The 72,089-nt window shown below is 37.0% G+C and overlaps 1 non-coding gene across 1 annotated transcript; it reads left to right on the forward strand.

Moving 5' to 3' along the window:
• The first annotated feature begins 29,450 nt into the window (after nucleotides 1-29,450).
• LOC118491737 lies at nucleotides 29,451-29,557 on the forward strand. The gene has a single exon (XR_004892182.1). It is a non-coding gene; the product is annotated as a small nucleolar RNA R71 (small nucleolar RNA).
• The last annotated feature ends 42,532 nt before the right edge of the window (nucleotides 29,558-72,089 follow it).

Genomic DNA, 72,089 nt, shown 5'->3' on the forward strand with positions numbered 1-72,089 from the left:
CATAAATTAGCCGATACGGGTCAAACCATATCATTTTGACCCCAAAATCCAGAGTGTGAATATTAAACCCATATAAAACAAGTCTCCGAACTTGTTGGGTCAGAATCACATTCCATTCTCGGTTTTCGCCTTTCACGCGATTAAACCGTATCTATCCCTCGAAACTGACCGGTCTAGGCTACGGCTAATATAAAGACCCGTTAGGATTCTATTAGGTTATTTTAACCTTCGTTCCAGAATAGGAGCCCCAGTAAAAGATATTTGTGATTTATTCGAATAAGGACAATACTTGCAAAGGTAAATACTTTTAACTTATTTTCCCTTATACGGGCTTGGGTTACGGTATATAAAATACCGCTTGATTGAGCATCAAATAATTCCATCGCTGAGGTGGTTAATTGAATAGTTTGATCGGCTCATTTAAACAGTCTTGTTACTTAAAAGCCTTTGGGGGGTTAATGACCATGTCCCGGATATCCTTGGCATCATTTTACGAAATGGCCACGACCTCGACACCCGGGTGTAGGCGTACACCCGGTTGATGTCTATGCTATTAAAAGACGTAGCCGATGGTTTACCCGCCTCGGTTTTACGCAAATGTGGTGTGTCTATTGATCTTTAACCCGGCACGATCCGGGCTACTGAACGCAAAGAAGGAACATGTAATTCGTTCACAAGATTATAATATTAAATAATTTTCCCAAGTTAAACAAATATGTTTATGCCTCGTGCATCCAAACAAATTTTCAATCATTTACAAAATGAGTCAGTTGATTGTATTTACCAGTGTAAACTGACGTATTTTCCCAAAAAGATTAAGTGCAGGTACTACACGTAATTGGCTGGTAGTAGCTCCCTAGCATCTAAGGAAGTTTAGCAAGCTTGATATCTATCTGTTGAACAATATTTTATTTATTTGATCCATCATGTGGATATTATACAACTACTTGTGATACATTTGGATATTACAGTAAATGGTTGAATTATATTTATTTTATGCTTCCGCTGTGCATTCATATATTGTGGTTTGACTATATTGTTGCCAACTACGTCACGGTAATCCCCCACCGGGCCCACCGGTGATACGCGTGGAAATCAGGGTGTGACAGGTTGGTATCAGAGCCAACATTGAGTGAATTAAACACTATCCTAACGTGTTTAATCTCAGTGACACAATTGCACATACTTGAGTCTAGACAAGAACATAGGACAAATTCGAATTGTTATTCCAAGTTGTCTTTTTCTTTTATTATTGGTATTTAAAGTTTTATAAAGCAGGAAATATGCCGCCAGTGATATTCCGAGGAAGAGGAAGGGGAAGAAGAGGCAGAGGAGAGATCGTTACTCATCACGATCACGAAGCCGGACCTTCTAATACGCGAGCTCCTTCAACCACAAGGAGTGAAGAACCGCAAAGGCGAAGAGACCTTTATAAACCTGCGAGGCATTCCACCTCGCATAGCTCAACGCCATCATACCGGCACTCATTCGGGCCAAATTCCGAGAATGATCCCAACAACCCACAACCCTCCTTCATACCTCTACAGCGTTCGGTATCACAACGAAATTTTGACGACCCTACTCCATACTTCAGAGGTCAGTTTAATCCAGCTGACTACATCCAGGAGCCTTCAGGCTTTGTTCCGTTAGGGCCACAAGATCACTTCTCCGAAGATCATATGGACGAAGATACTGATCCGACAGAACCTGCTCGTGGTACGCCCACGCATCCAATAGAAATCTCTGATGGGTCATCCTTTCATGGTGCACCCTATCAGGGACCAGATAGCTTCATGGCGTTGTTTAATCAACACGAGTGGTACCACACGCCACATACATCACAACAACCGCAACATCCGCGAGATCCCTCCGAGGATCCACATTTCGTGGCAGTTACGCCACCACCTCCGCCACCAGTACAGCCAGTAATGCCTGATCCGCCAAGGCGTAGGAGGACAAATGCTCGTATGTCCACCCGAGGAGGGGAATTTCACTTCAGCACCCCTCGACACTCTAGTAGTAGCCACTACCCGCCACTACAAGAAGAAGGACCTTCAAGTCCTGTACAGGAGGCGAACTCCGCACCAGCTGCACCAACTTCGCCACCATTTGGGTATGACCACCCAATACCTGCGTACACGGGTCCAACGGCTTACAACCCGTTCGAACCGTCATCACAAGCACATTACAACTACAACTATGAGCGCGACCCATATGTGGTAGGGGCTAGGTATAATGCCCGCTATCCAGACGGAGCATATGGACAGATGGGAATACCGGACTACTCAGCTCATGGGTGTCCAGCACCTCCTAGACCTCCAGTTCCGCAACAGGCACCACAACCACATTTCTCTCCTCCTGAACAAGAAGAAATACTCCACCGTTTGAGCCGTGTGGAGAGAGAATTCGAGGAAGAACGCAAGAGCCACCGAGGATTCCTCAAGGGCTTAGCGAACCTACTGAAGGGCAAGAAGAAGAAACATGACCATTAGTCCTTATGTATGTTCTAATGTAATGTTTATTTTAAAACAAGTCCCTGCGTGGACATTTATCGTATTTTAGTCCCTGCGTGGACTTGTCACTTATTTTAAACCTCTGTGTAGGTGTGTACTATCCTAAAAGTCCCGTTTAGGGCGGTGTGTAATCGTATTAAAGTCTTGGAATGTTATATTATAAATTTCATTTTGTTATTACTATATATGAAATAAATCAAAATCATTCCTTTTAATTTGATCTGCCAAAATAAAGAATCTTCAGAGTGAAACCTAGCCAGGTGTCTTTTAAGATCCGACCAAGATGGTAAGACCTAATTTAAAAGATTCTGATTCCCTGTTAACCTCTGTAAGCATGTTAACAAATCATGACAGATGTGATTCGTTAAAGTCGCACACGTCATTCTTATACAAGAATCCTTTAAAGGATTCCAAAGCCCAAATTAATGATATAATAAATCATGGGTTGAATCATCAATAAAGATGATCACTTGTTAAACATCCATAAGTGATGTAGTGCCTAAGGGCCAAATTATCAAACATCTGTTAGTGATGTAGTGCCTATGGGCCATAATTGCTGTCATAATAAGACAAAAGACAGTGGTGGTTTATGACTCCCTGTCAGAAGGAGTAAAAGGACTACGGTTCAAACCTTCATACCTTGATTCTCTGTAATCTCGGCTAATATTAAAATAACGTCCTCGTGACTAGGCTTTTATGCCGCTAGCAATATTAATTGTGATTAGGATAAATATGTTCAAATCCTAAATATAAAGTGAGTAACAAATTAACCGGATATGGTCTTCGTTACCATGGTTAATGAATTACCATTAAAGACAATTCAATAATAAACTCCTAAATAGAATTTTCATTATCTTCTACAGCAGATACAAGCTACTATGGCGAACCCTAATGGAGGAAGCAGTCATACCAATGAAGATAATTATGATAATGCCCAAATAAATCTAACGGGCGCTCAACTCAAGGCTCTAGTCGACAATGTTGTGCAAGCAGCTCTGGATCGACAGTATACAGAGTCCCGAAGCAGAACAGTTTCCAAACCACCATCAAAGCCAAAGACACACTCGAAAACCCACAGCAAACCACTATCCAAACCTAAGAAGGACGAAGATAACCACTCGTCCAAGCCCAAGAAAGACGACGACAATCACTCGTCAAATGAAAATAGTGTTCATCGCGAACGGGAGTATACTGATGCTTCCCGTGCCAGGGGCTGCACATACAAATACTTCATATCTTGTAAACCCCGAGACTTTACTGGGGAGAAGGGTGCTGTCGAATGCATGACCTGGTTGGATGAGATGGACACAGTGGTGGACATCAGTGGCTGCGCTGAAAGGGATGTAGTGAAGTTTGTGTCACAATCATTTAAGGGCGAGGCCCTAGCTTGGTGGAGGGCGCTGGTTCAGGCCTCAGGAAAAGCTGTGCTTTACAGCATGACGTGGGAGGAATTCGTTTCTCTCATCAGGGAAAATTACTGCCCTCAGCATGAGGTGGAGAAGATAGAGTCCGATTTCGTGTCATTGGTGATGACCAATCTGGACTGCCAGGCCTACTTGACGAGCTTCAATACGATGTCTCGCTTGGTTCCTTATCTAGTCACCCCGGAACCAAGGAGAATTGCTCGTTTTATCGGGGGGTTAGAGCCCGCGATAAAGGCTAGTGTGAAGGCCTCTCGACCAACGACCTTCAGGTCAGTAACTGACCTCTCTTTGTCCCTCACGATGGACGCGGTCCGACTGAGATCGCAGAGGAACAAGGAGGCTGAAAAGAGGAAACGTGAGGATGATACCTCACGAAGGTCGGGAAAGAAGCACCGTGGGAACGGTGATGGCAAGAGAGGAACGGAGGCGAGAAAAGAAGGGCAACAATCGGGAGAGAAGCCCAAATGCAAGAACTGCCAAAAATTCCACTTTGGGAAGTGCAGGTTTGGGCCGAACTCACAATCGCAGTCAAAGACGTATGCTTGTGGACTATGCAAGTCCAAAGACCACAAGACTGTGGACTGTAAAAAGATTAAAGACGCGACCTGCTACAACTGTAGTGAGAAGGGGCAGATCAGGAGCAACTGCCCCAAGATCGGCAAGAAGACTGAAGAACCCAAAAAGAATAACGCCAGAGTCTTCAAAATGGATGTGAAGGAAGCCCTGCAGGACGACAACGTAATAACAGGTACTTTTCTCGTGAATAATATATTTGCAAGAGTACTTTTCGATTCAGGCGCTGATAAATCCTTTGTAGACCAAAAATTTTGCAAGTTGCTAAACATGCCTATCAAAACCCTAAATGTGAAATACGAAGTAGAGCTAGCAGACGGCACTGTAGAAACCGTCTCCAATATATTAGAGGGATGTATGATATCCATTAAGAACCATTCTTTTCCTCTATCTCTACTTCCCTTTAATCTAGCTGGTTTTGATATCGTTCTGGGCATGGACTGGTTAGCGCACAACCAGGCCCAGATAGTCTGCAATAGAAAACAAGTTGTGCTAAAGACCCCGACTGGCGAATCGCTCACCATTCGAGGGGATACGCAGTATGGGTTGCCCGAGAACGTAACTATGCTCAAAGCTTCAAGATGCTTAAAAAGAGGCTGTGTCATCTACATGGCACAAGTGATTATAGACAAGCCCAGATCAAGGATAGAGGATATTCCTGTCATTTCGGAGTATCCAGGAGTTTTCCCCGAGGACCTACCTGGGTTGCCACCAGATAGGCAGGTGGAATTCAGAATAGATATCATCCCTGGAGCAGCTCCCATTGCTAGAGCACCCTATAGGCTAGCACCGACTGAAATGAAGGAATTGAGAACCCAACTGGATGAACTGTTAACAAAAGGATTCATCAAGCCTAGTTCGTCTCCCTGGGGAGCACCTGTCCTGTTTGTGAAGAAAAAGGACGGATCGATGCGTCTGTGCATCGATTATCGTGAACTCAATAAAGTCACGATAAAGAATAGGTACCCATTGCCAAGGATCGACGACTTGTTTGATCAATTGCAAGGGGCTAGCTATTTCTCAAAGATCGACTTGAGGTCGGGCTACCATCAGTTGAAGGTCAGAGATGAAGACGTACACAAAACAGCATTTAGGACTCGTTACGGTCACTACGAGTTCCTAGTGATGCCTTTTGGGCTCACAAATGCACCGGCTGCGTTCATGGATCTCATGAATCGCGTCTGTAAGCCGTACTTGGACAAATTTGTCATCGTATTCATCGACGACATTCTTATTTATTCAAGAAATAAAGCCGACCATGAGAAACACCTACGATGTATTCTCGAATTGCTACACCGCGAGAAACTCTATGCCAAATTCTCCAAGTGTGAATTCTGGCTAAGAGAAGTCCAATTTTTTGGACACGTCGTAAGTGAGAGTGGTATCCAGGTGGATCCCGCTAAGGTAGAGGCGGTCATGAACTGGCAAGAGCCAAAGACGCCCACAGAGATCCGTAGTTTCCTGGGATTGGCAGGATACTACCGAAGATTCATTGAGAATTTCTCAAGGATTGCTACGCCCTTAACTTCTCTAACCAAGAAGAAGGAAAAGTTTATTTGGGGCCCTAAGCATCCTTTGATATTTTGAAACAAAGGCTGAGCAACGCTCCTGTGTTGACGCTACCGGAAGGTACTGAAGAGTTCGTAGTTTACTGCGACGCGTCGCACACTGGCATGGGGTGTGTGCTCATGCAGAAAGGCAAGGTGATTGCCTATGCTTCAAGGCAGTTGAAGGTGCACGAAAAGAATTACACCACCCATGACTTGGAGCTGGGTGCCGTTGTATTCGCACTAAAACTGTGGAGGCATTATCTATATGGGATCAAGTTTGTGATCTATTCAGATAACAAAAGCCTTCAACATTTGTTCAACCAGAAGGAGCTAAACATGAGGCAACGCCGTTGGATGGAGACCTTGAATGATTATGATTGCGAGATCAGGTACCATCCCGGTAAAGCGAATGTAGTCGCTGATGCCTTGAGCCGGAAAGAAAGGATGAAACCCATCCGAATCAATGCTAGGAGAATGGAAGTAAAGAATAACTTGATCGAAAGGATATTAGCTGCACAGCGAGAGGCTGTGTTGGAAGCTAATTATCCTAAGGAGAAGCTGGGAGTAACTGTGGAGCAGTTAACTCTTCACAAGGATGGACTTTTGAGATTGAATGGGCAGATATGGGTTCCTATCTATGGGGGACTACGGGATGTCATCCTCCAGGAAGCCCATAGTTCCAAATATTCTGTCCATCCTGGATCAGACAAAATGTATCAGGATTTAAAGGCAAACTATTGGTGGATAGGCTTGAAAAAGTTTGTAGCCGCTTATGTAGCCAAATGCTTAACTTGCGCGCAAGTCAAAGCTGAGCATCAAAAGCCATCTGGCTTGCTACAACAGCCTGAACTTCCTGAATGGAAATGGGAGTGCGTAACTATGGATTTTATCACCAAGTTACCAAAAACGAGCAAAGGAAACGACACAATATGGGTTATAGTTGATCGACTGACTAAGTCAGCTCATTTCTTACCCATCAAGGAGACTTATAGCTCCGACACTTTAGCCCAGCTGTATGTTGATAAGATTGTGGCCTTACATGGCATACCTGTATCCATTATCTCAGATCGAGATACTAGATACACGTCTCATTTCTGGAAGAGTTTCCAACAATCTTTGGGCACACGTTTGAACTTTAGTACGGCTTACCATCCTCAGACAGACGGTCAGAGTGAGCGTACTATTCAAACGTTAGAAGACATGCTGCAAGCATGTGCTATAGATTTAGGTGGTAGTTGGGATAAGAACCTACCCCTAATCGAATTCTCCTACAACAATAGCTACCATACCAGCATAAAGGTTGCGCCTTTCGAGGCATTATACGGTAGGAAGTGTAGATCGCCTGTTTGTTGGGCCGAAGTAGGAGAGGTCCAATTATCAGGACCAGAGATAGTTTTCGAGATAACGGACAAGATTGTCCAGATCCAGGAACGTCTCAAAGCTGCCCGTGATAGGCAGAAAAGTTACGCTGATCCGAAGCGTAAAGATTTTCACTTTGAGGTAGGTGAAAAAGTGTTACTAAAGGTATCACCCTGGAAGGGGGTGATGCGTTTTGGTAAGAAGGGTAAACTGAGCCCGCGATACATAGGACCTTTTGAGGTTATCGAACGGGTCGGGTCAGTTGCCTACAAATTGAACTTACCAGAAGAGCTCAATGGAATTCATAATGTGTTCCACATCTGTAATCTAAAGAAGTGTTTCGCTGATGAATCATTGGTAATCCCACACACAGATGTGCATATAGATGAGAGCTTGAAGTTTGTGGAGAAGCCTTTGTCGATTGAAGACCGACATGTGAAAAAGCTCCGAAGAAAACATGTGCCAATAGTTAAAGTTAAATGGGATGCCCGTAGAGGTCCTGAATTCACGTGGGAAGTTGAATCCACGATGAAGGAAAAATATCCCTATTTGTTTGAGTAAATCTCGGGTCGAGATTTATTTTAAGGGGGTGAGGATGTAACACCTCGAAATTTTGTGTCCAATAATGTATTGACACGTGTCTTAAGTTTACACGTGGCGTTTCATATTAAATAAAGGAGTGACAAACCTTGAAAGTATGTAAATTCGAGGGTTATAAATGTCAAACAAGGGTAAGTATACTGTATAGTAACCCTAAATGGTGCTCGTACCTTCAAACGAATAAATCATGGATCGTACGGAAGCGAAACGCGGAAGAAAGTGAGAGATTACAAGCTACAGGGGTTAACTGTGTCAACATGTTTAATTATACCTCTGAGTGACCCTTTGACGTACCCGAGGCTTTGTAACAGTAAAATACGCTCACTAGAATATACTATATAAATTCCGCGATGTTCCGTTTTAAAACGAGAAAGTTATGATCAAATTCGTACGAGAAGGGTTAAAAGCGTCAACAATAAAAATTAAGGCTTTCTGAATAATTAACAAAGATAACCGGGGACTTAACAATGCGGGTAAATAACACGAGGCCCTTAGTTGTAAATAATCAAGGGCCAAATCGCAAGGTTACCCCTTCAAACCCGAAAGGTCAGGTTAATAAATACCAAAGATTTCGTTATTAATTACCAAGATTTTGTCATGATTACAAAATATTTAAAAATCCTGAAAATCTGATCTCTCGCGGGCCGCGTTACAGTTTGGGTTAAGTTGAGGCGGGCCGCGAGCCTTATGTTTGTACGCGTCTGAATTAAACCTTCAGGCGGCCCGCGTACAAATTGCATGGTTCTTCCATGCGGGCCGCGTGAGACGCCCAGATGCAGAAACCTTGGACTTGCATGCCTTTTGAGCTTGTGAAGGATCAACTAGGCAATAAGTGAGGCATGGGCACCCCCTACTCGACCCATAACACCTTAGGACACCTGCCCATCATCCATGATCACTTGTAGACCAATGTGTGATGATCTAAGAGCTTGTCTTGCACTATAAATAAGCATTCATAGTTCACAACTCAATCACACCTCAAAAACACTTCTCTGATCATTTCTGAAGCTCCCAAGTCTTCTTCTAGCATTCCAAGTCGTGCTCAAGCTTCTGTAAGTTGTTTAGAACATTTATGGTCTTGTTTTGCTTAGTTAAATAGCTAAAAATCAAACCGTCGTAACTACGGTTTGACTTCAAGATAAATCCTTAATGGCTCAGTCTTATGTCGAATCAAAAGTGGTTATGTGTTGGTACTTATGTGGGTAATAAACCTCTAAGAGGGTTCCCCCTGATCACCACTCTAACTATGTCAAATGTCGAGTCAAACGTTCACCCAAAAAGTCAACAGAAAGTCATTTTGCAATTTTGTGCATAATCTGTAATGTATATGCTATGAAACCTGTTTTGATGATCATAAAACATGATATTAAGTATATAAACTTGTCTAAACTCGTTTGATTCAGCCATTTGCTATATTGACCGGTTCGGAGCCGAATGTCGCAAAAGTTTGACTTTTGCTTTGACTTCAGTTCTGACCCGTTTTAGCACAATGTAGATATGCTTTAGGACTCTCTTAGGACCAGGTCACGTGATGGTATCACCCTCTGTGACCGGTTCGTTGTTTGTCCGAGTCTTTTACGCATTTCCGTTAATTACTTAAAAGTTGACCGTAACGCCCTTTTTAAAATAAAACGAGTATTTCGGACACGTGAAGGGACCATAACCTTGCTTACTAAATTCTAAGCATGTCCCTAAAATTTCACGCCAATCCGAGGTCTAGAATGGGAGTTATGCTAAATAGCGCATTTATAAGAAACTTTTGTAATAAACGGCGCAATTAGCATAACGCCTACCTAAACCAAGATTTCATCACCAAAACTTTTACCCACTGTATTAAAATAATATTTTGGGATTTCTAAAGATTTTTAATTAATTTTAACCTGCTCATAACCTGCGGTTATGGCTACGGTTCGGTAAATACCGAATATGCCCTTTTCGGCCAAAACTTGAGTTCTACAAGGTCTTTTGACCCGATTCCAGTTGCTACTGATTTTAAATAATAAATAAGATATTTTAGACTTATTAAACTGATCGGGAAACTCAGGTTTCCTGTAGAACTCAGAAATCCCTTTAAAAGTCTTTTAAATGACCGGAAAACCCCTACGGGGCGTATAATGAACTAAAACTCGTTACGGGCATTATGGAAGGTATCCTACTGATACCACAACCTCTTTAAAGTATATTGACTTAGGAAAACAGTGTAGGACTCTTACGGTTACCCGTTGCGCCTATTGCGCGCACGGTTCGGCTTATGTAACTAGTTTACATAAATTAGCCGATACGGTCAAACCATATCATTTTGACCCCAAAATCCAGAATGTGAATATTAAACCCATATAAAACAAGTCTCCAAACTTTTTGGGTCAGAATCACATTCCATTCTCGGTTTTCGCCTTTCACGCGATTAAACCGTATCTATCCCTCGAAACTGACCGGTCTAGGCTACGGCTAATATAAAGACCCGTTGGGATTCTAATAGGTTATTTTAACCTTCGTTCCAGAATAGGAGCCCCGGTAAAAGATATTTGTGATTTAATCGAATAAGGACAATACTTGCAATGGTAAATACTTTTAACTTATTTTCCCTTATACGGGCTTGGGTTACGGTATATAAAATACCGCTTGATTGAGCATCAAATAATTCCATCGCTGAGGTGGTTAATTGAATAGTTTGATCGGCTCATTTAAACAGTCTTGTTACTTAAAAGCCTTTGGGGGGTTAATGACCATGTCCCGGATATCCTTGGCATCATTTTACGAAATGGCCACGACCTCGACACCCGGGTGTAGGCGTACACCCGGTTGATGTCTATGCTATTAAAAGACGTAGCCGATGGTTTACCCGCCTCGGTTTTACGCAAATGTGGTGTGTCTATTGATCTTTAACCCGGCACGATCCGGGCTACTGAACGCAAAGAAGGAACATGTAATTCGTTCACAAGATTATAATATTAAATAATTTTCCCAAGTTAAACAAATATGTTTATGCCTCGTGCATCCAAACAAATTTTCAATCATTTTACAAAATGAGTAAGTTGATTGTATTTACCAGTGTAAACTGACGTATTTTCCCAAAAAGATTAAGTGCAGGTACTACACGTAATTGGCTGGTAGTAGCTCCCTAGCATCTAAGGAAGTCTCGCAAGCTTGATGTCTATCTGTTGAACAATATTTTATTTATTTGATCCATCCTGTGGATACTATACAACTACTTGTGATACATTTGGATATTACAGTAAATGGTTGAATTATATTTATCTTTATGCTTCCGCTGTGCATTCATATATTGTGGTTTGACTATATTGTTGCCAACTACGTCACGGTAATCCCCCACCGGGCCCACCGGTGATACGCGTGGAAATCGGGGTGTGACAATTTATTATCATGAATTGAACAAGGTAACGATCAAGAATCGTTATCCTTTGCCCAGGATCGATGATCTATTCGATCAACTCCAAGGGGCGAGCTATTTCTCGAAGATTGATTTGAGATCTGGGTATCATCAACTCAAGGTCCGAACTGAAGATGTACCGAAGACGGCATTCAGAACAAGGTATGAACATTTTGAGTTCTTAGTGATGCCTTTTGGACTCACTAATGCGCCTGCAGCTTTCATGGACCTCATGAATAGAATCTGCAAACCATACCTAGATAAGTTTGTCATTGTCTTTATAGACGACATACTTATTTACTCTCGTAGCCAAGTTGAGCATGAAAAGCACCTTCGGTGTATCCTAGGATTGCTTCGACAGGAGAAACTGTACGCTAAATTCTCCAAGTGCGAGTTTTGGCTTCGCTAAGTCCAGTTCCTTAGACATGTTGTTAGTGAGCAGGGCATCCAAGTAGATCCTGCCAAGGTAGAAGCTGTTATAAATTGGGAAGCACCTAGGACGCCTACGGAAATTCGCAGCTTTCTGGGTTTAGCTGGATATTATAGAAGATTCATTGAGAACTTCTCAAGATTAGCTGCACCATTAACTTCTTTGACCCGTAAGAATGTGAAAATTTGACCGGGGTCCAAAGCAACATGAATCCTTTGAGATTCTAAAGCAAAGATTGAGCAATGCTCCGGTATTATCTTTACCGGAAGGAGTAGAAGAGTTTGTTGTATACTGTGATACTTCACACACCGGCATGGGGTGTGTACTTATGCAGCGAGGCAAGGTGATCGCCTATGCATCACGACAACTAAAAGTGCATGAAAAGAATTACACCACCCATGATTTAGAATTGGGTGCCGTTGTATTCGCACTAAAGTTGTGGAGACATTATTTGTATGGAACAAAATGTGTGATCTACTTGGATCACAAAAGTCTTCAACATCTGTTCAATCAGAAAGAGCTCAATATGAGACAACGCCGCTGGATGGAAACTCTGAATGACTATGATTGTGAAATTCGCTACCATCCAGGTAAAGCAAACGTGGTCGCGGATGCTCTAAGCCGAAATGAAAGAGTTAAACCGATTAGGATCAATGCCAAGAGCATTGAGTTGAAGAATAGTCTGAATGAAAGACTATTAGCTGCACAGAAAGATGTTGTTTTGGAGGTTAACGTTCCAAATGAAAACTTAGGTGTAACTGCTGAACAGTTAACAACTGGGAAGGATGGAATCCTCAGGATGAATGGAAGAATTTGGGTTCCTATTCAGGGAGGACTTCGAGATGTGATCCTCCAGGAAGCTCACAACTCTAAGTACTCAGTTCACCCTGGAGGTGACAAAATGTATCAAGATTTGAAGGCAAATTATTGGTGGATAGGTTTAAAGAAACCTATTGCCACACATGTAGCTAAGTGCCTAACATGTGCTCAGATTAAAGCTGAACATCAAAAGCCATCAGGTCTTCTACAACAGCCAGAACTCCCTACGTGGAAGTGGGAGATGGTAACCATGGATTTTATAACCAAGTTACCTAAAACAAGGCACGGAAATGACACCATATGGTTTATAGTTGATAGACTGACAAAGTTAGCACATTTCTTGCCCATCAAGGAGACTCATAGCTCCGACAAGTTAGCCCAGTTGTACGTAGATAAGATTGTGGCTCTTCATGGCGTACCGGTGTCTATTATCTCGGATAGAGATACTAGATACACCTCTCATTTTTGGAAAAGTTTCCAACAATCTTTGGGCACACATTTGAATTTTAGTACTGCTTACCACCCTCAAACGGATGGACAAAGTGAGCGTACAATTCAAACTTTGGAAGACATGCTTCGTGCATGTGTTATTGATTTAGGTGGTAGTTGGGATGACCACCAGCCATTGATCGAGTTCTCTTATAACAATAGCTACCATACAAGCATTCAGGCTGCACCTTTTGAGGCATTATATGGTAGGAAATGCAGAACGCCTGTTTGTTGGGCAGAAGTAGGAGAAGCTCAGTTATCAGGACCTAATATAGTCCTTGAGACGACGTACAAGATTGTCCAGATTCGTGATCGCCTGAAAGCTGCCAGGGATAGGCAGAAAAGTTATGCTGATAAGAGGCGAAAACCTCTAAAGTTTGAGGTAGGCGATAAGGTTCTATTGAAGGTGTCACCCTCGAAAGGTGTGATGCGTTTTGGTAAAAGGGCAAGTTAAGCCCTAGATATATTGGACCATTCGAGATTGTTGAATGTGTCGGCAGTGTAGCTTATAAGCTAAACCTGCCAGAGGAGCTGAGTGGAATTCATAATGTATTCCACATTTGTAATCTCAAGAAATGCCTAGCCGACGAATCGCTGGCTATGTCTCATAAAGACGTGCAAATTGATGAAAGCTTGAAATTCATTGAAAGACCTATATCGATCGAAGATTGACAGGTTAAAAAGCTCCGAAGAAAGCATGTGCCTATAGTTAAGGTCAAACGGGATGCTCGCAGAGGTCCCGAATATACGTGGGAAGTCGAGTCCACTATGAGACAGAAGTACCCTCACTTATTCCAGTAAATCTCGGGGTTGAGATTTCTTTTAAGGGGGTGAGGATGTAACACCACGTAAAAACATGTCCAATTATGTATAGACACGTGTCCTAAACTCTAAACATGTGAAAGATTGAGTTTGAGGGACTAAAGTTGACAACCAGTAAAAATATGTAACCAAAGGGACTAAAAGTGTCAACATGCCAAACTTGTGCCTCTGAATGACCATACGTGAAGAAAATATTCTTAAATGGGTGATTAATTGGATACAAGAAGCCGTTTGTGAGAATAATCGAAAGATTATGAAACTACAAGGGTTAAACGTGTCAACATGTTAATTCTGACCTCTGAGTGACCTTTTAACGAAACTGAGGCTTCGAAATATTCAAATATACTCCCAAGAATAAGTGATAAAAATTTCACGTGGTTCCGAGATCTTTAAGCATGTTTTCAAAACTTTGGGCTATAAGTGTCAACTTGATGAAACTTGCATTCATAAGGATATTTAACGAACCCAAGCCTAACGAAGTTTGCTCTTACATCCTTGAGCCTTAACAAAGTGACTACAAGGGCCTTACATGTCAAAAATGAGGTTATATAAGGTTTAAATGGACCAGGGACTAAAGCTGCAAAAGTTGTTTTGTCAGATCAGAAGGCCCACGCGGCCCGCGTAAGCCTCCTCTATGGCTTACGCGGCCCGCCTGACAGTCACCAGTGTAGAAAAATGGACAGATGTGTGTTTTCAGCCTGTTCCACCGCCTTAACCTCAAAGATATCGATTTCTAGGAGCTATATGTCGGTTTATAAATCATCTAGGACACCTGGAGTGATCCTAGGATGTCCCATTACACCTGGAAGTGATCTATGATCTTGCAATTGATTATATAAAGGACCTTAGTTCATGTGCTCATATGCACATTTCACTTGCAACTTCAAAGGGACTTGTTTCTGGAGCTTGCATCAGTAGGAGAAGACTATCAAGGGTAGAAAAGACAGCTAGGACCATTAGTAAACCTCTAATTACTTGCTTAGTCGTTTTATTTAGCCTAATTACCTAGAAGTCAAACATGTCGTAAATTAAGTTTGACTTTCGTTTTAATTACTGTTGGTGCACTACATCTGTCGACTTCGTCTTGGATCGAGTCATACATTGTATTGTATAGATTAGGGCACGTGTTACGAGAAAATAGGAGTTTGTATATGTTTTACATAGAGGTTTCGCTCATATGGTCATAAGCGTGTAGTTTCGCTTATGTGACATATGAGGTTTCGCTTATATGGACATGTCCATATAAGCGAAACCATTGGGCCTATATATAGCAGTCATTTGAGCGAAACCAGAGAGAACGATTCTCTTGTATTCCACGCCAAAGTGCTGCCGGTGTGAAGAACTGCATGTAATCGTGTGTTAATCAATACAATCAGCAGTTTTAGTGAAGATTCAGCTGTTTCTACCTACATTTCTTGTAATTCCACACCTGAAACGTAGTTGAACGCCTCTGAACGACTCAATCGGGTCAGATCACGATCCTACAAGTGGTATCAGAGCTTGGGAGGAGGAGTTCTGCAGAGATTAGCTGGATTTCATCATCATTTCTTACTTCTACACCTTCTTTATTCAATTCAGAAAATTTTCACGGTCGTAATCTGCTCAAAATTTCACAGACTGTGCGCAATTGAACATAGACAAACCCTGGAAAGTTTCAGATCAAAATACGGACTAAAAATGGATAAAATCACCTTCGGACTTGATTCCGCTTTTTCGGACATAGTGTAGTTTCGCTTATTTGGACACATAGTTTCGCTCATGTGTCTCAAAGTTGAGAGGTTTCGCTCGAAAAAATCAAGTAGTTTCGCTTCTGTGTCACAAAGATAAGAGGTTTCGCTCCAAAATCAAGTAGTTTCGCTCTTGTGGACATACTAGTTTCGCTCCTGTGTCATACAGTTGAAGTGGTTTCGCTCTTTTGAACTTGATAGTTTCGCTCCAAAGAACATCAAGGTTTCACTCCAAAGGACATCAATAGTTCCGCTCTTCTGAACCTCATAGTTTCGCTTTTGTGGACATCTGTGGTTTCGCTCTTGTGTAAAAACATCAAGTTTCGCTTATTTGTCACAGATTTTGAAAAACGTGTTAAATCGTCATGGATACTGAGTTCTACAACGCGTGCGCAACACCGTCTGGTCCAGCCGCCGTTGTTCAAGCTATAAATATAGAAAACGAGACGGGTACCACCCAAAAGCCCCCGAAATTGATGAGTATCGAAGAATATTATGGGTGGAAAGACAGATTTGAGAACTGGGTTCAGGCAAACCATCTTAGGTCTTGGGAATGCATATTAAAGAAATACGTGTTGCCTCGAACAGATTTACAGGTTTTAAAAGAGTTATCAGAATTCACAGATCAGGAACGGGTTATGTACAAAGCAGAGAAAATGATGATCAGTCTGCTTCAGCAAGCTATAAAAGAAGACATATTCATTCTGCTACAGCATGACAAAACTGCAAAGTCAATTTGGGATGCACTTAAAGTCAAATTTGAGGGTAGTGAGAATATGATCAAAAGTAAGAAAGCGTTACTAAAGAAAGAGTTTGATCTGTTCAGCAGTCTACCGGGAGAAGACACGAAGAAGCTGATTGAACGATACTGTCACCTTGTACGATCAATGTCGATGTTGAGTATTACAAAAGATCGTGAAGAGTGGGTGGACAAGCTAGCCGATGCACTACCACAGAAAGAATGGGGAACGTATTTGATGATTCTGAAAAACACGGGTGTTTATGAAGACTTAACTATCTCTCAGTTTATCGAAAAGATTGAAAGTCAGGATTTGGAATAGCAGAAGATTGCTAGGATGAACAGTCCGAGTGGTCAACAGGATGTAAAGATGTATTACAAAGGCAGTGTTCCGGTTCCAGAATCTGAGAGAAGTCCGAAAATCCAAACTGCATTCAGTGCTGGAGATTCATCAGAAAAGGCTGATCAGGGTTCTAGCAAAAGCAGCAGTGGATTCTCATCATTTCCGAGTGTTAATCCTAAAGAGTCAAATTCAAGTTTTCAATCTCAAAGCACAAAGACAGGAAATGGTTATGTGATTCAGTGCAACATAGCTCTAAATCTTCCAGAAGGTCAAAGTTTTTCTGAGGATACTGCTAAAGATCACATGGCTCTACTTGGTTCTGTATTGCTTTCATATGAGGGTCTTGTTGCTGGTCGGATCGGAAATCCTATGCTTACAAATGAGGATTACGATCAGATAGACGCCGAAGAGATGGAATTAATGGATATCAAATGGTGTCTTGCAAGTGTACTCAGACGTGCTGAAAAGTTTAAAACGATTACCGGGAGAAATGACTTTCTTGATGCTCATGTATCTACTTTAGGTTTTGATAAATCTAAAGTTACTTGTTTTCGATGCAGGGAGAAGGTCATTTCAAACGAGAGTGCAAGGGTAGAGAAGCTAGTGGTGCTCAGAATCCGTTCAGAAAAGATGATTACTACCGAAAAGCCATTTATCAGCAGATTGGTCAATCACAAGACTCACAGACGGCTCATGGTAGGAAGATTGAAGATTCTAAGAGAGCATGTTTAGTGGACTTCAACTGGAGCAACTACATATCTCCTGATAGCAAAGCCTGTTTAGTTGATCAAGATGATGAAAGACTACCTGAAGGCTTCAGCTGGGATATGTTTGTTGATGAAAAGGGAGAGTTCAAAGCTTTCATTGCCAAGATTGTCAGAGAACCAGACATGTTTACCACCTGGATGAGATCTATTGGTGTGACTATAGAAAGTGTGGAGGAACAGTCTGTTACGTCTGATGAAAGCTTAGAAAGTGTTGATGAAAGTTTTCAGAGTACTGATGAGAGTGTACAGAATGATGTTAGTTCAGAAAAGGAAGTTGTATTTGATCAAACACCATCTGATTCTGGTGTATCAGATGCTGATTCTGAAAAATCTGTACAGTTTGATCAATCACCAGTTGATAGTAGCAGTGATGATGAGGAAGAAAAACATATCAATATTGCTAAAACTCATCTTTCTCCTGAAAGTTTTCATTTCTATTTTGCAGATCGCATGGAGAAACTGAAGGAGAAACGGACTGCTAAAGAACAACAACAAATGAAATCTGAAGATTCTGTTCAGAACAAGAGTATTGAGAGTGTTGCTGAGAAGAATGTTGAGAGTGAACAAGTGAAAGAAGAAGAAAAGATGTCTGAAGCTGAGAAGGTGATAGAGAAAGAAAAGGTGGTTGAAATAGTGAAAACAATCGAAGTTGAGAAGATTGTTGAAGTTGTCAAGCCTTGCATGAAGTGTTTGGAAGCATGCAAAGGATGTGCAGCAAAAGATGAAATAATTGCTGAGTATGAAAAGAAGAAGGAGCAGTTATTGTTCAACCTCAACTATGTAAAAGAATCTTATGATGTCTTGAATAAAACAGAAACTGGTCTACAAAAGACAACCTCAGAAAAAGAACAAGCACTAACAATGATGAATGCTGTGATGATGACAAAGCAAAAAGCCATCAATTTTTACATTGAAGAGAGTGCTAAATGGAAGCAAGAGTTGGAGACAGAGAAAATCGAGAATGAGAGAATTAGACGATTATTACAAAGTTATTCAAGTTCTGATTATCTCATTGACCGTATTTACCCAACTGTTGCAGGTATGGAAGTGTTTAAAGATGAGAAGCCAAAGAAGAAGAAAGATTGTGGTAAGAAACCGACTGTTAGCTATAACAAGTGTCCGCCTCCGATTTGGGAAGGGTATTCTCCTAGAAAACCAAACGAGGAGCAACTTGAAAAAGCAGTCAATATAAAGCTAAAAACCAACACAACTGATGAATTACCAGAAAACATTGATGTCACGTTCACCTCGTCTGACACTGATCATGAGTCTGAGTTAATCAAAAAGGTGGTCGATCAGGTGTTGGATACTAATGAGGATGAGTCAAAGTCTGAGTCTGGAGGGTCAAATTCGTCAGTCAACAGTCAAAAATCGTCGGTCAAACGGTTTTACAGTAAAGAATTTTTGTTATCGAAAGCAAATTTGGATGATGAAACATTTGAAGTAGCATACACTTTAAATGATTCGGACAAATTATATTCTAACAAAGAGTTTCCAATAAGAAGTGTTTGTTTTGACATGATCAAAAAGGTTTTCAAAATGACAGAAATTAATATTTCTGAAATAAAAGATTTGAATCTTAATGAAAAACCTAAAAAGTACACTTCAAGAATTCAACAACGTCTAAACAAGAAAAATGGTTACAATTCTGGTCCTGGTTTTCAAAAGAAACCTAACCAAAATTGTAGCTACAAAAAGAAAGGTCTTGGCTTTATTCCACCAGAAAATCATAAAAATATGAAAAATCCTAATACAAAAACAGAATTTGTGTCAGGTGGAAGTTCAGAAGATGAACAGAAGAAACCGTTCTGGAGACAGTCAAACCAGGAGTTTCTTGCTGTAAAGAAGAAGAATGGAACTGAAGCGTCATATCCAAAAGAAACTCGTACCTGTTACAGATGCAATGAAGTTGGTCATATTGCATGGAACTGTCAGAAAAATGTCAAAACAAAACAAGGAGTTTCTCAGAAGTTGAAAGAAAAGGTTGTTGATGTTGAACCACCAACCGAAAAACTTAAAGTTTTTGAAAACTCAACTTATGAGGTCGGTGAGTGTTCTAAAAAGAATGTTATCAAACAAAGAGCCGAGAATAACCAAGTGTGGATTGTTAAAAAGGTTAGTGAGAATGTCAGCGATGAATCTGGTTCCACAAAGCCAGAGGAGCCACAAGGTGAGAAGAACATTTCAGTGAATGATGAAGAATTTCCATCACTGAAGTTTGAAGAGGTTAAAAAGAAAGTTGGTAAAATTGAAATCTCGAATCAGTTTTATAAAAAGAAAAATGAATTTGATGTCGAGAAAACATTTAATGGAAGTGTAAAGAAAATATTTGGAAAAATGTTGAATGGGAAAGCAAAGGGGGTTAAGGATTTTTACGCTACTAAAAAGGCAACATACAACCCCACTGCGCAAGAATTGAAAGCCATCAAGTCTGAGAAGACTTGGATGGAAGTCTGTTTCCCATAATAGTCTTAGGACTATGCCGGAGATCCCAAGTTTTTATTGTGGATCAGGAATCGGCATCATTCTAGTGATTGTAAAGTTTGCATGAAAGATTTTGAAAGTGTTTAAATTTTACAGGTTAAAGGACTACGCCGGAGCTTCCAGGTTGGTAATTGAGAAGCAGGAATCGACATCTTTGTGTCTAATTTTACAAGTGGTAAAGAGGTTAATGTAGATGACTCATTCCTACAAGTGGTTTTTGATTGGTCATACCTACTAGTGGTATTGATTATGATCTTACAAGTGATTATTTTTTTTTTTTGCAAGTGGCACAGTAATTACTTGAGTGCAAAACGGTAAATCAGGGACATTAAGTTGTACTTGATTTACTAACATAAAAACTGACAAGATGATGAACCATAACCCCGATTTTAACCCATGTGTAATCTACAAGTGGTAAAAACAAACTCATTTTCCGGAAAAATCATTTTGATTAAAACAAACTTAAGTGTTTTGAGATCTAAATGAGAAAATGGTTTGTGAAAGGGGGAGTTCTGATTGTTTATGCCTTAGTGGATGGCGAATTGATGCAATTCGATGTCAGTTGTCAAGTTTTGTACAGTTTGTTTTGTGTTCTAGTGGGTCAAGAGTTTAAATAGTTTTCAAATTTCTTTAATGTGTTTGCATTTTAGGGGGAGTAGTATATTTTCAGAAAATCCAAAAACATTAGAAAATTTTGAAAAATACAAAAATATGATAAAATCAAAAATGAGTTTTGTTGTGAAAAAGAGGAAATGATAGTACATCAGTAGGCTGTCACAACATGCTAAAGAAATGTAATGAGAAAATGTGGTAAACAATCTCACTGAAGATATACCAGTAGGTTTTTACACACTTAGTAAATTGTGACGAGATATAAACATAAAAATTTCAAACTTGCTTGTTCTGTGGGTTAACAACGACTTGAATATATAGGTAACCCCTGAAATCTTGTTTGAAAGGTCCCTTATTCTGAGATACTAGGTCTTTATGCTCAGTGATATCTGGGGTATTATCCCAGGACTTCTGCTGTATGGAAGTACTGACCTAGTCCCCGGATAATGCTTTCTGCAAATGCTTGAAACATAGCATCGCCCTCAGCAAGCTGATGAAACAATAAAATTGATAGTCGTTGCTGTTGTAATCAAAAGATCCTCTAAAGGGGACACACCGAAAAGTCGTAGCCGTCATCTCTTTGCGTATATGGAAGTATCGACCTGAGCTCTCACGGCCCTCACATCTAACCCCTGACAGATATCAGTTGTGGTATACTCACCTGTAAGACTGAATATTGGGATCTGGATACGGGAGTATATTCAAGAAGTAGGACACACGAATAAGTTTAAGTGCTTAAAACATTAATTCGTATCTCGGATCAGTTGAACTTTGTGTGAAAACTTAAGTGGACCAATATACTGACAGTCTAGGTGAATTGTTTAAAACTTAAAATGCAATGCAGCTTAATGGTGTTAGTGACATGTCTTATGAACTGATATGATCCTCTTACACGAACTCACAAAAATATTGTCTGTAAATATTTTAGTTTCTGCTTTATTCTGATTTTACAAGTGATGTCATTTACTTTCTTTCAGAAAATCCAAAAAGATTTTGTGTGTGTTTTAGCATAAACTTTTGAAAAAGTCAAAAAGATTTTCGACAACTGATGTTGGAAAGCTGATTTTCAAAATTCCGAATGCTAAACATGATGACATTGTTGTGAGGGGGAGTATATCTTAATTGTCAAAATATGTTTTAAATCAACAAAGTGGTTCATCATGTATGTGTGAATTGAGAGAGAGTGATAGTTGGTGCATATGCTATGAGAGGGAGTCATCTGACTATCAGGAGTTGGTGCACTACAAATTGTTAAATTTAGAAGATTTACTTCTGGGTTAAGTATGTGCAGGTTTATCCAAGTTTCGATCCTGAAAATTGAAGTCTCTATAGTTTGAGCCAGGTCTCGATCTTGGAACATGAAGAGTCAGACAACGATCCTGTATCAGATGTTGCTGAAGAACAAAAGAATGCCAGCAAATCGAGAAGAGGAGTCTGAAGATAGAGAGAAAAGCCCAGAGACTGATCAAGACTGAAGATCTGAAGACACAGCATTGTTGTGACTCGATGGACGACTTCGTCAACATCTGAGGGGGAGTCTGTTGTTGCACTACATCTGTCGACTTCGTCTTGGATCGAGTCATACATTGTATTGTATAGATTAGGGCACGTGTTACGAGAAAATAGGAGTTTGTATATGTTTTACATAGAGGTTTCGCTCATATGGTCATAAGCGTGTAGTTTCGCTTATGTGACATATGAGGTTTCGCTTATATGGACATGTCCATATAAGCGAAACCATTGGGCCTATATATAGCAGTCATTTGAGCGAAACCAGAGTGAACGATTCTCTTGTATTCCACGCCGAAGTGCTGCCGGTATGAAGAACTGCATGTAATCGTGTGTTAATCAATACAATCAGCAGTTTTAGTGCAGATTCAGCTGTTTCTACCTACATTTCTTGTAATTCCGCACCTGAAACGTAGTTAAACGCCTCTGAACGACTCAATCGGGTCAGATCACGATCCTACAATTACATATGGACCAGCCACTGATCAAATTGAAAGTGGTTATGGGACCATATTAAGGTAGGTGATTAACCCCTAAAAGGGCACCTCCTAGTTATCTCGTTTGACTAGTCAATTGTCGGGTCAAAGTAGTTTGACAAAAAATCAAACTGGACAGAATGTTTGAAAATGATTAAAATTAATAAACCAGAGGATCTAAATTATATTTTAGCATTCTAATGACTTGGTAATTAATATTAAAACATGTTTTATCAGTCCTAACCCGACAATTAGTAGTCTAAGGTCAGTTTTTAACCGAAAGTCGCAAAAGCTTGACTTTTGCTTTGACTTTCAGTTCTGACCCGTTCAAGCTTAATTCTCCCATGTTTTAAGCTTCCATTAGGACCACATTACTCAGTAGTATAACCCTCTGAAGTTATATTGCATGATGCCTAATGGTTTGAATTATATGCACTTGATCGTAATTATGCTTAAAAACGCCATAAACGCCCTTTTGACACACAACTGAGATTTTTAGCAATGTGAATGGACTAACACCTTTGCTACTGATATTTAGACTTTTCCCAAAAAATTGACATCAGTTTGAGGTCTAGATTAGGAGTTATGCACAATAGCGTAATTAAGGAGCTTTTTAGTATTTAAATGGCGTAATTAGCATAAAGCCTATCTAAACCCGATTTTTTATACCAAACTTTTTACCTACTGATGTAAAATAATATTTTGGGATTTTTGAAGATTTTTATTTATTTTTAGGCTGAGCATAACATAGGATTATAGCTTGAATTCGGTAATTGTCGGTTTTACCCTTTTTGTGCATAAAATGAGTTTTACATAACATTTCAATGCCAAACTTTTTGCTACTGATTTTACATGATAAATAAAATATTTTGAACCTTATAAACTGATCAAAAACTCAGATTTCCTATTTTAACCCAAATATCCCTTAAAACCAACTTCTAAGCGTTTTTAGCACATAGTTTGAGTTAAAACTATATTTGGCATATAAAACTTATTACCTACTGATATTTTAAGCTAATTTATATAACTAAACAGTAAGCTAAAGTTTTTAAACTCAGAAGTCTATTTTTGACCTTTAAATCCTATGTGAAATTACCAAAATGCCCCTACGGTGCATAGTTTGGTTATATAAGATAAATTTCATATATATAAAATACCCTACTGCTATAACTTATAAAAATACATACTTTTACTGATTAAATCAGACCTGCAACTCTGTTTCACATTTAAACTCTTTTATGGACATTAAAATTACCAAAATGTCCTTATGGGACTTATTTTGGTTTAAATTACTTTTTGGGCATATATGTTAACATCTTACTGATGTAATAACATATTTTGAGCATAATAACGATTAAGACCTGCATATAATTTATTTGGTTACCCGTTGTGCGATTATGCGTTCGGATCGGTTTACGTGACTAGTTTACGTAAAATAGCCGAAACGGGCTTAACTTTATCATTATATTCTCATTTTCCAGAATGTGTTTAGTTTACCCATATTATACAAGTATCCAAGCTTGTCGGGTCTAAACCACATTCTATTCCGGTCTCCGCTTAATCTAGCGTTTAGAACCGTAAGGTTTCCTTCTAGCTAGCCGGTCTAAGTCCTTGACTTAATTAAAGACCCGTTAGCATCCTAATAGGTTAATAAACCATCTATACAGATTAAATAGCTTCCGGTAGAAGGTGCCTTCAAAAAGCTTTAGGATTTTACTAGCATCAGGTAAATACTTTTAACTTATTTTCCCTTATATGGGCTTGGGATACGGTATTATAATAATACCGCTTGGTCGGGTATGAGATTATTTAATCGGATTGTGATATAATAAATCTGCATAACCCGTTTTAGTCTGTATTGTTTGATAACATAAACATTGGGGGTTAACGACCGTGTCCTGGATATCCTCGGCTGTCACACCCCGACCACGTAAAACATCAAATCGTGGCGGAAACGTCGGGGAGTGTTGTAACAGAATTATTGTTTCACAACCATGGCATACAAAGTTATATTTTATTTATCAAACAAAGGAGATACATTGTCTTAAAACAACTGAAACAAAGAGTACATAACATGTTTTAACTAGTCTAGCTCCATTTTATGTCACTAAGGCCCAAGTCCACCCTAGCGTGTCACGAACATCCTATGCATTAGCTCCTGAAACACATGTGAAAATAGGTATGTCAGCATAAAAATGCCTGTGAGATACATAGGTTTTGTGAAAATAGGATTCATGACTTAAGTTTAAGAAAATGTTTAATAAAAGTTAGTCATGAACCTTGTAAATTGTTTTGTTTTGTAAATAGTTTAAAAAGTGATAAAATCAGATGATATGTATAAGTAAAAGAACAATGTATGGTTAAATAAATAACCAAGTAAAATAAGTTGTAATAAATAAACTGTTTTGTAAAACAATGTCTTGTGAAAAATATGTTATTTGTAAAAATGTATAAATCCAATTGAATGATTTAAATAACGTTACGCCATGTAATATAATACAAGCACTTATATATAGGAAGTACCAGCGGCGTATCCACCATGCTTGTATCACATTACACACGTCTCGTCACTTAAATCACTTACCCAAACAAACCACCAATGTAAATTGCCCATGTGTAAACCATTTGTCAAATGTCTTTGTGAAAACCACGTCAAAATGTTTATGTCAAAATGTAGACCATGAAATGTGTATATCAATATCAAAATGTCTATGTCAAACGTCAATCAAGTAATGTGTAAACAAAATGTCATGTATGGCAAGTGAAATATGTATCAACTAAACCATAGGTAAAAATGCACAAAACAATGTTTTGAAGTAAAACATGGTTTAAATCAATGTTATGTTTTGTGGAAAATGCATGCTATACTGAATACAAACATCTATGCGGTATTGTGAAAATGCATACATTCAAGCCTTGCGACTATGGTGATAAACCTTTAAACAAATTAAAGGTCTATCTGTGTTATGTTTAATCGAGTTCGGTCATTCCTTCCATCCAAACATACCCAGGATGTTAGGAACGGGAGTTGTCAATTCCTATGGTACCATTACCTACTAACGAGCGGCGTGATCAAAGTTAATGAATGTATATGGTCCCACCTAAACAAAATGTTTATGTCAAAATGTAGACCATGAAATGTGTATATCAATATCAAAATGTCTATGTCAAATGTCAATCAAGTAATGTGTAAACAAAATGTCATGTATGGCAAGTGAAATATGTATCAACTAAACCATAGGTAAAAATGCACAAAACAATGTATTGAAGTAAAACATGGTTTAAATCAATGTTATGTTTTGTGGAAAATGCATGCTATACTGAATACAAACATTTATGCGGTATTGTGAAAATGCATACATTCAAGCCTTGCGACTGTGGTGATAAACCTTTAAACAAATTAAAGGTCTATCTGTGTTATGTTTAATCGAATTCAGTCATTCCTTCCATCCAAACATACCCAGGATGTTAGGAACGGGAGTTGTCAAATTCTATGGTACCATTACCTACTAACGAGCGGCGTGATCAAAGTTAATGAATGTATATGGTCCCACTTAAACAAACCAAATGTCATACCTAAATTGTAAGCATGTGATGAAAATGTACTAAGCATGATGAACATACATAGCATGTGATGTAAAACAAATGCACTAAGTATGATGAACATACATAGCGTGAAATGTCATGTAAAACGATGTACTAAGTATGCACACAATGAACATACATAGCAAAAACACAATGAAATCATGTACTCATAATGTACTAATGAACATAGCAAGTATATGATGTGAAAACACGAAAAACATGAAAGTAACAAGTAGGCACATGTGTTTCACCCCAAAATGTTTGAAAAACAATAAAAGAGGGGACTATGTACTCACTTGAGATTGCTTAGAAGTCTTAGGATAACCACCAAGCAAAGCTAGAAGATCACGGAATCAAACGGCACCTATATAGGTATCTACATTAATAAACGGACCTATTCGGCGGATCGGGTAGTACGAGGGTTCGTAGACCAAATAAGTATGGGAACTTATGTAGTATGGTTTAACAAAGCCTACATACTAAAACGAAACTTATCCTAAGTGCTTTTGACCCGTTACGACCCGTTTAGGTAGCTTATGCTACTTTAACGCGTCATTCGCGTAAAACGCGTTTGGAACGCCTAATTAGCCCTATGACAAGTAACATATGCCTCAATATGTTTAATATTGTTGTTACATCAATTTAGATACCAAAAATTATGTTACATAGGCTTAAAATGAATTTTAGCGTAAAAAGGGTATTTTGGTAATTTTCCTAAGGCATAAGAACTACTTATCATACAACTACTTAAACGACGTGACCATAAGGTATAACCTCGGAAGGTTATTCCCTATACATTATGGTCACCTAAAGTATTTGGTCGGATCCTAAAGACCAACCAAATGGGTCGGGTTCGAAAGCATAAGCGATTGTTTAGATCGCTTACCTTTACGACCCTAGACAAGCACAATTCTAAAAGCGACGAGCTAAACATGCTAGATCATGTTTAGTAAAGTTAGAAAACAGGTTTGGTATTAAAACAAACGGTTTTAATACCCTAGAGTAGTTTGGTTACAAAACACGCAGGAAAACGCATTTTGGCCGAAACTACGACTCGTCACTGAGCCTAGATGACGTGGTAATCAGTAGGTATAGTCACTAGGGACTATAACCATCGTGATTACGCTCACGTTATGAAGTTCAAACGAACTTCGCATTGACCATAAATCAATCAATGCAGAAAGTCAAACGCAGTTTGACTTTAACGCTAAAACGAATGAAAAACGCGAAAGAATACTTACAGAAGGTCCCCGCAAGATTGAATTCCAAGTATTTCTCAGGTATGAAGTGATAACCACTCCAACTTAGAGAAAATCTCAGAATTCAAGTGAGGAATGAAGGAAAAGGGTGGGGGGTATTTATAGGATTTCTAGAACCGTTAGGATCGTTTATCGGGAAACGAGCTTCGATCTAGACCCTCCACTTGTGCGCATTGTTTTGTAATACAAGGGGTGCTAGAAAACCATCAAAATTTGCCCATAGATTGATCAAAAGCATGTCCAAATTCAATGAATACCAGCTGCTGTTTCAGAAACTGGTTTTCTGTTACTGGGCCTCTCACACGGCCCGCGTAAGATACACATAGAGACTTACGCGGCCCGCCTGGCTGACTATTCAGAAATAATAGTTTTAGTCCATGAACTTCAGAAACATGCATTTTGGCCAATTTTTGGCACGTTTAAGCCCCGTTAACCTCATTTCAAGGCTCTAAAATGAAGTTAAAGTGTAGGGAACTCAAAACATGCCCAAAAATATTTTGGATGTCGGTTCGTTTGGCCGTACGATCGTGATGTTTGCTTAATTACGACGGAATGCGCATAAGCGCGAAAAACGATCCAAATTGCGCGACGAATGGATTTTTCTCATGCCAAACATTGAAATAAAATATTTTAAAGCTTGCATGGATGTCCGGAAGTATCCAGAACGTAAGTTATGCGCGAAAATGCAAACTTATGCACTTTTTGACGCTTTTAGTCCCTGAATGACCCAAAAGTTTATTTTAGCACACCGAACCCCTCAAAGCCTATTTCTAAGCTATGTAAAGGATATTTAGGGTGTGTTTAACTTACGGGCATGTTCCGGAATGTTTGTTACAGTTCAAATCGGCATACTTTCGCAGTTTGTCAATTTTAGTCCCTGTAAGCGAATAAACTAGATTTTGCCATACCAAAGCCTTCAAAACTTATTTCTAAGTTATGTAAAGGTTATTTAAGGTATGTTAAGCATAAATTGATGTTCCGGAGTATTTGTCGCGTTTAACTGATTACGTTTACGCACCAGTTTGCGTATAATTCTCCAGAAAGCGATATAGAGTTTGAAATCGGATAAAAGTCAAAACATGAAAAACATCAAACACAAATAAACAAACATTGGGATCAAATAACTTTATTTCATTGATAACTGAAATTGTTTACAATGATTACAAGCACAGATGTCACATCGGCTCATTTAAGTTATTAATGGCCACGACCTATGCACGGGGTGCAGGCATGCACCTGACAGATGTAAATGCTAAATATTAAATTACCCACAAGTTGGGGATAACTCCTCCGTGGGTTTTATAAGTGGTGAGTCAGTTAATCACGACCGGCTTCCAAACCGGCCCCATATGTGTGACAAACATGTAAAACTGTATACAAGGTTTTATTAAAGATTGTCCCAAGTTATAAATGGTTTGTGCCATGTGCACTTAAATCAATTTTTCATAAATGTTTTCAAAAGAGTCAGTTAATTGTATTTACTAGTGTAAACTGACGTATTTTCTTAAAGACTGATTGACAGGTACCTCTCGTAATAGGCTGGAGCTATAGGGTGTCATAGAGGATCTTGCAAATCCATAAAATACCTGAAGTCTGTTGTTTTTGTTTCTTTGTACATTTATGATCCGCCTGTGGATCTTATTACATTCCAGTCTGTATATTCTTAAACTCGAACACTCAGACAGTATGGTTTGTAATAGTTTATTTACCCAGCCTTCCATTGTGATATATTATTGTGTGTATTGACAATGATGATATCAACTACGTCACGATACTCCCCGCCGGGCCTACCGGTAATATGTGGAAATATCGGGGTGTGACAGTGCCATTGAAAATTGGTTTGAGCAATTTCCTCAATTTGATTATAAATTTCATTTGGGCGACGATTACCTAAAAGTCCCCCGGAGCTAGAGTCAAGTGTTTGTCTTGTGTGTGGCAACAACCCATTATAGAAAGTGAATACTTGTTGTCATACTGCAAGACCATGATGAGGACACTTTCTTAGTAGCTCCTTGAACCTTTCCCAAGTTTCATATAAGGATTCCCCATCCTCTTGTGAATATGTGTTAATTTCAGTCATTAATTTAGCCGTTTTAGCATGAGGGAAATACTTATATAAAATTTTTTGGGCTAGTTCATCCCAGATGTTTACCGAACCAACTGGGAGGGTATTAAGCCAAGCCTTAGCTCGGTCTTTTAGTGAAAATGGAAACATTCGATGGCGGATGGCGTCATTTGATGCTCCATTGATCCGAAAAGTATCACATATTTCCAAGAAGTTAGTAATATGTAAATGGGATCTTCGTCCGCAAGCCCATTAAAGGTTGCAGAGTTTTGGAGCATTTGTATCAAATGCGGCCAAAGATCGAAGTTGTTGGCCTAGACATTTGGTGTATTGATAGCGGCGCCAAGATTACCTACGTGGGTCGTAGGTAATCCATGAGGGTACGTTGATCCGCCATTGGAAGTGGGTCCCCCAAAACTTTCTCTTGGTTTTAAGCTTTAAGTCTTTTTCTTAGAAAGCGTTCGGGTTTATCTAGAGGTTCTTTTATGTCTCTACTAGAACTGGAACTCATACACTGTGTAGAACATTCAGATGTGGCGCCTGGGTTCCAAGTCCTGCAATAAAAACAAAAAAGAACATTGGTCAGAAGTTTCACCATGGCCCCGTGCTCAGATGAACACGGTCCGCGGTCGGAGATACAGTAATTGTTTTCCGGATCCCTGTTACTGGGGAGCTCAACACGGCCCCATGCTACAACGACACTGCCCCGTGCTCAACTCTCTGTAACTCGGAAAATAAAAACTGCCAGAAACAACGCTGGGCATGACCCGTGTTTGACCAGGCACGGCCCGTGCTGAGCTCTGCAGAAGCTGAAAATTTAAGAAAAAATCCTAAAAAATAGAAAAATAAGAAAAAAAAATTCGGCCGTTGATTCCTAACTTTCTTAAAATCCTTGTGTCCCCGGCAACGGCGCCAAAAACTTGATGTGTGCGGTGTGTTATAGGTTTTTATGTATATTTTAAGCCCTTTTTACACTTTAGTCAAGTTTTAAATTTATAAAACACGATATTTTACTAACACTAAACACACATATGGGCAACTGCACCCATCGTGAGCGTAGTATAGCGTTGGTAAGATACCGAGGTTGTCCAAGGACACAAGAGCTTTTAGTACCGGTTTATCCTCAACGTCTAATCAAATCAAAACTTTAGAAAAAGGGTTAAACATGAAAATAAAAACTAAAAATGCTGAAAATAAAAATAAAAATAAAAACAGATAGACAAGATGAATCACTTGGATCCGACTCGCCTTTAGTGTAACCTTTGATTATTTCCGCGCTTTTGCACGTTTTAAGAGATTATCTTAGTTATAGTAGTAGGCCCTCTTTTGAAGGTGACGTTACCCTCAACCCAGTAGTTTGAGTCAGCAAGGATATAATCCTAAAGGGTTGGATTATTGAAAGATAATTAATTAAGTTATTAATGCGTAATGTGGTAGGCCTCTCTTTTGAAGGTGACGTTACCCTCGGCTAAGTAGTTTGAGTCAGCAGGGATACAATCCTAAGTAGCCGGGTTAATGTTTTAATAGTAGTTTACATATGAGGGGATCAAGAAATTCGAACCCCCGCCATCCAATACCAGTGGGTATTGAAGGAGGTCCTAATAAGCTTGACCCAGGTCCTTGCAGGATCTATACACTGAACAAGGCAAGACGCTTACCAAACCATTCCCTTAACCCCCGACCAGGTAGCCAACATATCTCCATATAGACTGTGGAGATATGAATGGTGTAAATCTTTTATTTTATATAGACAGTAAAATAACGCCAAGACACCACGGATAAATGATACGGAAGTTTCACCTTCAACATAAGAAACTAGTTATTAAAGTCATTAATACATAACCAAATAAAAAGTGCGAAAAGATTAAAAATAAAAAATATTATACTAAATGCTTGTCTTCACCAAGTGATGTAAGAGACTTAGGCAAACATGGCCTTTGATTGTCAAGAACTCTTACTATCAATCTTGGATCCCGGGACTACTACACACACTCTATGATGGATGATGGATGATGGTGGGGGATGTGGGTTGTGATGGTGGTGGTGGGTGGGTGAAGTGTGCGAGAGGTGGTTTGCCAAGGGATGCCTTTAAAGTGAACCAAGCACCTCTATTTATAGCCTGCACAGAAGCCCGGACACGGCCCCGTGTCCATTGGGCATGACCCCGTGTCCATCCATCTTCTCTTTCTTCATTAAATGCAGTTTGTATGCATTAGTTGACCACGCCCCCGTGTCTGCTGGGCACGGCCCCGTGTGCAAAAGCGTATCTGTACTATCAAGATTTGCCTGGATTCTGTGAATCTTAGCGTTGACCACGGCCCCGTGTCCGCTGGGCACGCCCCCGTGTTGGGAAATAGAAGCTTCTACAACTTTGTCTTTTCTGCAGACACTTGGGTACGCCCCCATGTTCAATGAGCACGGGGCGTGTTCAGCCTTCTGTTCTCTTGTTTTTGCTTGGGAAGATGCTGTCGAGGGGTCAGGCATGCCACGTTTATTCCTTTTCTTGTATTATTGTTAGATTTAGCTGCATTTTTGCTTCTTTTGTTCATTTAAGCTCATTTAACCCTGAAAATACAAAAGGAAGACAAAAACACACTTTTTCAACATTAGTACTAAAAAAGGATTAGTTTTATGCCACATTTGATGTAATTTATATATTGCATTTTACACACATCACAACTCATTTAATACCCCTTCTAACTCCCAACCACCTTCATTTAAACCCCAACCACCTTCATTTAAACCCCAACCACTTAACCCTCTTATAAATACCAACTCTAACACCTTCCAAACACTTGCACCACCTCCAAATTACTTCCAAACTCTCTCAAATCTCCAAGATTTTCAACTTTGGCCAAAAAGTTAAAGAACCAAATGTGGTAACTTCGGTGTTCTAACAACTCAAGACTCGTCAAACTTACTAAGTGGAAATTTCTTTGCAAATCATGAGTATACGTGATCCTTTTTACGCTTTAATGCACTTTTGAGTGTAACATGTTTCAACTATCAAAATTCACAATACATGTAATTTAACATATTCAATCCGCCAAATATTCTATTTGTTATGTTTAGGTTGTTTATGCTAGAATACTTTCATGCACTCTATTTGTCATTAACTTAGCTAGCCCAACTTAACAATTATAGCGCTATAGGAGTAGCACACCACCCGATGGGGTATTGTTAAGTTAACATATTTTACAGTCTCGATTACTTCGGTGTCGAGGGATGCTCATTATACTTTACGGTCTCGTTCACTTCGGTGACGAGGGATGCACATTATTCTCGTGGACACACGGGTTTGGCCTATAGTTATGCATGCTAGCTACAACTTTGTATATAAATTGCCATGTTGAATTTGAGAAAACCTTTTATACTTATATGCTAGTATCCTAAAACTTGTATGCTCGCCAATACTTTTGTATGAACTATACTTTAAAACATGTTGCAGGATATTGATGATGATGATGATGATGCAGAGAACTTAGTAGGATGCCTAGAAACGCACTTTAAACTTTAAACACTTGTTGTAATATAATTCATTTTGTTTCAACTTGTTGTATTTGATTTCAAACAATGTAATTGATTCTATTAGCAATGAAATGAATTCATTATTAAATACTTGTCACAATTTAGTGTTATGAGTAATGAGCAATCTATTTCGTCTCACCCCGATGTTTCCGCCATCAGTTGGGGTGTGACAGATTGGTATCAGAGCCAAGTTTCGATCCTGGGACCTGTGGGTTATGGGCCCACCACGCTTCCGCTGCACCACTCAGATCGTTACCAAACTTTCTTTCCAAGAGACTTTATTATGCCAACCACACGATCAAATTTTATACCTAAGTCGTTTATCATTTTGTCAAATCCTTACTTATGCAAAATTTCAAAATTCATTGTTTTATCAAAACGTATTTCTTACCCTGCGATCTATTTTACATAAATCCCATACACTAAATTCCTAATCATACCTTAAACGTTTTACTGCCCAGTTTTCAAAATCTTATGAAATGCTACCTATCAACCTAGTCGGTCTAATAAGTCTCTTGCCCATGATTTTCATATTTTGTCCAATCACTAAAACACGTTCACATTATACTATTATACTAAAGACGTTTTGTTCCCAATTGGGAACCAATGAAACTTTCAGTCATATACGTACAAAACTTATAGATGTTGCTTCGTCAACCCCGACTAATTGATAAACATGATCGATCCGTAGTCAACCTAACCAACAAATGCAAATAGCCTATCCATACACCCTCGAGACTTCAATTTTCAACAACATATCCTAACTTAGAAATAGCTCTCCTACCAGAAAATCCCTCGATACCGTAGAACAAGGATGAACTCTTACAACCCTCGTCTATACTCAGAACCCAAGAAACTCGATACAAACCACACCTAGAGAAAGCTTCCAAGGCCTATGACCGGTAACCCACTCGTACACTATACTGTTAAACACCAAGCATCATACATATAGGTATTTAGTCGCATCAACCTACCACAATCATCTTACCGGCCAAACTAACTCCCAATATATACGTTAGACATAGTAACTCTACACCTACACGACTATACCAACGAAGTTCGACTATCTATAAGTTCATTTTTCTAAATTCTATTCAAAGATCAAAGTTTCATAAAAATTTATGAAATACAACCCTTCGTATTTTGATAAAAATACTTTAAATGAAGCAAACCCACTGTTTTCGAAAATCTTTTCAAACACCACTAATACACAATTCTAAATCCAAACACATGGGCAAGGAAACTTCATAGGAGCAGACAATCTCCGATACACATAAATCCATTTCTTTTTGAAACAAAAGTAGCATTTTCTTTTTATAAAACACATCTCGCATAACAAATGGATACTTTATATTCTTTTGACATTCACAAATCTAGCTCTCCACTCCCGACAAACTCAATCTTTTTTGATTCAATAAACTCAACGATTTGTTCAAACAATTACACATGCATATCGCCGTACACGTTTTAATCAATGTTTCATGACAATCTCACGTATATTATCATTACACTTCATTTTTGCACACTCAAAAATCAAGATCATCTTATATGCTTAAGCTCATTATGCTTCAATTTATACTATGTACACAAATTGTCATCATTCATACTCATACTCATACATTTGAACCTATACGTGAGCATAACCCAAGTGGTTCTCTTACGTTGGTCACATACATACTTAAACAATATCATACTTACATGCTTAATTTTCATACGCTATCACACGCACACATACTCACTTTTAATGTTACTACATACCCTGACTCATACACTACTAGTACAAACTATGCGGATCATGCAATGACCAACATAATCGTGGGTGCACACGGGATTATAGTGGTAGGCGCATGAAAACCATAGGGTTTTCTACTGTGTATCGTAAGACACGGAACGTAACGTGACATCGAATAATGAAACGGACGTAACATGATTAGAACATGGTGGATACGCCGCTGGTACATAAGTGTTTTTACCATATTACCAAACTTTCGTAAAACGTGCCATGAGAAATTCTTTGTTTTCCCAGACCTTATTTAAACTCGATTAAACAAACTTAGTAACTCACAAACACACTTCTAAATACGCGATATCCGATTATCCATGACAAAACCTCATCCTCATAATCGTTAACCGCAACAGCTACAACTATCACTAGCATTTCTCAACACTTCATATTCACATTATATCGGATAATCATACCATTCCTACCCTTGTATTCATCTACCGAATGTTCATTCACTCTTGTACCACGATTCTTCCTAATTATTCTTTAGACATTCTATCCAAACCTTATTTACAATAAATCGGCCTAACATTCCATCCCTTAAAACACTTCTCTACTTTTAAGGCTACCCTCCATACTTTATTACGCACTAACTTTACGTTGTCGGCCCATTACAACCAAATCCTTTTCTACAAACATGAATCCTACCATTCCAGTTTTTCCACAAATAAGCAATTTTCTACAAACATGTGATTCTACTAATATGCCTTAAAATCGATAAAACTTTTATTACAACCTACGGTGCGGGCCGCACTTTTCATCAAAATATATTCTATTTTATACGAAAACCTTTCTTCTTAGGTAACATCCTTTTAAAATACTTCTCCCATCGAGTTATTAAACTTTGTCAAACTCACTTTCCTACACACACATGCACATTTTACTTACGATGGGTGCCTCAAATCACCTTAGTCAAACGAACTACTTTTACAAACCTACCCATTTTCATCCCTCAAAATTTCCATGCATTTTTAGCACACTTATACATGAACTTCACGTAGACTTTAAACTTCAAAATTGCGATTTTAGCCAACCGTTCCTTTTTCCAAAGTCTTCCTGTTGAATAAATTTCGGGATGAAATTTCCTAAAGTAGGGGAGACTGTAACGCTCCGCATTTTCTGTGCTTTCCATATTTAGAAAGTTGTATTCACATTTTTATTTTTAGAAACTTGTATTCTTACTTCATTTCAATCCGTGTAATCTCGAGACTTTGATCATATTGGAAATCATATTTTTATATCAACCTTGTTTAACCATACATGCATAATATGTAATCAGTCGCGAAATACATGTTTTAATTTAAAACCGAGACATACATCGAGATTATATTTTCTCGGAATCACATTCATACATGTATCATACTTATAATATACCTGCATACACCTTTATAGCATAAAATAACCAACAATACAAGTGCAAGGACTAAAAATGAAAATTTCCATCTCCCCAACAACTTTCTTTAATGTCTTAACCTCCAACCAACTCATTTAATACCCTTTCTAACTCCCAACACCTTCATTTAAACACCAACCACTTAACCCTCTTATAAATACCAACTCTAACACCTTCCAAACACTTGCACCACCTCCAAATTACTTCAAAACTCTCTCAAATCTCCAAGATTTTCAACTTTGGCCAAAAAGTTTAAGAACCAAAATTGGTAACTTCGGTATTCCAACAACTCAAGACTCGTCAAACTCACTAAGTGGAAATTTCTTCGCAACTCATGAGTATACTTGACCCTTTTTACGCTTTAATGCACTTTTGGGTGTAACATGTTTCAACTATCAAAATTCACAATACACGTAATCAAACATATTCAATCTGCCAAACATGTTATTTGTTATGCTTAGCTTGTTTATGCTAGAACACTTTCATGCACTCTATTTTTCATTAACTTAGCTAGTCCACCTTAACAATTATAGCGCTATAGGAGTTGCACACCACCCGACGGGGTATTGTTAAGTTAACATATTTTCGGTCTCGATTACTTTGGTGTCAAGGGATGCTCATTATACTTTACGGTCTCGTTCACTTCTGTAACGAGGGATGCACATTATTCTCGTAGACACTCGGGTTTGGCCTATAGTTATGCATGCTAGCTATAACTTTGTATACAAATTGCCATGTTGGATTTGAGAAAACATTTAATACTTATATGCTAGTATTCCAAAACTTGTATGCTCGCCAATACTTTTATATTGAACTATACTTTAAAACATCTTGCTGGATATTGATGATGATGATGATGATGCACGGAACTTAGTAGGATATCTAGAAACGCATTTTAAACTTTAAAAACTTGTTGTAATGTAATTCATTTTGTTTCCAACTTGTTGTATTTAATTTCAAATAATGTAGTTGATTATTTTAGCAATGAAATGAAATTCATTATTAAATACTTGTCACAATTTAGTTTTATGAGTAGTGAGCAATCTATTTCGTCTCACTCCGATATTTCCGCCACCGGTTGGGGTGTGACACTTACCTTCATCTGGGTGACAAACAAAAGTGTGTTTGTCTGGTGACTTGATTCCATTCAGTTTGGTAAACTTCCGCCATTGCCTTACAACATACCTATAACCATGACCATGTTTCTCATCCTTAACAGCCATCATGGTGTCAACACCAACCAAGTTCTGGATGTACATTTTCATAAATATATCAACTCTAGACATCAAAGCTACATCAGCACACTATAATAAAACATAAATACATAATTCTTAATGTTGCCATAAAAAGTGAGTAGGAGGTTTGAGTTTTGGTGTTTTGACGATTCTAATCCCTCAATTAAATTTAGGAAGGTTTCAAGGAATGTGATACTTAGATTTGCATGACCAACGAGTATTTTCATGCCTTCAACTGTTGGGTAAATCATGTCAATCACATAAGAAGCACATGAGTAACTTCTCAATAATCTATCAACCCTTTCAGTTTCTATTCTCTAGGTTTCCAATTTTCGTTCAAGTTCAACACATTTCTCAATGTAATGATTGATGCCTTGCTGTTTCGACATGAATGCTCCTTGAAGTGTCTTCATAGCTGTTGCTTGTTCACTGCTTGATTCGTTGTATTGATTCATAGCTTTGTTCAGAACATCATAAGATTCTTTCAGTATGTTCATGTTATGAATCAATGTGTTGTTTTGCTTTTTCATAGTCTCACAATTTTCGCATTTCTCGGGCATATTTGCTGCATCGGCTTCTTCTTCAATCTTGAAAGCTGGAATTTCTTTGACCTGCTTTTTTATCACACGGACAGCTTTATCATCATTGTCATCTTTTTCATCTCGTAATTTTAAGTACTCTTTCATTCTTTCAGCATAATACGAATTATCATCATAACGATCATCTTGTTTTTTAACCTTCTTCTTTGTCACTCGAGCATTTGCATCTCTCTCGGCTAGATATTTTAAGTGCTCTTTCATTCTTTTTGCATGGTAATCATCAACACTATCTTCCTTAATTTGAGCAACAAAAGCTTCAGCCTTTAAGAAATCTTCATCCGGACAGTATTTGTCCCAGCTAAAACCTTCTGGTCATCTCTCATCATCTTGATCTATTATTCCATAACAAGCTTTCTTTGATGACTCCTCTTCAATCACCTTTCTAGCATGTGAAGTTTGTGGCGATTGTTGCTGATACGGCTGTTGAGCAACTTGATGATAAATTGCTTTCCGATAATAATCATTGTTGCCGAATGGATTTTGAGCTCCACTTGCTTCGCGGTTTGTGCATTCTCGTTTGAAATGCCCCTTTTCCCTGCAACGAAAACAAGTAACTTTAGATTTATCAAAACCTAAAGTAGAAACATTAGCATCACGGAAATCATCTCTTCCCGTAATTTGTTTAAACTTCTCAGCTCTCCTCAACACACTAGCCAAACACCACTTTATATCCATAAGTTCCATCTCCTCTGCATCAATCTGATCGTAATCCTCTTTTGTCAACATTGGATTTCCGATCCTTCCTGCAACTAAACTTCCATAAGACTCTAACACAGTTACCAACAAAGACATATGACTTTTGGTTACTTCTTCAGAGTAATTTTGATCATTCTCAAGATTTAATGCAATGTTGCATTGTAGTAATTTGCCACTCTTGGTTGCTGAAAAATTTGGATCGAATGATGGATATGAAGAGAATCCAGTTTTGCTATTTGATCCTTGAGATGACCCTCCAGAAGAACTTTTTGCATTGAAAGCAGTTTCAATTTTTGGTGCAATGTTAGTCTTACCGCTAGTACCTCCTTTGTAATACAGACCAATGTCTTGTTCACCATCAAAATCCTTCATTCTCGCTATCTTTCGTTGTTCCATCTCTTGAGCTTCAAGTTGTTCAATAAACGTGCTCAGCGTTAGATTGTCAAATTCAGTTTTGTTTTTCAACATCATAAGATACGTGCCCCAAACATCTTGCGGTAACGCATCGGCCAACTTTTCAATCCATTCTTCATTATCTTTTGTGATATTCAATCTCTTCATGTTCATCACCAAATTGCAATATCTTTCTATAATCTGCTTGGTGTTTTCAGTTTTTAATCCACGAAATAGATCAAATTCTTTTTTCAAAAGCGACATTTTGTTCTTGATCATCTCTTTACTTCCAACAAACTTCGATTTTAGTTCTTTCCATATTGAATATGCACTTCCATTGTGTTGTAGTAAAATCAAGATTTCTTCCTTAATCGCTTGCTGCAAAAGACTAACCATCATCTTTTCACTTTTGTAATTCTTTTTCTCATCAGCACTTAGATCTTTAATATCAACCTTCTCTCCGTTGTCTTTAACCGGTCTAATATATCGATATTCAATACATTCCCATGCATCTAAATAATTTGCTTGAACCCAATTTTCAAAACGTTCTGCCCATCCACTATACTCCTCAATACTCATAAGCTTAGGCGGTTTTTGCATGGTGCCTGTTTCATTTTCTAACATCGCATTTTGAGTCATAGTGATCAGGGTAGCAAACGCGTTGTAGAATTCGTTCTCCATGATTCGGTATCAAAAATTCACAAACTCAGACTTTCAAACAAAATGAAATCTCAAACGAACTGGTCACTTTATCAATTCGTGCGAATTGGTATTCTTTTTGGTGCGAAATGAACTTTTGATGTGAAATGGGATTACTTTCAAAAGAATTGGAACAATTTGGTGCGAAATGGTCAATCAAAGTTCAATTCGTGCGAATTGGACCTTAATCTTACCAATTCGTGCGAAATGGACTGTCTAATTCACACGATTTGACACTTTGATGCGAATTGGAAGACCAATTTGTGCGAAATGGATGATGATGTCACACAATCGGTCGGTTTTTGGCAAAATTGATTAAGTTTACTTCGATTTTAGGTCTGATTCTTTCAAGGATTTGTTAAAACAGTGTTTCGCACGTTATGTGAGAAAATCAGGCCATTTTAACCGTGAAATCTCGTTTAATTTTGAAAAATGTAAGAAAGTGAGTAGAAATCAGAATGTTGATGATGAAATCAAGCTAAAATAGTAAGAACTCTTCCTCCTGAGCTCTGATACCACTTGAAGGATCGTTTGCACGACCAAACGAGTCGTTCAGAAGAGATCTCGTCCAATACGAGAGGCGAAAACAAACGTATCGGAGTTATTTCAGCTGATTTGCAAACATATTCACTTTAATTGTCTCTTATATTGATATTAGATCGTTTTACAATGCTGGAGACACTTCGGCAGAGCTTCGCTACCGGAAACCAATCGTTACAAATGAAAGACTCAAGGCACATATTTATAGGCTTCCCATTTCGTACGACACAAGTTCACACGAAATGGCATTTCGTACGAAATGGCCTCACCATTTCGTGCGAGATGGCCAGTTCCATTTCGTACGCAATGGCCTCATCCTATATGTTTCTTGTTTTTCTCGTAAAACGTGCCCTGATCTATCTAGCTAATTACAAGACTCGATACAAGACGAAGTCGACAGACATATGCACCAACAAAAGGCTCGAAATTTTCGCGGGGGTTACAGACTTAAAGTTTAAGTAATTGCAACTTTTAAAACATATGATACAATCCCTTAAAATATTGTTGCCGTTTAAACCAACCCCCCCACCCCCCCCCCCCCCCCGCCTACAATTTTTAAATGGACACAAGTTTTTCATACGTTAATAGTTTTCTTTTTAAATTGGAAAAAATTAACATGTTACGTGATCATTAGTGTTTGTGTTCACTGCTGCATCGCGCATGCACCCCTATAGGGTGCGTGTATTGTATAACACAACATATCATATTTGTCGAATCACATCATATCGTATTTATTAACCACATCATATCGTATTATTAAATCATATCATATCGTATTATAAATTGAAACATGTAATCTTCATGGATTGTAAGCCTATAAATAAGGGAATTGCAGCAACTGCAATGCTCATTCCAATACAAGATTGTTTTGTTGGTTCAGTTCTGTTTGATCATGAAGGAAAACAATATAAATCATACCTGTCACAGCAGATAGTGCAGAGGAGAATCCAGTAATGGAGTTCGACATGCCTGTCATCTTTATTCGGTTCCTCCTTAGGGTGCTGACTGATGATGGTGACTTAGAAAACCGAAAAGGGTATCGGTTAGGAGAGGAGGTTTCGTGATGATGTTATGGCTTATGGGGTGTGAATTGTGAAACTGAGTAACCCCTAAACCTCCACCTTATTCTCCTTATATAAGCACCCAGGAGGAAACCTAATTAGTTACTAAGGGTAATATGGTCCATCAACAATTACCAACTAATTAAATAATAGGTTCTAATATATTTTGATCTCTATAATGTAAATGATTAAGATGGCTATAGATTAAATATTAAGCATAATAATATTTAATCTTACATTCTCCCACTTAGCCGAGTAATCATTTACTATGAGTATTAGATAAGCCTGATCAGGAATTAACACTCATTTTAGCCTTAAACAAGTACTATAGCAGAGAAATACAGCCGTTGAATCATTATGCGACTCAGGACCCCCATTAATCATACTATAGCCTTAATTTAAAACCTAATCATCATGATCAAAATACGCGTAAGCCCTTTGTTTGATTTGTAACTTTTATTTGTCTATATGCCATTATGTCGACTTGACATATTCTTAGAGACGTACAAAATCAAACTGATGAGGAAAATTAACTAATACTTAGACATTCATAGTACGATATGCAATTTCGCATGGCCATTAATTAATACCCGTCTATGAGCTCTCTTAATAAGACTTATGGGTAATAGCCCTTCAGTTATAGGATCCTTAAGCATATCATGAATGCATTCGATACAAACTTAGTTTCCTCAATTCGTTCATAGACGAATAATTAATTGCGTATCGAAACTTAATGCAGCACCTCTTGAACTGTTACTGTTCAAGGAGTTATGGTAGCTGACTTTATCACACTAATTCTTCAAAACATTATATGGAGTTAATAAACTTATGAGTCCACTGATTAAATTTCCAACAACATTTAGTGACCATGTTATGTCGTTATAACTTAGGTTGTTAATATCAGTGCATTATGACTCCTCCATGAAATAGGTTTTGTCTGCTGACATAAAGATATACCCGAAACTGCATTTTTATAATCTTTGAATATCTCAAAGTTAGAGTAATAAACCGGTTTTAATTCTCACTTCTTTTTTAAATTGTAGTCTCTCGTTTCTTTTAAAGATATTGTAATACTCCATTAGATGCTACACATTAATCTAGACATATCTAGTGTGTTGCAATATGAGTAATATCTAAACGAGTATAGACTTAAACTTACATAAGGCTTCTAATTAATGAAGCGTAAATAAATAATCTCATTTATCCTATTATCCTCTATAGGAGAGCAATATTGATTGTTACATATGTAAGGACCCATTTAATGTTAAACTTATGGAACGAAACTAATATCCCATTGGGTCTATCTCAGTATGTTATGATATCAATCACGTAAGAGATATCTCTGAGTTTTATTATATCAAAGTTTGTGTTAACAATGCTTTGACTTATGTAACATATGCTTGTCAAAGAATGTCATCTATATAGACAAGTTTATTTTAGTTGCTCCCACTCATCTTGAGGTAGGTACATTAATCCACTTGATTCTTGATGAAAATAATTACGTTAGCTTTTCATCACATTATGATGTTTGCATTAACCCATACATGGATATTATTGGCTTACAAATAAAGTGTTCTTTAACCTTCAGTTTGAAACTTTAGGTTGTTATCTAATGAACATGTAAATGTGTCAGCCATTTATTAGGGAAAATCGTTTTAATGTTCATCTAATGTAGCTTAAAACTATTATAAGCTACTAGAACAGTGATGATCCTCAAAGAAATCTTTTGTTAGATATGTAATAAAGATTCTTTAATAATTTATCTCTTCCTGAGTACAACCTTTGACAACCAATCATGCCTCTTTGTGTCTTAACGCTTATATTAGGATTTGATTTAGTTATGAACACTCTTAGGTAATTCAATCAAATCCCAAACGTTATACGAACACATAAAATCAGTTTTACTAGAAAACAGTTTTATTTCATTTAGAGGATGGATTGACACTAATGGCTTAATTTGAAGAGATAGGATCAGTAAACTTTTCCAAAATCCATTTCAACTTCAATTAGGGAGTTTATGTAATCATCAAAGTTAGTAGGCTTTTAAACCTAGATGACCTCCTGAGTTGATTATTGGGTTCATTAGAAGTTTCAGTTTTATGGATTAGCTCTTGGTTAGGTTGCTATCATTTTCATTCTAAGTTTGTAAGAGTTGGTGCAGTATAGTGTACAAGAGGTGTAATCGGAGTTAAATTCGGAGTGAATTTAATGACACTCTTCCCCCCGCCTCTTGTATTCCTTGCAAGTCATAATAAGGACTTTGACTGCTCCCACTAACCTTAGAAATCTTTAGGAACTCAGCATGCTTAGGGTCAATACTTAACGACCAACAAATTCTAATAAAGAAAACAAATTAATGACATTAGTCGTTGTAGTTTCTCTTGTTGAGGATTACATTAGTTTAGGTAAGAAATCTAAGTGCGCCCACAATTAAGCAACAATGAAACTTTTGTAAGAGTAGCATTAGATTTAAGGAGATAAGGTTTGATTGAACAGTGTCGTGATGGAGCGATGTCTTGTACAAGAGGTGGAAATTTAAAATTTTCAATCCCCATCTCTTGCAACTATTGCAAGTCATTATTAAGACACTTAATGCTCCCACTGATCTTTAATATCTCTAGAATGCTACAAGAGAAGTTTCAATGAGCTACGTGACGTGGGAACCTATCACATATACGTTAGACTTTATTTGATTTCTTTAATGTCCAGATATCATAAGAAACTTTAAGGACATATTTAATAGAAATCTGATTAACTACATATATGAATAGAGTTCTTCTAAGACCGTAGGCCATATGCGACAAAATTTAGATACAAGTTGATAGTCTTTCAAATGATAAATGAATTATGTCTGAATATTCCATTTGGAATAAGTTCCACGAATGTCAATGAATGACTTATGATGGACCCATACTTATTCCTTAAGCCAAGTAATATTTAGGGCTGTAACGTCATGATTTAGAATCACTGAAAATGAGATTAGATGAAAAAATCATCCTCATTAACCATGTTATGATTTCTCATGAATTTTGGTTCTAATGGATGAAATTTATAAGTCTCAATTTCCTTTTGTCAAATTCTCATTAGCATGATGACAAAAGTTGTGAAAAATAAGGTATCATCTAGTTTCATCTTAGTAATGTTTCTATCCAGATATTTAGAACAAATAAGAGGAGAGTTTAAGATAAGTGTGACTTTATGCTGACTATGCAAACCTCACAACCTTCATAACATTGCTTAATTATGATACTATATTCTGATTAATCTTCAGAATATATAAGGTATCGAAAAGCGTTGTTGGAAGAGTCTTCATTATAGTTCTTATAGTCTTGACATTTAATTTTGTCACTAACTCTCATGTTAGTTATTTGTCGAGTTCTGGTAAGGAAACGTATGGAACTAGAGTCAACTAATCATGTGTTAATTGGAATATTAAAATTATCAGACTTAAATATCATTAGTAAGTTACTATCTAATTAATTTATCCAACTGTTCTTTAGAATAATGGATAGTCTCGTTGCTTATGCCTAGTCTAATGACATAATTATGCAGTGAGATTTTCCCTTGAAGAACCTTAACGTTGGGATTAGCACTTGTAATTTGTCTATGGACTATAGAACAATCCTCTCTTAAGGTTTTAGTGGTTGTAAGGTGAATAACATCTTATTTTCCAGTTTCAAACATTTATTTCTATGTACATATGTTGCTTATCAACACACTCGTTATACTTTGGTACTTTTGAGTGTTATAGCTGATTTATAATGCATCAAATTGTACAAATGAAAACTTAGTATGTAATGTACTGGAAAATGTACTTATTTCCATGCGTAAGCCCTTAACTTTATGGGTCATGGTATTGTACATTATAATATATTCACATATACCACTTAACCTTATAATTTATAATTTTAAATGAAGACATGCACCTTAGGAGTTCTAGTGATTATTCCACATATAAGAGATTAGCCTTAGGAAAATCTTAATCTGGAATAACTTTAGTGATAGCAATTATATTAGAGAGTTCGTGATTATCATAAGAGACATCATGTTCGATTTATCCTAATCATCATGCTCTACTTTTCTTCTGTAGTGCCTTATCAGAAGAGAGCAATAAGGATCATCGTGTCTTAAGAGATAATCAAGGATTTAATTTAAGAGCTAATTCTTATAGAAACTTTAAATAAAGCAAAACATTTTAGGTTTAGGAATTAGAGTGGATGAGATATATGTAGAAGTAAATTATAGTGAGTAAAATTATGGGTACTTAAAAAAAACAGACGAAATGATCATAAAAAGTAATTAAGGATCATTAATATAAGGATCATTGTGTGAAGAGGTTGTGATATGTCTATTATTAACATCAAAATAATAGACTTATTTAAAATTCTACTTAAACGAAGACAAATCAGCTTTGGCCAGAAGTGTAATCATTTAAGCATGTGTGCAAAGTAATCGTGACAAATCAGCTTTGGCCAGAAATGAGACAATCACTTTAGTTATGCACTTGTCAAGCATGCTAAACATAAATGAATTAAATCAGCTTTGGCCAGAATTAAGACATTTCACGTTTGTAATGCATACTCAACATAGCTTTTATAATACTTGAACAATAAATAGATGGATCAAATCAGCTTTGGCCAGAAGTGATACATCAAAAGCTCATTCAAGTTAAGCCATTTTGGTTTTGTAAAACATTATTTGATCCTCATTAATTAACTAAATAATTACAAAAACCAATCATTTAATAGCAAACCACCCGTTAGCGCGGATCGAACTCCGCGGTGAGTTCGCTGGGGGGTGCGGGGGACAGCGTGCCCCCGCCCGGGGTTCGGGGCGGAGCCCCGAAAAAATTTTTCCTTAGTTCACATTTAAACAGCTTAAAATAATGAGATTTCGAGTCGCAACCACGATTTCGACTAATGACGTTATGGTTGCGAGTCGCAACTACTGTTTCGACTAGTCACGTTATGGTTGCGAGTCGCAACTACGGTTTCGACTACTCACGTTATGGTTGCGAGTCGCAACTACGGTTTCGAGTGATGACGTTATGGTTGCGAGTAGCAACCTCATGGTTGCGAGTCATGACGTTATGGTTGCGAGTAACAACCTCATGGTCTCGACTAATGACGTTATGGTTGCGAGTAGCAACCTCATGGTTGCGAGTAGCAACCTCATGGTTGCGAGTAGCAACCTCATGGTTGCGAGTAGCAACCTCGTGGTCTCGAGTAGCAACCTTATGGTTGCGAGTAGCAACCTCATGTTCTCGAAACTTCCTGTTACAGCTGTTAATTGTGATGACATAACTGAAAATTCGAAATCTAAGGGATTATGGGATATTATTTCCTGTTTTAAAGTGATCTAATTTTATCAACATATTTCGAAAATAATAACTGTTTATCTAATAACAGTTTCGAATAAAAATTAAAAGATAAAATTAGATCAAACATGGAAAAAAACACCCATTAATCCTCAATCATTCCAAAACATAACAGAATTTTCGAATTTTCACATGAACATGATGAACCCTAATCATAAAAAATAAAATTCTGGAACCCGAAACCTGAATTTTAATAGTTTTACTAAACAGATTTCGGCTAAAATTATAATCCAGTTAATTCGGTGAACAAAACAATTAATCTTTTCATCGAAATCATGATTTCGAGTCGATTCTTATGACTCGAAACCGGCTGTTAAGGTCATACGATTTTTAAAGAAAAATTCCGTTTTCCAAGTTTCAATCCCAGAATTATGGATACGAAAACAGAACTGACTAATCAACATATGCTCTGATACCACATGTTGGTTCAGTTCTGTTTGATCATGAAGGAAAACAATATAAATCATACCTGTCACAGCAGATAGTGCAGAGGAGAATCCAGTAATGGAGTTCGACATGCCTGTCATCTTTATTCGGTTCCTCCTTAGGGTGCTGACTGATGATGGTGACTTAGAAAACCGAAAAGGGTATCGGTTAGGAGAGGAGGTTTCGTGATGATGTTATGGCTTATGGGGTGTGAATTGTGAAACTGAGTAACCCCTAAACCTCCACCTTATTCTCCTTATATAAGCACCCAGGAGGAAACCTAATTAGTTACTAAGGGTAATATGGTCCATCAACAATTACCAACTAATTAAATAATAGGTTCTAATATATTTTGATCTCTATAATGTAAATGATTAAGATGGCTATAGATTAAATATTAAGCATAATAATATTTAATCTTACATGTTTTATCAATCATCATATCATATTTATCATTTTAGTTAGTCTTATTTCTTACCTTAGAAGGCTTTAATTCCTGTTAAGGTAAGATTGTTTTGTAGTGATAAGAATGTAGTATACCATTTCTTCATTTTTTTCCCTTTATTCATCTATTGACATTGGGTACTATTCAGATAGACTGGAGGCATAATAACCCTAATTTGACAGGTAAGTATCCTTACATCTCTATTAGTATGTGTGTTTTTATGTTTTAACTATGTATTGACTATAACCTTGTTATCATATAATGAAATTTTATTTTGAAGAAAATGCAGAGCAATCAAGTGGGATATTCGAAGACACACACATTACTAGGATCTAAGTTTTGGTCCAATTCTAAGGCTTATGTCTTTAATCCTCGAGGCTAGGTGCCCCACACAAGTTGCGGTTTATGAGATCTCCTTGGTTAACATGGTATTGGTAGGGTAGCATAAGTTTGTAGATAACATTTTCTTATGATTATATAAATAATAATATACTAAGTTCATGACATTTGAAGATCAACAAATTTTTTATATGGTGATGATTTTTTTATATAGACACCCAACTTCGGTCAGATTCGCAAGGAGTGGTGATTTGCATTTTGTTGAAAAAGGTCAGTCTTTCACACATTCACGCTTTCTAAAATCAACATATTCAAATTTGTGATTTTAGGAGGGATTGATATGTCAAAGTCTGGAGTTTCTCGACAAAATGCAAATCATCAAATTTTCTGCTTGTGGTCAAAGTTGGTTAAACAAAAAGAACACCACACATCATCACCATACAAGAAAGATTATGATATAAAGAATTGAAGTTCAGTAATTTCCTTGTTCTCCAATCTAAGATTACAAGAAAAAACTAGGACGATTACATATTTAATTCCGAAAAGAAAGCAACCAAATCAACAACAATTTTTGATCAATGGAATATAATGAATAATATGGTTTAGAGAAAATTAAACTTTTTATCCTTTGAGTAAATAGATCATTACACCTTTAGTATCGAAGTTTGTAAAAGTAGACAAAACGTCCTTTATATTCAATGTTTATCAAATATTTCGTTACTTCGGTCAGATTCGCAAGGTGTGGCGATTTGCATTTTGTTGAAAAAGGTCAATGTTTTCACACATTCATGCCTTCTAAATTCAACAAATTCGAATTTATATATTTGGAAGAGAATTATATGGTATAAGACCGAAGTTACTCGACAAAATGCAAATCATCAAACTCTATATTTGTGATCGAAGTTGGTTCGTAAAAAAAAAACCATCCGTCATCACCGTAAATTAAAGATCGTGATATGAAGAATTGAAGTTCATTATTTTCTCTCCCTTTTTTTCTTGCTTTCATTTACTTTTATTATTTTTACTTCATAATACATCTTAATCTATATTAATTATTTAATTTATTTGTTTTAAAAAAGGCATAATTTTCTTTATAAATTCTATGTTATTATGTATAAGATTTCGTTTGCTCAATTGATTATTTACTTTTCTCAATAAAACAAGAGGTAATTGGAAAAATCGTCCCTGAGGTTTGGGCACGTTTGCCATTTTCGTCCAAAATGACACTTTTGTACCAAATTGCCCCCAACGTTTGTAACTTTTTGCCATTTTCATCCAAACCACTAACTTAGTTTATTTTTCTGTTAAGTTGAGGATATTTGGATGAAACTGGCAAATATAAAACCACAGGGACGATTTTGGCAATTTACTCAAACTCTTTTAAATTTCTTTTATTTAATTAATTTTGTTAGGTATATAATAAAAAAGAATATACATGCAATTTTTATATGAAAAAAATAATAGCTTTGTCACATAATTTTTATAAATTGTCATCCAACCACTAACTAAGTTAATTTTTCTATTATGGCGAAGGATGTTTATAAACTAAGATAGAAATTAATTTAGAATTTTTTATATAGATCAGCTTTATAAAAATAAAATCTATTTAAACCTCTAAATTTTATAAAACTAAAATGCTGGTGACCTTATTGAAAAAGGTCAAATAAAAAAATCTTATCATTTGTACCAAGTTTGTAATTCATCTTCTACTCTTTTAAATTCGCTCCTAAGGAAAAACAGAAGCCAGTGCCCCCCCCCTCCCCCATCAAACAACGTATCGTTACCAAACCTTAAAATTTCTCACCAAATTGTAATTTTAATGCTGTGAACCAAAAGTTTCTTTACTCAAGCCACTCTGAATAAGTGTTAGTTACCCTCATAATCTTAATTAAATAAATATTTTATTTCTACCAACATATTTCCTAGGTGCTCAACACATTTAAAAAATATGTAATGTTTTACAATTTTTCCTATCTCTACAACTGATAAATACTAAAAGTTGTAATCGATTGTTATATGTTGCACACCAATGACGTTTTCTCTTTATAAAACTGATTTATATTAAGAAGATGTAAATTAATTTCTGTCTTAATTTATAAAATTTAAAACATCCTTCACCTTAACAGAAAAAATAAACTGAGTTAGTGATTTGGATGAAAATTTATAAAAATTATGTGACAAAACTATTAATTTTTTTCTTTCTAAAAACTCCATGTATATTCTTTTTTATTATATATGTAACAAAAGTAATTAAATAATAGAAATTAAAAAAGGTTTGAGTAAATTGCCAAAATGGTCCATATGGTTTTATATTTTCCAGTTTCATCCAAATATCCTCAACTTAACAAAAAAATAAACTAAGTTAGTAGTTTGGATGAAAACGGCAAAAAGTTATAAACGTTGGAGGCAATTTGGTACAAAAGTTTGGACAAAAATGACAAACATGCCCAAACCTAAGGGACGATTTTGGCAATTAACTCATAAAACAAACAAAAACTATAGACCTCATAATACTCTATTTTTGTATATTCAATAATATTTTCACGTAATTTCAAATCTTTATGTCAATCTACTTTCTTTTGTTAATCCATTGGAAATTGATGAGCTACCTTGACTTTTAAGATAATAGTTTCTTTTGGTTAAAAGATATAAATATATTATATTCATGATCTTAGAAAATCAAGAAAAAAATATATGGTGGTGGTAATGTTCTTTCTATATGGATACCTAACTTCCTCATATTCGCAAGATGTGGTGATTTGCATTTTGTTGAAAAAGGTCAATTTTTCACACATTCATGCTTTCTAAAATTAACATATTCGAATTTGTGATTTTGGAAGGGATTTATATGTTAAAAGATCGGAGTTCCTCGACAAAATGCAAATCATCAAACATTGTGCTTCTGATCGAAGTTGGTTAGCAAAAAGAACACCAATCCGTCATCACCGTTTTCGAAAGATTGTGATATAAGGAATTGAAGTTCAATATTTTATTTCCCTTTTTTTCTTGCTTTCATTAACTTTTACTATTTTATTACTTTCACTTCATAATACATCTTAATCTTTATTAATTATTTAATTTATTTTTTTAAAAGGTATTATTTTCGAGATTTTTATGTTATTATATATTAGATTTTGTTTGCTCAATTGAATATTTACTTTTCTCAATAAAACAAACAAAAACTAGAGACCTCATAATACTCTATTTTTGTAAATTCAATAATATTTTCATCAATTTACAATTTTTTATGCCAATATACTTTCTTTTGTTCAGTCATTGAAATTGAAATTGGTGTGGTACCATGACTTTTTAGGTAATTGTTTCTTATGTTTAAAAGATAATAAATATACAATATTCATGATCATAGAAAATTAAAATAAAAAGTATATGGTGGTGGTAATGATCATCCTATATAGAGACCCAACTTCGGTGAGATTTACAAGGTGTGGTGATTTGCATTTTGTTGAAAAAGATCAATCTTTTCACACATTCATGCTTTCTAAAATCAACAGATTCGTATTTGTTATTTTGGAAGGGATTTATATGTTAAAAGACCGGAGTTCCTCGACAAAATGCAAATCATCAAACACTGTGCTTGTGATCGAAGTTGGTTAGCAAAAAGAACACCACCCATCTTCACCATATATGAAAGATAGTGATATAAAGATTTTAAGTTCAATGTTTTCTTTCCCTTTTTCTCTTGCTTTCATTTACTTTTATTATATTTATTACTTTTACTTTGCAATGCTTTTTGATCTTTATTAAATATTTAATTTATTTGTTTTAAAAAGGTATAATTTTCCTCAGAGATTTTTATGTTATTATATATTAGATTTCGTTTGCTCAATTGATTATTTACTTTTCTCAATAAAACAAATAAGAATTATAGACTTCATAGTACTTTGTTTTTGTATATTCAATAATATTTTCATCAATTTACAAATTTTTATACAAATCTATGTTCTTTTGTTCGGTCATTGAAATTGAAATTGTTGTGGTATCTTGACTTTTTAGGTAATAGCTTATTACGGTTAAAAGATAATAAATATACAATATTGATGATCTTCTAAAGTTAAAATAAAAAACGATATGGTGGTGGTAATGATCAGTCTATATAAAGACCCAACTTCGGTGAGATTCACAAGGTGTGGTGATTTGCATTTTGTTGAAAAATGTCAATCTTTTCATACATTCATGCTTTCTAAAATCAAAAGATTCATATTTGTGATTTTAGAAGGAATTTATATGTTAAAAGACCGGAGTTCCTCGGCAAAATGCAAATCATCAAACATTGTGCTTGTGATCGAAGTTGGTTAGCAAAAAGAACACCATCCATCTTCACCATATATGAAAGATCGTGATATAAATAATTTAAGTTCAATGTTTTCTTTCCTTTTTTCTTTTGCTTTCATTTACTTTTATTATATATATATATTACTTTTACTTCATAATGCTTCTTAATCTTTATTAAATATTTAATTTATTTGTTTTAAAAATGTATAATTTTCCTTAGAGATTTTTATGTTATTATATATTAGATTTCGTTAGCTCAATTGATTATTTACTTTTCTCAATAAAACAAATAAAAACTATAGACTTCATAATACTTGTTTTTGTGTATTCAATAATATTTTCATCGATTTACAAATTTTTATGCCAATCTACTCTCTTTTGTTGAGTCATTGAAATTGGTGTGGTACCTTGACTTTTTAGGTAATAGTTTCTTACGGTTAAAAGATAATAAATATACAATATTCATGATCTTAGAAAGTTAAAATAAAAAATTTTATGGTGGTGGTAATGATCATTCTCTATAGAGACCCAACTTCAGTGAGATTCACAAGGTGTGCTGATTTGCATTTTTTCGAAAAAGGTCAATCTTTTCATACATTCATGCTTTCTAAAATCAACAGATTTGTATTTGTAATTTTTGTATTTGTGATTTTGGAAGAGATTTATATGTTAAAAGACCGGAGTTCCTCGATAAAATGCAAATCATCAAACACTGTGCTTGTGATCGAAGTTGGTTAGCCAAAAGAACACCACCCATCTTCACCATTTATGAAAGATCGCGATATAAAGAATTGAAGTTCAATGTTTTCTTTCCCTTCTTCTCTTGCTTTCATTTGCTTTTATTATATTTATTACTTTTACTTCATAATACTTCTTAATCTTTATTAAATATTTAATTTATTTGTTTTATCTTTATACCACTTTTCAGGCGGTGCTTTTTAACGAATGTTGACAGGCGGTGTCCTTTACTAGGTATTTTGTTGCAAGTTTAGTCCTTTACACCCAACCCAATTAAAAAACCCTGTTAACTGTTGGGTGTAAAGGACTAAACTTAGAACAAAATACCTAGGTAAAGGACTAAATTTGGAACAAATTACCTAGTAAAGAACACCGCTTGTCAACAATTAACAGGGGTTTTTAACTGGTTTGGGTGTAAAGGACTAAACTTGCAGCAAAATACCTAGTAAAGGACACCGCCTGTCAACATTCGTTAAAAAGGACACCGCCTGAAAAGTGGTATAAAGATAAAGGACAAAACTTGTAATTTTTTCTATTATATATTAGATTTCGTTTGTTCAATTGATTATTTACTTTTCTCAATAAAACAAATAAAAACTATAGACTTCATAATACTTTGTTTTTGTATATTCACGATTTACAAATTTTTACTACAATGTACTTTTTTTGTTCATTCTTTGAAATTGAAATTGGTGTGGTACCATGAGGTTTTAGGTAATAGTTTCTTATGATTAAAACATAATAAATATACAATATTCATGTTCTTAGAAAATTAAAAAAATTATATGGTGGTGTTAATGATCATTCTCTATAGACACCCAACTTCGGTGAGATTCACAAGGTGTGGTGATTTGCATTTTGTCAAAAAAGGTCAATCTTTTCATACATTCATGCTTTCTAAAATCAACAGATTCGTATTTGTGATTTTGGAAGGGATTTATATGTTAAGAGTTCCTCGACAAAATGCAAATCATCAAACATTGTGCTTGTGATCGAAGTTGGTTAGCAAAAAGAACACCACCCATCTTCACCATATATGAAAGATCGTGATTTAAGAATTGAAGTTCAATGTATTCTTTCCCTTCTTCTCTTCCTTTCATTTGCTTTTATTATAATTATTACTTTTACTTCATAATACATCTTGATCTTTATTAAATATTTAATTTATTTGTTTTAAAAAGATATAATTTTCCTCAGAGATTTTTATATTATTATATATTAGATTTCGTTTGCTCAATTGATTATTTACTTTTCTCGATAAAACAAACAAAAACTATAGACTTCATAGTACTTTGTTTTTGTATATTCAATAATATTTTCACCGATTTACAAACTTTTATTACAATGTACTTTCCTTTGTTCATTCTTTGAAATTGAAATTAGTGTGGTACCATGACGTTTTAGGTAATAGTTTCTTATAATTAAAAGATAACAAATATACAATATTCATGATCTTAGAAAATTAAAAAAAAAAATTATATGTGGTGGTAGTGTTCATTCTAAATAGACACCCAACTTCGGTGAGATTCACAAGGTGTGGTGATTTGCGTTTTGTCGAAAAAGGTCAATCTTTTCATACATTCATGCTTTCTAAAATCAACAGATTTGTATTTGTGATTTTGGAAGAGATTTATATGTTAAAAGACCGGAGTTCCTCGATAAAATGCAAATCATCAAACACTGTGCTTGTGATCGAAGTTGGTTAGCCAAAAGAACACCACCCATCTTCACCATTTATGAAAGATCGCGATATAAAGAATTGAAGTTCAATGTTTTCTTTCCCTTCTTCTCTTGCTTTCATTTGCTTTTATTATATTTATTACTTTTACTTCATAATACTTCTTAATCTTTATTAAATATTTAATTTATTTGTTTTATCTTTATACCACTTTTCAGGCGGTGCTTTTTAACGAATGTTGACAGGCGGTGTCCTTTACTAGGTATTTTGTTGCAAGTTTAGTCCTTTACACCCAACCCAGTTAAAAAACCCTGTTAATTGTTGGGTGTAAAGGACTAAACTTAGAACAAAATACCTAGGTAAAGGACTAAATTTGGAACAAATTACCTAGTAAAGAACACCGCTTGTCAACAATTAACAGGGGTTTTTAACTGGTTTGGGTGTAAAGGACTAAACTTGCAGCAAAATACCTAGTAAAGGACACCGCCTGTCAACATTCGTTAAAAAGGACACCGCCTGAAAAGTGGTATAAAGATAAAGGACAAAACTTGTAATTTTTTCTATTATATATTAGATTTCGTTTGTTCAATTGATTATTTACTTTTCTCAATAAAACAAATAAAAACTATAGACTTCATAATACTTTGTTTTTGTATATTCACGATTTACAAATTTTTACTACAATGTACTTTTTTTGTTCATTCTTTGAAATTGAAATTGGTGTGGTACCATGAGGTTTTAGGTAATAGTTTCTTATGATTAAAACATAATAAATATACAATATTCATGTTCTTAGAAAATTAAAAAAATTATATGGTGGTGTTAATGATCATTCTCTATAGACACCCAACTTCGGTGAGATTCACAAGGTGTGGTGATTTGCATTTTGTCAAAAAAGGTCAATCTTTTCATACATTCATGCTTTCTAAAATCAACAGATTCGTATTTGTGATTTTGGAAGGGATTTATATGTTAAGAGTTCCTCGACAAAATGCAAATCATCAAACATTGTGCTTGTGATCGAAGTTGGTTAGCAAAAAGAACACCACCCATCTTCACCATATATGAAAGATCGTGATTTAAGAATTGAAGTTCAATGTATTCTTTCTCTTCTTCTCTTCCTTTCATTTGCTTTTATTATAATTATTACTTTTACTTCATAATACATCTTGATCTTTATTAAATATTTAATTTATTTGTTTTAAAAAGGTATAATTTTCCTCAGAGATTTTTATATTATTATATATTAGATTTCGTTTGCTCAATTGATTATTTACTTTTCTCAATAAAACAAACAAAAACTATAGACTTCATAGTACTTTGTTTTTGTATATTCAATAATATTTTCACCGATTTACAAACTTTTATTACAATGTACTTTCCTTTGTTCATTCTTTGAAATTGAAATTAGTGTGGTACCATGACGTTTTAGGTAATAGTTTCTTATAATTAAAAGATAACAAATATACAATATTCATGATCTTAGAAAATTAAAAAAAAATTATATGTGGTGGTAGTGTTCATTCTAAATAGACACCCAACTTCGGTGAGATTCACAAGGTGTGGTGATTTGCGTTTTGTCGAAAAAGGTCAATCTTTTCATACATTCATGCTTTCTAAAATCAACAGATTTGTATTTGTGATTTTGGAAGAGATTTATATGTTAAAAGACCGGAGTTCCTCGATAAAATGCAAATCATCAAACACTGTGCTTGTGATCGAAGTTGGTTAGCCAAAAGAACACCACCCATCTTCACCATTTATGAAAGATCGCGATATAAAGAATTGAAGTTCAATGTTTTCTTTCCCTTCTTCTCTTGCTTTCATTTGCTTTTATTATATTTATTACTTTTACTTCATAATACTTCTTAATCTTTATTAAATATTTAATTTGTCACACCCCCAAAATCCACCCGCAGATAACACCCGCTTCGGGGGCGTGACTGACCAGGATCCAGCCACCAATTATACTAAGCATTGGTTAATATTAAAGTAATACTTGCTAACCATAAAAATTAGCAAATATCAAGTTCAGAGTTAAAGGTTTTAAAGTTTAAACAGTAACAAGTAGCGGAAGCATAATTAAATAGTTTTTAAACAGTGTTCATAAGGTAAGCATAATAAATGCCCAACACACGGGCAGACGACCACTACACATCCCAAGTAGCTGCTCCAGTCACTGGCCACCTGCAAAGCATGCAGTAAAGGGGTCAACAATAATGCTGAGTGAGTTCACTAGTTGTCCAGTTTTAATTACCAAAAACTTGTTTCACCAGTTAATTTATCCGTTTATACATGCCATGGGGAGCTACCCCAAAAGTTAGCGACTAAACTGTTTTTCCAATACCGAACACTAGGTAACCGAATGCGTTTCCGCAGGATGCCCCGATGTCAATGTTCTATCATCATTGACGGATGCCTGAGTACATTAGTTCACGACCGATCCCATACCATGGCACGGTGTGAGGCTGGTAAGACCTAAATAGCGCTATCAACTAATAACCCGTTCGCCTGGCACCGGCGACTAATCGGTATTATGTAGTAGGGACTTGAGTGATAGAGTTGCGTTTAGTGCCGTTAGTTGCAATCCGTATAAACAGTAATTAACTAAAAAGGTTTCCCAATACAAGGGAAGATAAAGTAAGTTGTTTCCCAATAACTAGGGAAGGAGTGTAGACGGTATCCCCTTTACAAGGGGATAGGGTTGTTTTAGTCTCGTGTCCCAAACCACCGGGACGCATGCTTTTAAGTTGTGAACTCACCTTGGGTTGCTCGGTATGATACGTTACTTGGTTAAGTATGTTGGTCACCACGTCCTAACATGGTTACCAAATATGGGTCAAGTCGGGTACAAGTAAACACGTATAAGACACACTTAACGTAAATGCAGATAACCACAGTAGCAGGTAGACATGCAGCCCAGTCAACAGGAAGTCCAACATACAAACAGTGGGGCTATTGGGCCGAAGCAGTTACACAAGCAATCCAGTTAACAGACAATCCAACAAGTACGTTGGCCCAATATCAGCCCAGTCGAGACGGAGGTGACTCGCAACCAAGGTTGCGACTCGCAAGCGAGGTCTCGGTTCGTCATGCTTTGGTTGCGACTCGCAATCAGAGATTCCGACTCGCAACCGGCGATTCCGACAAAGCAGCTGTGGTTACGACTCGCAATCAGATCGATACGCGTTGATTACGACTCGCAACCGGGAGGTCTCGACAGATCTTGGTGCGGTCTCGAGTAGCAACCAAAGGTTGCGACTCGCAACCGTAGTTACGTGTGCATGAAGACCTTCTAGAACCTGTCATATGTACGAACCAATGGAAATGCATTTTCATGAAACCAATATGTACCATTTCCACTAAAACATGTTTTCTTGTCTGATTACAAACCACAACAGATCAAACAAGCACAATTTCAAATATTTATCATGTTCATAACACATTCAAATTGTTCTTCACACATTCAACATATTCAATCACAAGTATCCAACTGACAATTAACCAAAATCAGGTTATTCAAGCAATATTTAACCACAATCTCAAATCATGAAAGTCATGAACACTCAATCCAACATCATGTCCAAATCCCCTTTAACCAAACCCTTGTTAACCGGAAACAAAACTATCTCCCCCAAAACCGAATACTCACATACTTTCATAAACATTCACCCTAAGTTATCTAGGCATGCTTTTCAAACATAATCAAGCATCAAATCTTTTATCCGAAATTTATATCATCATCCTATATTAATACAAGCAAGAATCATGGTAACACATAGTGACCTTATTAACACATGAACATCTAGAAAGAGCTAAAACCACTAACCGGTTATAGATTCAAGGTGTGCGGGTATGATGGATCGATGAATGAGCTCCCGGTTGGCGGTTCCGAGCTAAAACCGAGTAGGTTCTTGATGTTGGTTGACCCGAGAAGAAGGAGAAGGATGAGAAGAGTGGTCTTGGTTGCTAGAGCTTTAGGGTTTTGGTGTGAGAGATGAGAGTGTGAGAAGAGAGTGTGTAAAATGGTTAAGGGAGGTGGGGTTGGGTTTATATAGTGTTGCGAGTGTGGGCTTGGGTTGGGTTTAATTCCTACGAGGCCAAGGCCTAGCCGGCCCATTACTAATGTTCACTCGAGACCATGGTCTCGAGTCGGGTTGCTTGTGGTTTCGGTTTACGTGTATAACACTTATATATATATATACATACACATAAGCAAATCGGCACATAACACATAATAGCAAATAGTTTTTATATATTTTTACTGTTAGTCGATTACGTACACGTTTGTTACATCGAAAGGTTATCCGGAAAGATCCGAGGTGTCACATTATCCCCAAGTTTTAGGAACTTTCGTCCCGAAAGTTAAGGCAGCCACTGTCAAGCTAGTGTAAGTGAAAGCGTTTCAACGGGGTGTCACATCATTCCCCCGTTAGTTTGGAATTTCGTCCCGAAATTCGTTCGTAGCTTCAGTGCTGGGATTTTCGTTAGGGAACAGCTGGGGATACTTGTGCTTCATCTGGTCTTCCCGCTCCCAGGTATACTCTGGGCCACGTCGCGAGTTCCAACGAACTCGTACAAGGGGTATCTGGCTACGTTTGAGGATTTTGATCTCTCGATCAGTGATCTCAATCGGTTCCTCAGTAAAGTGTAGCTGTTCGTCAATCGTCAGTTCCTTAAAAGGAATCACAAGTGTTTCATCCGACAAACACTTCTTCAGGTTGGATACGTGGAAAACGTTATGTACCGCACTCAGTTCTTCAGGCAGGTTCAATCTATAAGCAACCTTACCGATCTTCTCGGTAATTTCGAATGGTCCGATATATCGCGGATTAAGCTTGCCCCGTTTACCAAAGCGAACCACACCCTTCCAGGGTGAGACTTTAAGTAGAACCCGGTCACCGACCTGGAATTCCAATGGTTTCCTACGCTTATCAGCGTAGCTCTTCTGACGGTCACGAGCTGCCGCCATGCGTTGTCTGATCTGGGCAATCTTCTCCGTTGTATCTACCACCATCTCTGGGCCCGTGATTTGACTATCACCGATTTCCGCCCAGCAGAGAGGTGACCGGCATTTACGACCGTACAATGCCTCAAAAGGTGCTGCCTGAATGCTAGTGTGGTAGCTGTTGTTGTATGAGAACTCTACTAACGGTAGATGCTTCTCCCAGTTCTTGCCAAAGTCGATCACACACGCTCTAAGCATGTCTTCTAGAGTTTGGATGGTACGTTCGGACTGTCCATCCGTTTGCGGGTGATAAGCAGTGCTCATATCCATACGTGAGCCAAAGCATTTGTGCATAGCTTGCCACAATTCCGAAGTAAATCGAGCGTCTCGGTCGGAAATAATCGAGGTTGGCACTCCGTGCCTCGAAACTACTTCCTTTAAGTAAATCTCTGCCAAGGTAGAAAACTTGTCTGTTTCCTTAATAGCCAGAAAGTGCGCGGACTTGGTCAATCGATCTACGATTACCCAAATAGCATCATTTCCTCGTTGAGATCTAGGTAACCCTGTAACAAAATCCATGGAAATTTGCTCCCATTTCCATTTCGGGATTTCTGGTTGTTGGAGTGGACCTGCTGGCTTCTGGTATTCTGTCTTGACTCTCGCGCAAGTCAAACATTTGCTAACGTATGTTGCTATGTGGGCCTTCATACCAGGCCACCAGTAGGTAGTCTTTAAATCATGGTACATCTTGTCCGAACCAGGATGTACTGAGTAGCGGGACTTGTGGGCTTCGTCCATCACGAGTTCACGTAAACCTCCAAAGAGTGGAACCCAGATACGCCCTGTCACATAGTAAGCACCATCTTCTTTCTGTTCCATTTGCTGTCTCGATCCACGCAGAGACTCAGCCCTAATGTTTTCCGGCTTCAATGCTTCAACTTGGGCATTTCGAATCTGGGTAGGGAGGTTAGACTGGATGGTAAGTTGCAGTGCTCGCACGCGCTTTGGTACGGTGTCCTTTCGACTGAGGGCGTCTGCCACGACATTGGCCTTGCCCGGATGATACTTGATGGCGCATTCGTAGTCATTCAAGAGTTCGACCCATCGACGCTGTCGCATGTTCAATTCCTTTTGCCTAAAGATATGCTCGAGACTCCTGTGATCGGTGTAAATAGTGCACTTGGTACCGTACAGGTAATGTCTCCATATCTTAAGAGCAAAAACCACTGCTCCTAGTTCCAAGTCGTGCGTCGTGTAGTTCTTCTCATGCGTCTTGAGTTGTCGAGAGGCGTAGGCGATAACTTTCTCGCGTTGCATTAGCACGCAACCGAGCCCATGAATAGACGCATCGCAGTAAACCACAAAGTCGTCCGTGCCGTCAGGCAACGAGAGAATAGGAGCGCTACAGAGGTTATCCTTAAGCCTCTGAAAGGCAGATTCCTGTGCTGTATTCCACTTGTAGGCGACGCCTTTCTGAGTGAGTGTTGTGAGAGGTTGTGCAATCTTGGAGAATCCCTGAATGAATCTGCGGTAGTAGCCTGCCAAGCCCAAGAATTGGCGAATTTCAGTGGGGGTCTTAGGCGTAGGCCAGTTCTTTATCGATTCGATCTTAGCTGGGTCGACGTGAATTCCGTCCTTATTAACTACATGACCGAGGAAATGGACTTCCCGAAGCCAGAAGTCACATTTAGAGAATTTGGCGTACAGTTGCTCGTTGCGAAGAAGTTCGAGGATAAGGCGTAGGTGCTGTTCATGCTCTTCTTGACTCTTCGAGTAAATCAAGATGTCATCGATAAACACAATCACAAATTTATCGAGGTAAGGTTTACATACGCGGTTCATAAGATCCATGAACACTGCAGGTGCGTTGGTCATTCCAAAAGGCATGACGAGGAACTCGTAATGACCATAACGAGTCCTGAATGCAGTCTTGGAGATGTCTTCATTACGAACTCTCAGCTGATGATAGCCTGATCGCAGGTCAATCTTTGAATAGTAGCTCGACCCTTGCAACTGATCGAATAGGTCGTCGATGCGCGGGAGAGGGTAACGATTCTTGATGGTAACCTTGTTCAACTCACGATAGTCGATGCACATTCGGAATGTGCCATCCTTCTTCTTGACAAAGAGTACTGGGGCTCCCCAGGGTGATGAACTAGGACGGATAAATCCTTTATCCAATAGTTCTTGTAGTTGCGTAGAGAGTTCCTTCAGTTCTGCAGGAGCCAATCGGTACGGTGCACGAGCTATGGGTGCTGCTCCGGGAGCTAGCTCGATTTGGAATTCGACCTGACGGTGAGGAGGGAGTCCAGGTAGTTCCTCAGGAAATACTTCGGGATAATCGCGTACTATAGGAAAATCTTCAATCCTCTTTTCCTTTTCGCGAGTATTGGTGACGAGTGCTAGGATAGCGGTGTGCCCTTTCTGTAAACACTTCTGGGCTTTTAGAAGCGAGATAATGCCTGTGACTTCTCCACTTTTGTTGCCTTTGACGATGAGGGGTTGACCAGAACGGCGAGGTATACGAACTGCTTTCTCTTGACAGAGGATCTCAGCACGATGTTTGGATAACCAATCCATACCAATAACAACGTCGAAGCTTCCAAGTTTGACAGGGAAAAGATCGATACTAAACGTATGGCCAGACAATTCTAGGGTGCAGTCGTGGATCACGTGCGTGGCCTCGATGTTCTTACCATTAGCTATCTCGACGGTATGCTTAGAACTTAATAATGCGGGCGAATGCTTAAGTTTCTTACTAATGCGAAGGGATACATAACTGGCATCGGCACCGGAATCAAATAACACAGAAACATAACGATCATCAAGTAGGAACTTACCCGCCACGACGTTGGGATCGTTCCTAGCTTCTCCAGCTCCAATCACGAAAGCTCTGCCCCTTGCATTTCCAGCATTGTTATTCTGCTCATTGTTCCCAGCTCCCTGGTTGTTGCTGCGATTCTGATTCAGTTCAGGGCAATCCTTTCGCATGTGCCCTGTTGCCCCACATTTAAAACAAGCTCTGTTGTTTCCCTGCTGCTGTTGCTGTTGAGGTTGTTGCTGATTCTGCCTTGCTGGGAACTGACTTCTGCAATCCTTGGCTTCGTGCCCCATCTTGTGGCATCGCTGACACTGACCCTTGTTACATGCCCCATTGTGGTGCCTGTTACACTTGTTGCACTTAGGGTAGTTTCCCCGGTAGCCACCCTGTTGTTGATTGCCCTTGCTGTTGTCAGTTTTCCTTTGCTGAGCTGGGGCTTGAGTAGGGTTAGCATCCTTGCCCTGATTTCCATCCCACTTCCGTTTGTTGTCACTAGGACTTCCTTCCGCAGCACTGATCCTTTTGGGCAACCTGCCCTCTTCCACAGCCTGATCCGTGAGTTTGTGAGCAAGTCGAACGATCGGCTGAATGGTAGTGTGGTTGGCTGAAGTCACGTGGCTTCGAATTTCTGGAGCCAGACCCTTGATGTACAGTTCGATCCTTCGGTACATAGGTCGAGACATGTTTGGACAAAGAGCAGCATAGTCGTTGGACAGCTTGGTGTAGGTCTCAATCTCTGACCCAACCATCTTGAGTTCATAGTACTCATTCTCAAGCTTGTGGATGTCATCCCTGTGACAGTACTCTTCCTTGATCATATCCTTGAAATCTTCCCACGCAGTAGCGTTTGCAGTCTCCAAGCCAAGCATTTGAATTTGCGCCTTCCACCATGAAAGTGCGCTTCCCTCTAGAGTACCAGTAGCAAACTTCACCCAATTAGCAGTTGGGCATTCACAGACAGCAAAAACAGCTTCGACCTTCTCAATCCAGTGCAGAAGGCCTATGGCACCCTCCGTGCCATTGAAAGGAAGAGGCTTGCAGTCCATAAAGGTCTTGAAGGTACAAACACGTGGTTGCACAGGTGCAGGCTGACCTATCGGGTGAGCTGCGAAAGCTGCAGCCACAGTGTTGAGCAGGCTAGTGAACTGAGCCGGGGTCATGTTGACGTTTCCTCGTCCGCGTCCACTCATTGTCTTCATAACCAGAAAACATAGTATGAGTGTGATGTCGTAACATAGCGAGAATAAGATAGAAGAGAGAAGACGCATCTATCTAATCAGGTAACTAGTACGTATAGTAAAGCAGAAAGCATAAGACAAGTAAGCAAGTAACTATGGGTCCGAGCTATGAGGTCAGATAAGTCGAGCCTTGTACTTGGAGTGTAGTGTCGTCACGAGTCACGGGTTATAGTCTGGTTTTTCTCAAAAAGATTTTTCCCCTTTTTAAAACCAAGTTCACTATAACCAATGGCTCTGATACCAATCTGTCACACCCCCAAAATCCACCCGCGGATAACACCCGCTTCGGGGGCGTGACTGACCAGGATCCAGCCACCAATTATACTAAGCATTGGTTAATATTAAAGTAATACTTGCTAACCATAAAAATTAGCAAATATCAAGTTCAGAGTTAAAGGTTTTAAAGTTTAAACAGTAACAAGTAGCGGAAGCATAATTAAATAGTTTTTAAACAGTGTTCATAAGGTAAGCATAATAAATGCCCAACACACGGGCAGACGACCACTACACATCCCAAGTAGCTGCTCCAGTCACTGGCCACCTGCAAAGCATGCAGTAAAGGGGTCAACAATAATGCTGAGTGAGTTCACTAGTTGTCCAGTTTTAATTACCAAAAACTTGTTTCACCAGTTAATTTATCCGTTTATACATGCCATGGGGAGCTACCCCAAAAGTTAGCGACTAAACTGTTTTTCCAATACCGAACACTAGGTAACCGAATGCGTTTCCGCAGGATGCCCCGATGTCAATGTTCTATCATCATTGACGGATGCCTGAGTACATTAGTTCACGACCGATCCCATACCATGGCACGGTGTGAGGCTGGTAAGACCTAAATAGCGCTATCAACTAATAACCCGTTCGCCTGGCACCGGCGACTAATCGGTATTATGTAGTAGGGACTTGAGTGATAGAGTTGCGTTTAGTGCCGTTAGTTGCAATCCGTATAAACAGTAATTAACTAAAAAGGTTTCCCAATACAAGGGAAGATAAAGTAAGTTGTTTCCCAATAACTAGGGAAGGAGTGTAGACGGTATCCCCTTTACAAGGGGATAGGGTTGTTTTAGTCTCGTGTCCCAAACCACCGGGACGCATGCTTTTAAGTTGTGAACTCACCTTGGGTTGCTCGGTATGATACGTTACTTGGTTAAGTATGTTGGTCACCACGTCCTAACATGGTTACCAAATATGGGTCAAGTCGGGTACAAGTAAACACGTATAAGACACACTTAACGTAAATGCAGATAACCACAGTAGCAGGTAGACATGCAGCCCAGTCAACAGGAAGTCCAACATACAAACAGTGGGGCTATTGGGCCGAAGCAGTTACACAAGCAATCCAGTTAACAGACAATCCAACAAGTACGTTGGCCCAATATCAGCCCAGTCGAGACGGAGGTGACTCGCAACCAAGGTTGCGACTCGCAAGCGAGGTCTCGGTTCGTCATGCTTTGGTTGCGACTCGCAATCAGAGATTCCGACTCGCAACCGGCGATTCCGACAAAGCAGCTGTGGTTACGACTCGCAATCAGATCGATACGCGTTGATTACGACTCGCAACCGGGAGGTCTCGACAGATCTTGGTGCGGTCTCGAGTAGCAACCAAAGGTTGCGACTCGCAACCGTAGTTACGTGTGCATGAAGACCTTCTAGAACCTGTCATATGTACGAACCAATGGAAATGCATTTTCATGAAACCAATATGTACCATTTCCACTAAAACATGTTTTCTTGTCTGATTACAAACCACAACAGATCAAACAAGCACAATTTCAAATATTTATCATGTTCATAACACATTCAAATTGTTCTTCACACATTCAACATATTCAATCACAAGTATCCAACTGACAATTAACCAAAATCAGGTTATTCAAGCAATATTTAACCACAATCTCAAATCATGAAAGTCATGAACACTCAATCCAACATCATGTCCAAATCCCCTTTAACCAAACCCTTGTTAACCGGAAACAAAACTATCTCCCCCAAAACCGAATACTCACATACTTTCATAAACATTCACCCTAAGTTATCTAGGCATGCTTTTCAAACATAATCAAGCATCAAATCTTTTATCCGAAATTTATATCATCATCCTATATTAATACAAGCAAGAATCATGGTAACACATAGTGACCTTATTAACACATGAACATCTAGAAAGAGCTAAAACCACTAACCGGTTATAGATTCAAGGTGTGCGGGTATGATGGATCGATGAATGAGCTCCCGGTTGGCGGTTCCGAGCTAAAACCGAGTAGGTTCTTGATGTTGGTTGACCCGAGAAGAAGGAGAAGGATGAGAAGAGTGGTCTTGGTTGCTAGAGCTTTAGGGTTTTGGTGTGAGAGATGAGAGTGTGAGAAGAGAGTGTGTAAAATGGTTAAGGGAGGTGGGGTTGGGTTTATATAGTGTTGCGAGTGTGGGCTTGGGTTGGGTTTAATTCCTACGAGGCCAAGGCCTAGCCGGCCCATTACTAATGTTCACTCGAGACCATGGTCTCGAGTCGGGTTGCTTGTGGTTTCGGTTTACGTGTATAACACTTATATATATATATACATACACATAAGCAAATCGGCACATAACACATAATAGCAAATAGTTTTTATATATTTTTACTGTTAGTCGATTACGTACACGTTTGTTACATCGAAAGGTTATCCGGAAAGATCCGAGGTGTCACATAATTTATTTGTTTTATCTTTATACCACTTTTCAGGCGGTGCTTTTTAACGAATGTTGACAGGCGGTGTCCTTTACTAGGTATTTTGTTGCAAGTTTAGTCCTTTACACCCAACCCAGTTAAAAAACCCTGTTAATTGTTGGGTGTAAAGGACTAAACTTAGAACAAAATACCTAGGTAAAGGACTAAATTTGGAACAAATTACCTAGTAAAGAACACCGCTTGTCAACAATTAACAGGGGTTTTTAACTGGTTTGGGTGTAAAGGACTAAACTTGCAGCAAAATACCTAGTAAAGGACACCGCCTGTCAACATTCGTTAAAAAGGACACCGCCTGAAAAGTGGTATAAAGATAAAGGACAAAACTTGTAATTTTTTCTATTATATATTAGATTTCGTTTGTTCAATTGATTATTTACTTTTCTCAATAAAACAAATAAAAACTATAGACTTCATAATACTTTGTTTTTGTATATTCACGATTTACAAATTTTTACTACAATGTACTTTTTTTGTTCATTCTTTGAAATTGAAATTGGTGTGGTACCATGAGGTTTTAGGTAATAGTTTCTTATGATTAAAACATAATAAATATACAATATTCATGTTCTTAGAAAATTAAAAAAATTATATGGTGGTGTTAATGATCATTCTCTATAGACACCCAACTTCGGTGAGATTCACAAGGTGTGGTGATTTGCATTTTGTCAAAAAAGGTCAATCTTTTCATACATTCATGCTTTCTAAAATCAACAGATTCGTATTTGTGATTTTGGAAGGGATTTATATGTTAAGAGTTCCTCGACAAAATGCAAATCATCAAACATTGTGCTTGTGATCGAAGTTGGTTAGCAAAAAGAACACCACCCATCTTCACCATATATGAAAGATTGTGATTTAAGAATTGAAGTTCAATGTATTCTTTCCCTTCTTCTCTTCCTTTCATTTGCTTTTATTATAATTATTACTTTTACTTCATAATACATCTTGATCTTTATTAAATATTTAATTTATTTGTTTTAAAAAGGTATAATTTTCCTCAGAGATTTTTATATTATTATATATTAGATTTCGTTTGCTCAATTGATTATTTACTTTTCTCAATAAAACAAACAAAAACTATAGACTTCATAGTACTTTGTTTTTGTATATTCAATAATATTTTCACCGATTTACAAACTTTTATTACAATGTACTTTCCTTTGTTCATTCTTTGAAATTGAAATTAGTGTGGTACCATGACGTTTTAGGTAATAGTTTCTTATAATTAAAAGATAACAAATATACAATATTCATGATCTTAGAAAATTAAAAAAAATTATATGTGGTGGTAGTGTTCATTCTAAATAGACACCCAACTTCGGTGAGATTCACAAGGTGTGGTGATTTGCGTTTTGTCGAAAAAGGTCAATCTTTTCACACATTCATGCTTTCTAAAATTAACAGATTCGAATTTGTGATTTTGGAAGGGATTTATATGTTAAAAGATTGGAGTTGCTAAACAAAATGCAAATCATCAAACATTGTGCTTGTGATCGAAGTTGGTTAGCTAAAAGAAGACCAATCCGTCATCACCGTTTTTGAAAGATTGTGATATAAGGAATTGAAGTTCAATATTTTCTTTCCCTTTTTTTTCTTGCTTTCATTATCTTTTATTATTTTATTACTTTTACTTGATATACGTCTTAATCTTTAATAATTATTTAATTTATTTTTTAAAAGGTATAATTTTTTAGAGGTTTTTATGTTGTTATATATTAGAGTTTGTTTGCTCAATTGAATATTTACTTTTCTCAATAAAACAAACAAAAACTAGAGACCTCATAATACTCTGTTTTTGTATATTCAATAATATTTTCATCAATTTACAAATTTCTATGCCAATCTACTTTCTTTTGTTCAGTCATTGAAATTGGTGTGGTACCATGAATTTTTAGGTAATTATTTCTTATGTTTAAAGATATTAAATATACAATATTCATGATCATAGAAAATTATAATAAAAATTATATGGTGGTGGTAACGATCATTCTATATAGTGACTCAACTTCGTTGAGATTCACAAGGTGTGGTGATTTGCATTTTGTTGAAAAAGGTCAATCTTTTGACATATTCATGCTTTCTAAAATCAACAGATTCGTATTTGTGATTTTGGAAGGGATTTATATGTTAAAAGACCGGAGTTCCTCGACAAAATGCAAATCATAAAACACTGTGTTTGTGGTCAAAGTTGGTTAGCAAAAAGAACACCACCCATCTTCACCATATATGAAAGATAGTGATATAAAGATTTTAAGTTCAATGTTTTCTTTCCCCTTTTCTCTTGCTTTCATTTACTTTTATTATATTTTTTAGTTTTACTTCATAATGCATCTTAATCTTTATTAAGTATTTAATTTATTTGTTTTAAAAAGGTATAATTTTTCTTAGAGATTTTTATGTTATTATATATTAGATTTCGTTTGATCAATTGATTATGTTCTTTTCTCAATCAAACAAATAAAAACTATAGACTTCATAATATTTTGATTTTGTATATTCAATAATATTTTCATCAATTTACAAAATTTTATGCCAATCGACTTTCTTTTGTTCAGTCAATGAAATTGAAATTAGTGTGGTACCTTGACTTTTTAAGTAATAGTTTCTTACGGTTAAAAGATAATAAATATACAATATTCATGATCTTAGAAAGTTAAAATAAAAAATTATATGGTGGTGGTAATGATCATTCTATATAGAGACCCAACTTCGGTGAGATTCACAAGGTGTGGTGATTTGCATTTTGTTGAAAAAAGTCAATCTTTTCATACATTCATGCTTTCTAAAATCAACAGATTCGTATTTTTGATTTTGGAAGGGATTTTTATGTTAAAAGACCGGAGTTTCTCGACCAAGTGCAAATCATCAAACATTGTGCTTGTGATTGAAGTTGGTTAGCAAAAAGAACACCAATTCGTCATCACCGTGTTTGAAAGACTGTGATATAAGGAATTGAAGTTCAATATTTTCTTTCCCTTTTTGTTGTTGCTTTCATTTACTTTTATTATTTTTATTACTTTTACTTCATAATACATCTTAATCTTTATTAAATATTTAATTAATCTGTTTTATAAAAGTATAATTTTCTTTATACATTTTTATGTTATTATATATTAGATTTCATTTGATTAATTGATTATTTACTTTTCTTAATTAAACAAATACAAACTACGGACCTCATAATATTTTTTTTAATTTAATAATATTTTCATCATTTTACAAATTTTTCTACCAAGCTACTTTCTTTTTTCATTCATCAAAATTGGGGCGGTCTCAAGATTTTTTAGGTAATAGTTTCTTCAGGTTAAGATAATAAATATACTATATTGTCTTTAGAAAATTAAGAAAATGTTACATGGTGGTAATGTTCTTCGTCTATCAACACCTAACTTCGTTCAGATTCACAAGGTGTGGTGATTTGCATTTTGTAGATAGAAGTCAATCTTTTCACACATTGACGCTTTCTAAAATCAACAAATTCGAATTTGTGATTTTAAAAGGGATTGATATATTAAAAGAGTGGAGTTCATTAACAAAACGCAAATCATCAAACTTCGTGCTTGTGGTCAAAGTTGGTTATGCAAAAAGAACACCACATATCATCACCATATATGAAAGATCGTGATCTATAGACTTCAAGTTAAGTAATTTCCTTGTTCTCTAATCTAAGCCTTACAAGCTAAGATTGTGAATATTAAAAAAAAAACTCATTCCGAAAAGAAAGCAATCAAATCAATAACCATTTTTTTATCACGAGAATATAATGAAAAGTGTAATATAGAACAAGTTACACTTTTTGTCATTTGAGTGTACATTTAGTTCTTAAGTGTGTAAAAGTAGACAAAACATCCTTTATGTTCATTGTTATCACATATTTTGACACTTTCACTAACTCAAATTAGATTTTGAATTATTTTTATGAAATACGTCTATTTTGTTTTTACTATTAAAGAAATGAATGTATATTTTTCATCATCCTTCGTTTCCTTCTTCTTCCTTTCATTTACTTTTATTACTATCATTAATTTTACTTGTTGAAACATCTTTATCTTTATTAATCATTTGGTTTATTTGTTTTATAAAAGTATAAGTTTCTATTGGACCTATAAAAGAACAGATGATATTCAAAAGCTAAAATATGACCATTGATCAAAGCATAAACAGATAGATGATACATTTCTCCTCCTAAAGATAGTGAATCTTGAACACTAATCAGAACATATGTTGAAGACATTCGAAGATCTGTTCAGAGCCTTGGAACCACTGTTGAAGAAGAAGAAACCACTGATCATTGGCCAAAGCCTTGTTGAAGCAAAGCACTGATGAAGAAGATCAAACATCTATTTTGACCAAACAGATATTTGAAACAAGGCAACAGAGGTTTATTCAGTGTAACAGTATTTAGCTTAGAAGAAAGTTTTGATTGTAATAGATCAGATGTTAGATTCCCGCAGATGTTTGCTAACATCTGTAGAATCTTTTCTGTTAGGAATGTTAGATGTCACTATTAGGGTGACGTCAGTTAATCACAAACATAGCTTTCATACCTGTATAAATAGATCTCATGTGTTAAAGATCTATTCCATCACAAACATTCCTTTTGTACGAACAACAAAGTGTGTGATCAGGCTGAGAGGGAGTTTGTAAAATCATTTCTGTATTATTGAAATCTTTTGATTGTTAATAGAAAACAATTTTGATATAACTTTCCACTCTTGTATGGTCATATAATTCCACATTTGTCATTTATATCTTAAACTTCTTTCATTATTGTTCACCCAAAGTATACAAGTTATACTAAGATCCTAACAATTGGTATTAGAGCTTGGTCACATTAAACTTGATTTCACAATCAGTTTAATATACAAAGATGTGACAACCCGCAATTTCAGGTTAATACTTTAACCTAACCACAATTAGTTTAGACACACTGGTGTGCGTTAAGCGTGATATGATTTTATTAATATTTTAAGTTCGTTTTACGCATTAGTCAAGTTTTAAATTTATAAAACACGATATTGTACTAACACTAAACACACACTAGGGCAAGTGCACCCATCGTGAGCGTAGTATAGTGTTGGTAAGATACCGAGGTAGTCCAAGGACACAAGAGCTTTTAATACCGGTTTATTGTCAATGTCTAATCGATCTAAATTTTTTAGAAGAGTTTTTAAACATGAAAATAAATCTAAAAAGTAACAGATAAATAAAATGAAAAACAAATAGACAAGATAGAATCAATTGGATCCAACTCATGTTTAATGTACCCTTTGATGATTTTCGCACTTTCGGACTTTTTAAGAGATTATCTTAGTTATAGTAGTAGACCCCTCTTTTGAAGGTGACGTTACCCTCAACCCAGTGGTTTGAGTCAGCAGGGATACAATCCCAAAGTTGGAATATTGAAAGATAATTAAATAATTTATTAATGCGAAAAGTGGTAGGCCCCTCTTTTGAAGGTGACGTTACCCTCGGCTAAGTGGTTTGAGTCAGCAAGGATACAATCCCAAGAAGCCGGTTTAATGTTTTAATAGTAGTTTACATATGAGGGGTTCAAGCTATCCACACCTGTTAGGAAACTTTATTTGTAAGTATTGA

This window comes from Helianthus annuus, chromosome 4 (genome assembly GCF_002127325.2).
Source record: "Helianthus annuus cultivar XRQ/B chromosome 4, HanXRQr2.0-SUNRISE, whole genome shotgun sequence".
NCBI lineage: Eukaryota > Viridiplantae > Streptophyta > Magnoliopsida > Asterales > Asteraceae > Helianthus > Helianthus annuus.